The sequence below is a fragment of the Arachis hypogaea genome, chromosome 3, assembly GCF_003086295.3.
Source record: "Arachis hypogaea cultivar Tifrunner chromosome 3, arahy.Tifrunner.gnm2.J5K5, whole genome shotgun sequence".
Lineage (NCBI taxonomy): Eukaryota > Viridiplantae > Streptophyta > Magnoliopsida > Fabales > Fabaceae > Arachis > Arachis hypogaea.
The window spans coordinates 80,645,749-80,708,993 of NC_092038.1; the positions used below are offsets into that span (position 1 = coordinate 80,645,749).

General features: G+C 34.7%; 2 protein-coding genes across 3 annotated transcripts; one reads left to right on the forward strand and one right to left on the reverse strand.

Annotated features, from left to right (window-relative positions):
• The first annotated feature begins 20,450 nt into the window (after nucleotides 1-20,450).
• On the forward strand, nucleotides 20,451-28,048 carry LOC112790681 (heptahelical transmembrane protein 2). Its single transcript, XM_025833201.3, has 4 exons — nucleotides 20,451-20,856; nucleotides 20,997-21,104; nucleotides 21,318-21,393; nucleotides 27,084-28,048. Exons 1-4 carry the CDS (start codon nucleotides 20,600-20,602, stop codon nucleotides 27,774-27,776), a joined length of 1,134 nt encoding a protein of 377 aa, XP_025688986.1. The 5' UTR covers nucleotides 20,451-20,599; the 3' UTR covers nucleotides 27,777-28,048.
• A 970-nt stretch (nucleotides 28,049-29,018) lies between these two features.
• On the reverse strand, nucleotides 29,019-49,110 carry LOC112790680 (protein REDUCED CHLOROPLAST COVERAGE 2). 2 transcript variants are annotated; one of them, XM_025833198.3, is made up of 24 exons: nucleotides 48,741-49,110; nucleotides 48,353-48,629; nucleotides 47,251-47,312; nucleotides 46,195-46,287; nucleotides 42,149-42,221; nucleotides 40,888-41,238; nucleotides 39,660-39,724; nucleotides 39,391-39,522; nucleotides 38,763-38,804; nucleotides 38,156-38,680; nucleotides 37,917-38,074; nucleotides 37,069-37,585; nucleotides 36,848-36,910; nucleotides 36,671-36,772; nucleotides 35,597-35,923; nucleotides 35,413-35,505; nucleotides 35,191-35,292; nucleotides 34,999-35,103; nucleotides 34,130-34,263; nucleotides 33,431-33,614; nucleotides 31,939-32,070; nucleotides 31,747-31,859; nucleotides 31,496-31,574; nucleotides 29,019-31,389 (listed from the first exon to the last, which is right to left on the reverse strand). In XM_025833198.3, the coding sequence occupies exons 2-24, from the start codon at nucleotides 48,420-48,422 to the stop codon at nucleotides 29,293-29,295; spliced, it is 5,619 nt and encodes a 1,872-aa protein (XP_025688983.1). In that variant the 5' UTR covers nucleotides 48,423-48,629; nucleotides 48,741-49,110; the 3' UTR covers nucleotides 29,019-29,292. The 2 variants fall into 2 exon arrangements, with proteins under 2 accessions (XP_025688983.1, XP_072089217.1); XM_072233116.1 differs by lacking the exon at nucleotides 38,763-38,804 and having other exon boundaries at nucleotides 38,156-38,694; nucleotides 39,382-39,522; nucleotides 48,353-49,054.
• Nucleotides 49,111-63,245: the final 14,135 nt, after the last annotated feature.

The window sequence follows — 63,245 nt, forward strand, 5'->3', positions numbered from 1 at the left end:
TAAAGGAGGAGCACCAGAAGCAGCGGTAGAAGTCTGTGGAGGATCGACCCGACGAAACCGAGGAGTAGGAATTGCTTTTCTCAGCCCGGGAGAACTCGGCACAGGAGGCCTCACGGGGGCCTGAGAAGATCCATCTCCGGCCACCTTGGCCGAGATATTCAGAGCAGCAGTTGCCTTCTTCGCCTTTTTAAAGGCCCTCATAGGGTCATTGTTCTTTGACATCTCTGCAAATACAGAATCAGCCACAGCAAAGAGTTACAATCTCAATAAGAGGAAGAAAAAATTAAGAAACAAGTATAAGAGACAAATCAGACAAGTACCCAAAATAGTCCGAACCAAGGACGGGTCATTCAAAAACCTTTTTGTATCAAGATGGGGTGGTTTCCCCCATAGATCCTCAAGAACAACAACAAAGGCACGCTCAACATCATCAAGCATCTCCCAGGTATAGCGAGACACTTTCACATCCCTCTGCCACTCTAGAGGGAAAGAAGGCTCATCATTTTCATCAAGAAAAAAGGGGCGGGCCCCTTCGACAGCACGAACCTTAAAGAAGTAATTCTTGAAATCCTTAAAGGACTCATCATACATAGCAAAAACTTTGTGGCCCTGGGTGGACCTGAAAGAAACCCAGGAAGCTTTCTTTTTTGAAGAACCGCCAAGCTTGGCGGAAACAAACAAATAAAGAAAAAGAGTCTGGGAGGGTGTTATATCTAATTCTCGGTAGAGAAGTTGAAAAATTTTAATAAAACCCCAGGAATTTGGGTGAAGCTGGGATGGGGCAATATTACACGACCACAACAGGTCGGTCTCGAAAGCAGTAAAAGGAAAAGTAACGTTCAACTGGCTGAAGAAGTATTCATAGGCATAGAAGAAGGGACGCTCCCTCTCAATGGAAGTTGGAAAACAAACTCTCTCATCAGAATCAGGAGCAACAAGCTCGTAATCCTCCTCACGGGCATTGTTACCATAAATCCTATGGTGCTTCCTCAGCTCTGTGCAAAATTCAGCATCCACAACAGAAACACACTACAAAACAAGGGAGTCCATCCAATCGGACATCCCCTCGGGAACTCTAGAAGACATCTCTACAATGTTATTGCGAGAAGACATGAGGCCAACTAATCCTACAAGTAAAAAAAGAAGATGGGGTTACTAAAAACATCCCGGACAAAGGGAGAAAACAACTCGGTCAATACGATACAGGCGAAGAAACAAGAAAAGGAAAACCCCAAGACTCAAACCAAAAGTCTTGGGGCATCCTTTGGAGGCAGTAACAAAGCAAGATTTCCAGGCAAGATCTACAGCTCGCACCCTAGCATTTCTCAGAAAGAATTCAAAACAGCAAACCAAGCATCATTACAGTCTACCAAGCAAAAAGCATTCCCAAAAATCAAAGCACGCCAAGTAAAAATCATCAAAGGTACGAACTTTTTCAGAATCAGACAAAAAGCAATCTCCAAACAAAGCGAAGAACAGATGCAGATTTTCTATCGGTATCAGACAGGAAATAACAAGAAGCAACAATAAAATCCGAGAAAGCCTCGACAGAAATTCCAAGAGAACGCATAAAAGAAAGACAGGAAAAACATGTTACAGTGACAAGCAAATACAAGACCACAAAAAGATTCAAACTTTCAAACATGCAAAATCAAAGCTTCACCTAAAAGCTGAAGATGAAGCTACGAAAGAAGCAAGAAAGCTAGTACCAACCTGAAAGAGCGGCAAGCTTCAAAGAAATTGAAAATGGAAGACGAAATCTGGAAACGCCCTCTCACAAGCAAAAGAAAGAACATGAACAAGAGCAATTTCGCAGGGAGAAACGCGAAACTGCAAAACTCCAGGCGAAAATAGAAGCTCTAGAAAAAACGCCAAGCGGCGCCGCAACACGAGAAAGTAGAAGCGCAAACGAAAAATAGAGAGCAAATGGAGCAGAGAAAAGAAGTTACAAAAAGGGCGAAGGAGAGAAACCATTTCTGGGAAATCAAAGTAAAGAATCAAAGGGAAACGGGGCAATTAATGCTAAAATTAATGAAAGTATGAAACCCTCGTACGTTCCCAAAAAGCGCCGATATAAAAGCGCGCACTTTTAGAGGAAACGTTCTACATTCAAAAACTACTACAAAGGAATCGACAAGATGCTTGAGTTCGGCTTCACCAAAGAAGGACCGAAGTCAAGGACTCGACCTCCAAAAAGAAGACCGAGCTCAAGCAGGGGCACTGTTCATACCCTGGGTCGAGCTGTCCGACCCGGGATGTTCGACAGACAAAGCGACCGACCTCTTCAGGTCAGGACAACCCGACCTCTTTCCGAAAAGCTCGGCCAAGTCATCAGAAAATCCCAAAGAAGGGCACAAATAGAGGAACACGCCCCAAATCCTAAGGCAGCCTAAACCTATAGAGGGAAGGGCGGTTCCATAAAAGATAAGCTGACCTCACCTAGAAGATAAGATAAGATAAGATAACTAACTTATCTTATCTAAAAAGGTCACTCCACACCATTATAAATACACTGGAGCACCCAGGTATAACTCATACTCTGATTCTACTCAATACCTGTTTAATACCCTTGCTAACTTAAGCATCGGAGTCCCTTGCAGGTACCCCCCATCCTTCGGTGACAAGGGATCAGTAGTGCAGCCAGTCCAACAAGTCGGACATGACAGCTCCGGCCGTCTTCCACCAGCCGGACACGTTAGCACCGACCAGTACAGAAGATCTCGTCCGAGATCTACCTCCAGTTTTAGGTAACCCTCGGAACACCAACCAATATATATATATATATATATATATATATATATTTTTGGTGTGTGTTGTTCTCTCTAAAATTGTGATCTTTGTCTTGCTTGATTCTATATTTCCATTGTTTAATGTATGCATGCACTTATGTGATTGAGGCCTTGTTTCATTTAGCTTACATACCCATATGGCCTTACCCTTTCATTATCCTTTGCAAACCAATTTGAGCCTATTTTACCCCATTTGTTCTTTATTTTAGCACATCATTAACTCTAAGCAAAAAATAATAATGTCTCTAATTTGAATCCTTGGTTAGCTTAGACTAGTGAGAGTGCTCACGAATTAAGTGTGGGGAAAAGTGGGTTTGGATACGTTTGGTTTAAAAATTGGGTGTTGTATATCTTTATGAAAATGTGAAAGAAATATTTAGGACATGTTCATGCATTTAATAATTTAATCATATGCATTGATAAAATTAGAAAAAAAATATAAAAAGAAGAAAAAGAGAAAAAGAAAAGAAAAAAAGAGCAAATAATAAAAAGGGGACAAAATGTCCCAAAGTAAATGGTGAAAGCAATGCATATGAGTTGTACTCAAATTCGGATGCATGAATATGTGGAAAACATGGTTAATGGATAGTTAGGTTTTGTATTGTGATTACATGGATTGTCTTAAGCTAGGTGGGAAAAGTTTAGGTTAACTAAGGATTCAGATTTTAGTCCACTTGGCCAAATACAATCCTACCTTGACCTTAACCCCATTACAACCCTTAAAAGACCTATTGATATGTGTATCTATGCATTAATTCTTTGTTGATTGGTAGAAGAAAAGCAAGCCTTAGAAAGCAAGATTAGTAGAGAATTGAGAGATCAAACCTTAAACACTTGAGTGATTAGAGTGTATACACTTCCGGTGAGGGTTCGATGCCCGATTCTTTGTTCCCGGCTTTCATGAGCTATTTTCTTTTGCAATTTTACTTGTACTTTATTTTGTGATTTGAATTAGTGAAATCTAGTTCATATTTGTTCTTGAAAGATTTATTTACTTTTCACCAAGTAGGTAGAATCATTTTTTGCATGTAGTTGCATTCATATAGATAGGTTGCATTTCATACATTCTACCATTCCCCTTCACTCTTTTAGTTCGCTTGAGCTTAGCATGAGGACATGCTAATGTTTAAGTGTGGGGAGATTGATAAACCACTATTTTATGGTTTATCTTGTGCTAATTTGAGTGGTTTTTATCAAGCCTTTGCACACTTATTCATACTACTTGCATGGGTTTACATTTTCCCTTCCTAACTTTGTGATATGATTGAGAACATGCTTCTTTTGTCTTATATTTGCTAATATTAATCCTCTCTTATTACCATTAGATGCCGTGATATGTGCGTTAATTGATTTCAGGAATTACGGAATTGCTTAGAGGATGGAAAGGAAGCATGCAAAGGTGGAAGGAATACAAGAAACTGAAGAAACTACTAAAGCTGTCCAGCCTGACCTCCTAGTACTAAATCGACCATAACTTGAGCTACAGAGGTCCAAATAATGCAGTTCCAGTTGCGTTGAAAAGGTAATGTCCAGGAATTCGCAATGATATATAATTTGTCATAGCTGCTTCGAATCCAGGTGATGCGAACGCGTGGATCACGCGGACGCGTGACCTGGCAAAAACCCAATCCACGCTAACGCATGGACGATGCTTCCGCGTGACTTTGCAGCGACCTGTACGAACCAAAAATCGCTGGGGGCGATTTCTGGGCTATTTTTGACCTTGTTTTTGGCCTAGAAAATACAGATTAGAGGCTATAAAGTGGGAAAATACATCCATTCATGAGAGAAGCTGATAATTCATAATTTTAGGATTAGATGTAGTTTTTAGAGAGAGAGGCTCTCTTCTCTCTCTTAGGATTTAGGATTAGGATTAGGATTTAGGATTTCTATTATGATTAGGCTAATTTTCTTCATTCCAGGTTCAATGATCCTTTACTTTGGTTTCTCTTCTATTTTTATTTATTTTATTACTTGATTTATGAATTCTCATGTTAATTTTGATTTCTCTAAAATTTGAGGTATTTCATATATATGATTTTTATTTAGCTTTCTATATTCTTGACTTTGGTTGAGTAATTAGAGACTCTTGAGTTATCACACTCTTTTGTTGATTGATAATTAGAAGTTGCTAATTGACTTGAATTCCACTAACTCTAGTCTTTCTTTGGGAATTGACTAAGACTTGAGGATTCATATTGATTTATCCACTTGACTTACCTGCATAGTTAGAGGTTGACTAAGTGGGAGCAACGTGCAATTCTCATCACAATTGATAAGGATAACTAGAATATGACTTCTAATTTTCATACCTTGCCAAGAGTTTTCTTAGCTATTGATTTATTAATTCCTGCAATTTATTTCTCTTGTTCAAACCTTTCAAAAACCCAAAAATACTGTTTTCCATAACCAATAATAAAACACACCTCCCTGCAATTCCTTGAGAAGACAACCCGAGGTTTGAATACTTCGGTTTATAAATTTTACTAGGTTTGTTACTTGTGACAACCAAAACTATTGTACGAAAGGATTCTCTGTTGGTTTAGAAGTTATACTTACAACGCAATTATATTTTTTAAATTTCTTTACCGATAGGAATTCGTTTGTCAGAGGTCTCACAAAATCATCTCGCAAGAGACATCTAAAAGAAGTCTACCAGGTCGAGGGCAAAGTTCCCGACCTTCCAACGATCTTTTTCACTAAAGAAGATGGGCAAGGGATCGTCCTCGGACATGATGATCTGGTAGTGATTACCATGATCCTTAACAATGCCCATCTACATGGAACCTTGGTGGATCAACGGAGCTCGTCAACATCCTGTTCAAACCAGCATTTGATAAGCTGCGATTGGATGAAAAGGAATTAAGAGCTTACCCTGATACCCTATATGGGCTGGGGAATACACCGATAAAGCCACTGGGATTCATACCCATACACACAACTTTTGGAAAGGGGATGAAATCCAAGACTCTAAGTATCGACTTCATAGTCGTTGACGTGGGCTCAATCTATAACGCTTTAATAGGCAGAACAACCCTAAATTGGCTTGGAGCAGTGGTATCTACCCCCCCCCCATCTTTGCATGAAATTCCCAACACCCGAGGGAATTGCAACCATCAGGGAAGATCAAAAACTGGCGAGAAAATGCTACAATGAAAGCCTAAACCTGAGAGAAAAAGGCAAGGAGGTCCACACCATTGAGCTCGGAGGAGTTCGAGCTAAAGAGGAGTTATGACCATAGCCCGGGGAAAAGACTGAAGAGGTACAGGTCGGAAAGGAGGAAAGAAAGAATACTAACATAGGAGCCAACCTGAAAGAAGATTTAAAGTAGAATCTTACAAGGCTCCTACAAGAGAATTCCGACCTCTTCACCTGGAAAACCTCCAACATGCCAGGGATAGATCCCGAGTTTATGTCGCATAAACTGTCAGTGTTCTCTGAATCATGATCTGTTCAGCAGAGGAGACGGATGCTCGGACCTAAACGGGCTCAAGTGGTGGAAGAACAAATACAAGCCCTCCTAGATGCCGGCTTCATCAGAGAGGTCAAATATCTGGCTTGGCTAGCAAATGTGGTATTAGTCAAAAAACAGAACGGCAAGTGGAGGATGTGCGTCGACTATACTGACCTGAACAAAGCATGTCCAAAAGACCCATATCCACTTTCAAGTATTGATACCTTAGTAGACTCCAGTTCGGGATATCAATACTTGTTGTTCATGGATGCATACTTGGGATATAACCAAATTCCGATGCGTAAGCCAGATCAAGAAAAAATATCTTTCATCACGCCCAGAGCAAATTATTACTATGTGGTTATGCCTTTTGGGTTAAAAAAATGCAGGATCCACCTACTAAAGGATGATGAATAAGGTGTTCGCACCTCACCTTGGGAGTCTAATGGAAGTGTACGTAGACGACATGCTAGTAAAAACCAAGTATAAGGCCGACCTCCTGACCAACCTCACACAAGTCTTCAACACCATTAAGATGCACTGGATGATATTGAATCCCGCAAAGTGCACATTTGCGGTGGAAGCTGGAAAATTTTTAGGATTTATGCTAACACAAAGGGGGATTGAAGCCAACGCTGACAAGTGTAGATCAGTCCTAGAAATAAAAAGCCCGACTTGCTTAAGGGAGGTCTAGCAGCTAAATGGCCGACTCGCAGCTCTCTCCAGGTTCTTGGCAGGATCAGCGTTAAGGATGCCAGTTCGAATGGACTCTTGAATGTGAAGAAGCATTTTAGGAGTTCAAAATGTTTTTAAGCCATCCTTCAATTCTGACCCAACCTAAAATCGGAGAAGAACTCGTCCTGTACTTGTCCGTAGCTGACAAAGCTGTAACATTAGCTCTAATACAGGAAGACGAGGTCGGGCAGCATCCTATGTACTTCACCAATAAGGTCCTACAAAGACCCGAGTTAAGGTACCAAAAACTCGAGAAGTTTGCGTATGCCTTAATAGTGGCCTCTCGAAGGCTACGGCCTTATTTTCAAGCCCATACAATAAAGGTCTGAACGAACCAGCCCATGAAGCAAATACTTCAAAAAATAGACATTGCAGGCAGAATGGTTCAATGGGCCATAGAGCTGTCCGAGTTCGACCTCAGGTATGAAACTCGGATAGCAATTAAAGCTCAATGCCTCACTGACTTCGTAGCAGAATGTGCAGGAGATCAAGAGGAAGTCGTCATAGCATAGGAGATTTACGTGGATGGATCCTCCAACAAGGTCGGAAGCGGTGCAGGCATAATATTGGTCAACTAAGAGGGAACTCAAGTAGAAGTTTCCCTCAAATTTGAATTTCCAGCTTCTAACAATCAGACAGAATATGAAGCCTTGATCGCCGGGCTAAAGCTGGCAGAGGAAGTCGGCACGACCAAAGTAGTCATCTTCAGTGACTCTCAGGAGGTGACCTCCTAAATCAATAGAGAGTACCAAGCTAAAGATCCTAATAAGAAGAGGTACTTAGACAAAACCTTGGAGTATCTTAGGTGGTTCGTGGAGACCGAGGTCAAACATATAACTCAGGATCTCAATAGCAAAGCAGATGCCCTCTCCAAGCTAGCAAGTACCAAGCCAGGAGGGAATAATAGAAGCCTGATTCAAGAAACTCTCCAAGAACCCTCTGTCACAAAAACAGAGGCTAGACAGGATGTCCTTGAGGTATCCGGGTTTGACCTCGGATGGATGAACCCACTAATCGAATACATGAAATTCGACATCCTACCTAAAGAGGAAAAAGAGGCCAAGAAAATCCAGAGGGAAGCACAGGATGACACCTTGGTGAAAATATCCTCTACAAAAGAGGAATATCCACACTATTATTGAAGTGCGTCCCGACCTCAAGGACGACGGAGGTCTCAGAGGAGGTGCGCAATGGAATCTGCGGAAATTATCTCGGAGCAAGGTCTTTGGCTAGAAAAGTCATACGAGCCAGGTTCTACTGGCCTACCTTGCAGAAAGATGCCACCGAGTTCGTAAAAAAGTGTCAGCCATGCCAAATGCATGCAAAATTTCACGTCGCTCCCCCTGAGGAGCTCATTAGCATAACTTCTCTATGGCCTTTTGCAAAATCGGGATTGGACCTATTAGAACCCTTTCTCAGGCACCTGGACAAGTGAAATATCTAATAGTAGAAGTAGACTACTTCACAAAGTGGATCAAAGTGGAACCATTAGCCACCATCACAGCCCAGAGAAATTGGAAGTTCCTCTACAAAAATATTATCACAAGGTATGGAGTCCCCCACTCCATCACCACTGATAATGAACCCAGTTCACCGACTCTACCTTCAGAAACCTGGTAGCCAGTATGAACATCAAGCATCAGTTCACCTCGGTAGAGTGGTGCGGTATTTTATAACCCACAGACTAACCGGCAAGTGCACCGGGTCGTACCAAGTAATACCTTATGTGAGTAAGGGTCGATCCCACGAGGATTGATGGATCAAGCAACAATAGCATTTGATAGGATTAGTTAGGCAAGCAGAAAATGGTTTTGAGATATTCAAAGAGCATTAAACAGCAAATTTGGTCTATTAAAGACAGGCATAAATAAGTTGAGATAAAGTATTGAGAAAGCAGTTAAGGTTTCAGAGTTATCTATTTTCCGGATTAACTTTTATTACTAATTAATTTAATCATGCAAGATTTAATTTCATGGCAAACTATATGTGACTAGACTCTAATTCCTTAGACCTTCCTAGTTTCCTCTAAAATTCATTAACCGCCAATTCCTTGGTCAATTAATTCCAATTAGAGGGTGATGATCAAATTCCAGTTTGCATGCCACATAAATTCTAATTACCCAAAAATTGAAGGATTATATGTCACGTATCCTGTTAAATCCAGATAATTAAAATTTAGGAGAATATGTTTTCAAGCTGTTGTTCAAGTAAAGAGCTTTTCCAAGTTTTACAAAAACTCAAATAGAAAAAGGGTCATACTTCTATTCCACCCAAATTCATAAGATAAAGAGCGGAAACAATTCTTAAATTATAAATTCATACATGAATTAAAATAGAAAAAGCAATAAAATCAATCCATACAAGTAGACAGAGCTCCTAACCTTAACAGTGGAGGATTAGTTGCTCATAATTCAGAGAAAAAAAATAAGGATTCAAGTAAAATAAAAATTTTTGTCCCTGTCTAAATGTATAGAGTACCTATTATATTACTAATCCTCATAAATTTAAAATCTAATTATCTAAAACTAAAAATAATAATCTTTTCCTAAAAGATAAGATTTGAATTTAAATTCGAATTAATTAACAAGTCTTCAGCTAATGGGTGGGGACCACTTGCTTTGTCCATTCTGCAACTTCTAATCTGTGTTTTCTGGGCTGAAAACTGGGTCAAAACAGCCTAGAATTCATAACCAGCATTTTTTGTATTATTGCATATCACGCATGTGACGCGTCCGCGTCGTCCACGCGCTCACGTCATTGTGATTTCTCCATTTCGTGCGGTCGCGTGAGCCATGCGTCCGCGTCGGTCTTCACTGGTCATTTCTTTGGTTTCTTCTTTCTCTTTGCAGAAACTTCATCAAATCCCTCCGAATGCTACCTAAAATAAATAAAATAACACAAAATTCAAAATAGCATCCATAGTGGCTAAAATATAATTAATTCTTAATTAAACTCAACAAATTAGATGTAAATTCACTAGGAAAAGATAGATAAGATGCTCACGCATCACAACACTAAACTTAAACTGTTGCTTGTCCTCAAGCAACCAAAACTAATATAGGCTTGGGATGTGAATTTGCATGAGAATGAGAGTTCGATTAAACTCATGTCTCTTTTTATAGTGGGGTTTATAACTGTAATCCTGAATAGGTTTGGCATCTCACTCTCCTTTGAATCAAGAATGTTATTGTCATTCAGAATTAGAATCCGGATAATATTGTGAATTCTCTTATCTTTATATTTCAATTTAATCCTTGAACACAGCAAAATTTACTTTAATTTATTTTTCTTTGGTGCTTTGCACCTTGAGCCTAGCCGTGACTTTAAATGTTTTGTCTCAAGTTTTACTTGACACAGAAACACCACAAGCACTTAACTGGAGAACTCTCTTTGAGTTCTGATTTTTCTTTTAATTACTCCCAGACAGTGGTGCTCAAAGCCTTTGGCATACTCTGTTAAATGCAATTGATCTCGATTCTAAGTGTTCTGTCTCAAGGATTACTTGACACAATCACACCACAAGCATATGACAAGGGAAACAACTCTTTGAGCTTTTAATCATGTCTGACCTCCCTAGTCATTGATGCTTAGAGCCTTGGACATTGCTTTTATTTATTAATTATTATCTATTTTTTTCTTTTGCTGTTTCTTTTGCTTCAAGGATTAAATTTTTGTTTATTTCAAAGAAGTCATAATAATTCTCTAAATTCCTATTCCTTATACATCAACATCCCTTGATTCAAATTCAAATATGTACTATTCATATCATGCATTCAAAAATCACAGAAAATACCACCACCTTTAAGTAAATAAGAGTATTCCTAGAATTAACTCAATTTCTCAGGCAATATATCACTTTTAAAAAAAAATTTCAAGCTCAATGGGCAATACATGAGACATCTTTCAGAATTAAAGCATTTTAGGGGAAAATTAAACTAGTCCTAGGATTCTAACTAATAAAGGGTCAAGCAACAAACAAAGCAAAATAGCAAAAAATCGGAACATAACATAGAAGAAGAGGGGAGGAATAAAAAATATGAAAGAAACTCAACCACCTTAGTTATCCTAGCGGTCGCTTTATTCTTCAGGTTGTGCTCCTCCGTGAAGATGATTCGCCTCCCTTTTGTGCCAGAAAACCAATAAGCGCAGCGTCAACACCAAACTTAAAGGTTTGCTTGTCCGCAAGCAAAGAAGAACTGAAATAAGAAGAGATAAATATTATGAGGAGAGAAAAATAAAAGGATAAAAGAATAAGAGAGATTTAGGATTGGGATAGAGAGAGAAAGAAAACTAGACGGCGTAAGCGACGCGTACGCGTACGGCACGCGTACGCGTGGGTTGCGCATTCTTCGTAATGACGCGTTAGCATCAGGCACGCATCCACGTGCCCTGAATTTTATGCGATTCGCGCGAAGCCAGCTGCGTGCCCACGCGACTTTCTGTTCAAATGACTTGGGAGCCAATTATTCATACGACGCGAGCGCGTGCATATCCATATGTGCAACTGACGCAAACACGTCAGTCGCGCATCCGCCTGCCCAAATTTATGATTTTAGCACACTTCCTGCCCCAAGCCAGTACAACTCTCTACCCAAACACTCTTTTATGTTGAATTTATAGGTCACGCGTACGCATCAATGACGCGCCCGCGTGAATGGCGAAAATCACAAATGACGCGAACGCGTGGGGTACGTGAACGCGTGGGATTGTTTGTGCGAAAGGCTCCATTATGGCGTCACTCCTGCGCAACTCTCTGTCAAATTTGTGATGCGTGAGCATCTTTTCTATCTTTTCCTAGTGAATTTGCATCTAAATTGTTGAGTTTAATTAAGAATTAATTATGTTTTAGCCACTATGGATGCTATTTTGAGTTTTGTACAATATTTTTTATTTTTGGTAGCATTCGACTGGATTTGATGGAGTTTTTGTATCTCAAGATTTAAAGGAGATAGCAGCGAGGAGCGACGCGTACGCGTGAATTGGAGGTATCCATGGTGACGCGTGCACGTGACCGACGCGTATGAGTAAATTGAAGATTTGCTTAGCGACGCGTGCGCGTGATCGACGCGTCCGCGTTACTTGCAGAAAAGACCATCGACGCGTATGCGTGACTGACGCGTACGCGTGACAATTGCCACGTGCAGAAAATGCAGAAACCGCTGGGGGTGATTTCTGGGCCCCATTTTAGCACACAAGTTAGGCGCGTATCCAGTAAAGCCAAGTGGTCCCCACGTTACAAGACGCAGAGTAGTTAGTTAATTCTGATTTAAATTCAAATTTGATTTTAAAATAGGAAAAGATATTATCTTAATTTTAAATATTAGATTTAAAATTAATTAGGATTAGTTATAAAAAGGGGAGACTTCTCTTCTATTAGGTAGATTCCATTAGGCGGATTTCATTAGGGAATTCTATACAAATTTACATCGAACATTCCATGAGCAAAAAATCCTCCATTGTTAAGGTTAGGAACTCTGTCTATTTGTATGGATTAATTTTATTGCTTTTTCTATTTTAATTTATGTATGGATTTATAATTTAAGAATTGTTTTCGCTCTTTATTTTGTGAATTTGGGTGGAACGGAAGTATGACCCTCTTTCTATTTGAGTTCCTGTAAAATTTGGAAAAGCTCTTTACTTGAACAACAGCTTGAAAACATATTCTCCTAAATTCTAATTATCTGGATTTAACGGGATACGTGACATATAATCCTTTTATTTTTGGGTAATTAGAGTTTTTGTGGCATATAAACTGGAATTTGATCATGTAACTTCTAATTGGAATTAATTGACCAAGGAATTGGCAGTTAATGAATTTTAGAGGAGACTAGGAAGGTCTAAGGAATTAGGGTCTAGTCACATATAGTTTGCCATAAATTAAATCCTACATGATTAAAATAGTTAGTAAGAAAAGTTAATCCGGAAAAATAGATAACTCTGAAGCCTTAACAGTTTTCTCAATATTTTATTCCCAACTTATTTATTTGTCTATCCTTTTTATATTCTGAATTCGAATTTAAACCTTTTGAATATCTCAAAACCCTTTTCTACTTGTTTAACTAAGCTTATCACTCAATAACTGTTGCTTAATCCATCAATCCTCATGGGATCAACCCTTACTCACGTAAGGTATTACTTGGTACGACCCGGTGCACTTGCCGGTTAGTAGTGTGGGTTGTAAAATACCGCACCAAGTTTTTGGCGCCGTTATTGGGGATTGACTGTGATTAACAACTATTAGTTGTTTGAATATTTAGATTAGGCGTTTTATTTTTTATTTTATTAAAATCTTTTTTTTAAATTTTGAAAAGAAAATATATTTTAAATAAATAAAATATTTTCTTTATTAGTTTTCGTTACGTTACCTTTTTTTCTTTTTCTTTCCGTTTACGGTAAATTTTAGTTTTAATTTTATTTAACTTTTGTTTTATTATTTTCGAAAAAAATAAATAAATAATATTTTTCTCTTATTTTCCGTGAATCCCCTCCCCCTGTTTCGTTTTAATTTTTTTCTTTTATTACTTGATTTTCGAAAAAAAATATTTTAATTAAATTTCAATTTTTCGAAAAAAAAAATTTAAATTTTTTTTTTAAATAAATAGATAGCACCAACATTTTTCTTAATTTCTGAAATTAAGTTTGGTGTTTCCCAGTTAGTTTTATTTCAAATAGATAGCACCAATATTTTTTTTTACCACATGGTGCGTTTAATCCTTTTTGGTGTTTTGTGTTAAGGAAAAATAATGGAGAGAAATCACATGGGTTACTACTCACACCCGAGTAGTGATTCATATTATGGTGGATGGAGGAACTATCCAAATTTTGGTTGGCAAAGTCAAAACCAAAGAAACTTCAATGCTCTATGTTACAACTATCAAGAGCCACCACCTCCATATTCATACCACGAACCACTATCTTTCTATCCATATCAAGAACCATCATCTTTCTACCCATATCAAGAGCCACTATCTACCTATTCATACCAAGAACCATCCTCTTTTTACACCTATCAAGAACCATCATCTCCTTTTTATTCATATCAAGAGCCACATCCTCCTTATTCATCTCAAATACCATCAGATCTTGAGCTTCTCATGAAAGAATTCTTACATGATATAAAGACGAGTGTCAAAAATGTAGAGAAACATGTACAGTCAATCATCAAGTCACAAGAAGAGGAGCAAGCAAATTCCTTCCCAAGAGATATAATGCAAGATCCTATGAAAGAAAGTGAGGAAATCAATCAAAGGAGTTTATAATCCAGTGAATTAAAGAACTTTCCATCCTCACATATGGAAAAAGAAGAAGATGCACATATGGAATAAGAGGAAGAAGCACAACCTCCCATGCCCTTGGTAAGCAATGAAGAAGAGATTGAATTAGAAGAAAGCTACCAAGAGGAAGAGGTTAAAATTGAGGAAGCTTGCGAAGAGGTGGAAGAATTCAAAGAGGAATACAAGGGAGTGGAGCTTGCAAGACCTCTTCCAAAGCCATCACCATCCAATACAACATTCAAGTGGGGAAAAATTCATATCCTTAACCTTTACTTTCCCACTTGAATATGGGCTACTAGAGACGAATGGTCAACTTAGAGCTCTTTGTGGCATTAAGAGTAAGAGAAAGATGGTTAGTGGCAAGAGATGTCAAGCAAGGTTCAATATGGTTGCATGCTCCAAATTAAAGTGCAAGGATTGGTGTAGAGCTCAATTGAATGGATCTAGAAGGTACAGAGTACCTATTATATTATTAATCCTCATAAATTTAAAATCTAATTATCTAAAACTAAAAATAATAATCTTTTCCTAAATGATAAGATTTGAATTTAAATTCGAATTAATTAACAAGTCTTCAGCTGATGGGTGGGGACCACTTACTTTGTCCATTCTGTAGCTTCTAATCTGTGTTTTCTGGGCTGGAAACTGGGTCAAACAGCCCAGAATTCGTAACCAACATTTTCTGTATTATTGCAGATCGCGCATGTGACGCGTCCGCGTCGTCCACGCGCTCGCGTCATTTGTGCAGATTCCAGTCCACACGTTCATGTCAGGCACGCGATCGCGTCATTGTGATTTCTCTACTTCGCACGGTCGCGTGAGCCATGCGTCCGCGTCGGTCTTCGCTGGTCATTTCTTTGGTTTCTTCTTTTTCTCTGTAGAAACTTCATCAAATCCCTCCGAATGCTTCCTAAAATAAATAAAATTACACAAAACTCAAAATAGCATCCATAGCGGCTAAAATATAATTAATTCTTAATTAAACTCAACAAATTAGATGCAAATTTACTAGAAAAAGATAGATAAGATGCTCACGCATCATAGAGCACCCACAAGCAAATGGGCAAGCTGAGGCAGCTAACAAGGTTATACTGGCTGGGTTGAAGAAAAAGTTGCAAGATGCAAAGGGATCTTGGGCTGAAGAACTCCATCAAGTACTATGAGCATATAGGCCTACACCTCAGTCTGCCACAGGAGAAACACCCTTTCGACTTGCTTATGGCATAGAAGCTATGATACTAGTTGAAATCAATGAGTAAAGTCCAAGGGTGAGCTTCTATGACGAGGTTGACAACAGTCAGGCACACAAAGAGGAACTCCAGCTACTCCCTGAAGTCCGAGAACAAGCCCAAATAAGGGAAGCAGCATTGAAGCAAAGGATGACAAACAGATACAATAAGAAAGTCATTTGAAGAAACTTCATCCCCGACGACTTGGTTTTGATCAGAAATGACATCAGCGTCAACAAGTCAAAGGAAGGAAAGCTCGCTGCTAATTGGAAATGGCCTTACAAGATAAGCGAAGTCTTAGAAAAGGGATACTATAAGGTAACGGACTTGAACGATACCGAGCTACCTAGGTCGTGGCATGCTTGTAACATGAAAAGGTATTACAGTTAAAAGCGAACTCCATTCCCTGATGTACTCTTTTTCCCGACTTCACGGTTTTTTCCCAAAAAGGGTTTTCTTGGAGGGGGTTTTAACGAGGCATCAAAGTGGAAACTAAGGGGAAATAAGTCTTAAAAATTCTCCTAGTAGCAAAAGGTACCTTCATCAATAAATAAAGATCTTTTCATTTCATCTCTTTATAAATTCCATTCTTGTTATCATTGTTCTACGAAACGTGCCGACTTAAACTCGAAAAAACGTGAAAACTCCATGCCCGATCTAAGTGGTCGGCAGGTTAAAACAACGAGGTACAAGTCGGCGTAAAGAGGTTATAAAGACGATCATGACAGCTCGGTAATAATACGACCTATTAGTCAGAAAACCTGAAAAGAATTGAAACGCATCACAAAAATAACCTAAGTCGTGAAAACAATTCAATAAGCAAAAATTGGATATGAGGGAATACAAAAGAGATAAGAAAAATCGTTCAAAAGGCTATTGTTGAAAAAATTATACGAAATAACTTAGACAAAAACAGCCTGATTTTCACAAAGTCAAAAGGATTTTTATAAGAACCTAGCAAAAGAATCGCAACAAAGTATGCACATGCAAAGTATACCCAAGAGCCCTTATCCAAAAAAGGGCAAATTGAAATAAAGTAATTTTTTATTAATGGCCATAAGGCCAGAAGAGTTAGGAGCAACCATCGCAAACACAAGAAATAAAAATTATTCAAAGAAGGGCCCACAAGCCGGGCCCTAACATAGCTAAATTACTGGGAAGGTAGAGGGGAATCACCAATAAGAAGGGAGCTCAAATCTGCATCAGGAAGGGTCGGAGTGGTCTCTTCAGCAGCAGAAGTCGAAACCTCTGAAGAACTCGGCAGGGGTCCCTCCGGTTTCACCTCGCGGGGAGGAGAATCAATAAGCCTTTGCCCTCGAGTCTTCAGCTCCGAATCCGTCTCGGGACGAGGAGGGGAGAAAATAGCTCCATCAATTACAATCTTATCGAGATGGAGGGGAGAAAGGTCCAAGTCGGGGCCAATCACTCCGACCTATTCCTTGAATATCCTCCACACCTCCTCCGAGCTCTCCGCTACAGAATCCTCCAAGTCCTGATAGGCCTTCCGGTTCAACTCCAACTTCTTCTGAAGGTCAATATTTTCAGAAAAAGGCTTAACATATTTTTGCTTCGCCTTCTCCTTGAGGCCCTCCGTCATAGCACAATGAGCCATCAGCTTCTTCTCCCTCTCCTGAAGTCGGGCCTGCTCCTCCCTCAGCCCAGCAACCTCCTCCTAAAGCTTCTTCTCTTCCTCTTGATAAAAGACCATTCTTCCCTCCAGCTATTCCACAACCCCTTGGGAAGAACCCAAAGAACTAAGAGGAGTTTTGTCCAAAATATCAAGAAGAGCAGTACAGACTCCAACAATCCAAACACTCCCCCGAACCATAATTTTAAGATGCTTTCAAAGGAAAGCATCATCCATACTAATTTTAAGTATGGGGGAAGATGTGATTTCGAACAAATTTAGGACCATCAAAATTGGCCTCCCCAGAACGAGAAGAGCCAGACTCCAAGGTCTTGCACTTCTTCTTCTCGGGCTCGGAGGGAGGTCAGACTGGGGGGATAGGAGGAGGAAGAGAAAAAGTAGAGGCAGAGGTTTCCATAATGGGACGAGAAGAGGTCCCCAGATCACAAGGAGGAGGAGGATGAGGAGGAGAAGGAAGAGGAGGAGGAGGAGGAGGAGGAGGAGGAGGAGGATGAGGAATGCCAGTAGCTCTCATAGCATTAGCCCGGGCCCGAGCCCTTCTCTTGGCATCCTGAACTTTCTGGTAAGAAGCGTTAGATCCACTCTTCACCATCTCTGAAAAGAGAAAACAAGCAATTAATCTACAAGTCGGAAAAGTATCACAAGTCGGGAGATATTCTACAAAAAGAAAAAGCTACCTAGTTAGGTCCGCACAAAACTCGGAGAGCCCAAGAGAAATTTCTTAGTGTCCAAATTGGGGGCCCTCACCTAGCATCTCAGAAAAACCCCACCACAGCCTCCTCTACCTCATCCAAATCATCCAGGCCATACTTCTCCACAGGAGAGGCCTCTAACCAATAGAGAGGAAATCAGGGGTTGGAGTTTTCATCAAGAAAAAAGGGATGGTGACCCTCTACCACTTGAACATTGAAGTAGAAGATTTTAAAGTCATGGAAAGAATCGTCGAAAATAGAAAAAACTTTCCGACCTTGAATGGCACGGAAAGAGATCCACTACTGCTTATTATTTTGTCCACTAAACGGCTTGGTCAAGTGAAAAAGATAGAAAAGAAACTTTATGGAAGTCGGAATGTCTAGCTCTCGGCTAACAAGTTCGTAAATTTTCATAAAACCCCAAGAGTTGGGGTGAAACTGAGTAGGGGCAACTCGACAGTGAGATAATATCCCCATTTCGAAGTCAGAAAAGGGCAAACCCCCCCTCCCAAACGGGTAAAAAAGCAGTCATACATGAAGAAAAAGTGAGGGTCAGAATCAGCGACTCTCCCACAGCAAACCCGGTCTCTAGGACCCGGGACCAACAGCTCATACTTAGGCTCATCAGCTTCTAAGCTACAAATCCTATGATGAACACGAAGTTCAGAAAGGTTGTCGGTATCCACTAAAGGCTCCTCCTCAGGAACGGTAACATCTACCCACTTCGATAGAGACTCAGGGATATGAGAAGACATCTTTCCGGTAAAAAGAAGTAGGTGAAAAAGCGATAAGATCTACAAAGAAAAATAAAAAAACATAAAAAAACAAGACTTCTAAAAGACCAAAGTAGCCTCACTCCAAAACAAAAAAAAGAGCCGAATCACTAGACCGACGAACAAACTCGCTAAAGGACTAAACATCACCAAGAACACGCAAATCTCCTGTAATATACAAAGCAAGCGCCAACATAAATGAAGGAAGAGGAGAAGAAAATAATCACAAAAGTAAAGAGTAGCAAGTACATCAGCGACAAAGCACTCCAAGAAGGAAGGCTAAAGAGTTTCTCTTTAGAAAGAACAAGGATTGTAGGCAAGAAAGTTTCAGAAGACGAAAGAAAACGGAGAAAAGAGAGGGAAAAGTATTTATAACACGCCAGGGGGCATAAGGGTAAATTGACGCAATCATTAAGGAAACGCGTCGTTACCAATATAATTGCTCTCATGTGTAAATACAAAAACCCCAACGGACGCGACGTTTGATTAGACACGACGGTTGAGAAATTTAAATCACGTCGGTTTTAAAAAATTAATTACGTCGGCTACAAACCCGAGTTCAAATACTCGAATCCAATTCATAAGTAAAAGATATCGAATTCGAGTAGGGGCACTGTTCATATCCTGACCCAACACTATGGCCCAAGTCCAAATACACCAAAAAGCCCAATCCAAAGATTGGCCTTCGCTGCCCACTGACCTTGTTAGAAGAGGTCGGATTCAACACAGACTCCACCTCAAATAAGTCGGGCTCGAAGGATAGCTGGCAGATAACACTTATTCAAATAAGTAACTGTCTCTAAAATCTCTCAACCCACTTCCAGGAGCCATATCACTACTATCCTAAGATAAAGGGACGGTTATCCACCTTGAAATGTGGAACTACTCTAACGATGGTTATTAGATCACCACTATAAATACATTGACACCCCTTAGGTATCTCTAAGTTCTAATACTCTCTAAACCTGTTTAACCCTTTGTTAACTTAGGCATCGGAATGTCTTTGCAGGTACCACCCCCATTCTTTCACACACGCATCGGACGACGGCTCTCAAACACGTACCAAGTCGGAAACCACCTCCTTTAGACGCTTGGGCCAATCTTATAAGCCCAATCCACCTATCTCAGATTACATACATAGTAGTTCCATTGATCGATTTTGTTCTATTTAAATCGATTTTAAACACTCCTATTAGCTTGTGTTAAGAGTGTATGAAGTATGAACCATCTACTCCCCAGTCAATAAATCTTGCAATTCAATACAAACCCATAAAATAACTTTTTACGCTGTTGACAGTTACCTCATACTTCATCGATCATATGGATCTGTAAGAAAAGTAGTGGAAATGAAATACAATCAATTTAATTAATTATTTAGGGAAAAATGTTAAGAAAAAGAAGGGGAAGATTAGATTTCTTATGACTCCTCAACATGCTTCTCAATCCCAAGTCTTAGAACTTTGGCTTTATCACATTTTTCTTGGTTCACACAGAAAACTCATTCTTCACCTTCTCCCAAAAGAAACGAGTCACTAGATTTGGCTTTAAAGTTCCGACAGAAATCCCACTTCTCATTCTCAACTTGCTGCCACCAAATCCATTTTTCTTTTTTTTTTCTTTTCTTTTTATGTCCGATTTCTCCCCAAAAATCAACAATTGTGAAAGTAAAAAATGGTACACTTTCTTCTTTTTTGGTAATACAAATTATTAAAAAAATAAACTAATATTAAAAAACACAAATTTTCAATACCAGAGAGTGGGAGACGTCCCATCCTATGTATAATTTGATTAATTTCTTATTATCAAAAAAATAAATAAGAAAATATTTTCACATGACTTTGTATTGTTTTATTGATGAGTATATAAATAGAAGGAGACAGAGATAGGATATACAAATACAAAGGTGTGAGAAGCAAAGATCTAGGAGGAATACGAAATAGCCGGCGACAACCTCGCCGGAAGGGAGTTAATTTATATATCTTCTCCGGCGACCTTTTGGCGGAGGATGAACGGCAGCGTCCAATACCGGAGAGGCAAGAAGGGCGGCGGCAAACACAACGGAACCACGATGATGATGATGAAGGCGAAGACGAGAACGAAGGCAGAAGCGAGATTCGAACCTCGATTGCTCAGGTTCGAGGAGTTGCCGGAGTACATGAAAGATAACGAGTTCATCTTGGACCATTACCGTTCGGAATGGCCCGTCAAGGATGCATTATGGAGCGTCTTCGCCTGGCATAACGAAACCTTAAACGTTTGGACGTAAGCCAATTTCATTTTTTGTGCTCTAAAAAATTCATTCAGGATACAATTAATTTGTATTTTGCTGTTGTGTAATTATTTTTTAATTGCTACTTATAATTATTACCATGTTTTCATTTTATTATGTTGGTATGGAGCAGGCATTTGGTTGGTTTTCTGATATTTGGGGCGATGACGGTCATGAGCTTATTGCCCGTGGGAACCACTGGAACCGGCGGTCTTGGAGGCTTTACCTCAAATTTCTACAGGTATATATGTCGTTGTTGTTGAAGACAATATGGTTGAATACTTTTAATTTGGGTATATCTTTGGTGTTTTATATTAATGAAATCAGATATGAAAAGCCTTTCCTAAAGAGAAATTCTTCTCGTACTTTTTATTTATACCAAATCATTAGCTAAACCTATAAAACAAAATGTCACGTTCTGATGTTGTATGCATCTTGTATGTGGTGGAGCCAGTAAGGCAGACGGAATGGGGTCGCTGACGACCGAGAAAGAGATCAATAGTTCTCCACACGACACAAATATGTTCCCGGTTAGTTATTTATTTACTCTACGTAATTAATTTGTTAGCATGTGGGTTTTTTATTTCAGGTATGACTTAAAGGATGGTATATCCGTGTGTGTTTAGACTTAGAAGGTGACCCAGGTTTTTTTTTTTTTTCTCTAGACTAATTATAACAACATTATCACCTAAATTTTAATCTATTTGTTAGAAAATAGATTTTTGTTTAACCAAAAAACCTTCCCACAAAATAATAAACAAATAAAAGATTAAGAAAGGTAAAAAAAAAATAAAGAAAAAATATTAGTTAATATTAATTATGTTATAAAATAAATAAATAAAAAAATAAATATAAAATAAACAAATATAAATAAATAATTTTTATATTAATATTTACTAATATTATTATCTCAATATAACTGAGAAAATTCATATATATTTACTGTAGTGTATATCTATAAAGAAAAAACAATGTTTTTATATTAGCATTGTGTGTATCTTCTTTGTCTCAATCCATGCTTATTTACATACATGCAAAAGTCATATATTCAAATTTCATTAATTTTAGTCTTCCTTGATAAATTTAATTTATTATTAAAAAAGTGAGCTTCTATTAAATGGCCATTTATTTTTATTACAACATTTTTTTTTTGATGTTCATTTATAATTATGTCTCATTAAAATTTTACTAAAAAAAATTTAATAAAAAAATTTTAGTTAAAAAAAAAGTACAATATTTTTAAAAACTGCCTCATTAAAAATCTTATAAAAAAAATTCAATAGAGATAAAAAATCTGATTAAAGAAAAAAGAATATAACCTCCCTCTCTTATTAACATTATTTAATATCTCAAAATCGATACATCCCAATATGATATATCAATCTTTTAAAGGAGAATTTTTGAAAATGACTTTATAAATAAATCTGTCAAATTATCACTTGAGCAGATCTGTTAGACATCAATTATTTTTTTATTTTGAAGAACATGAGTGAAGAAGAATTTGGGAGAATTGTGTTTTAATTTGTTCTATCATCTTTGATGTATCCACTCTTCAATTGAGCAATGCATGTTGTATTATTTTCAAATAGAATAGTTGGAGTTATTTTATAATCAATCAGTTCACACGACAGATTATATTGGATTAAACTCTTGAGCAAAAAACACTCGCAACTTACTTCGTATATCGCTAGTATTTCAGCATGATTAGAACATGTTGCTACTTGTAGACTTCCCTGATATAGCTGTATCACCATATGTGAATAGGTATCCTGTTTGAAATCTTTCTTTGTGTAGATCAAACAAGTATCTTGTATCTGCATAACCAAGTAACTGTGACTTAGATTCATATGAATAAAACAAACCCATATCAACTGTTCTATGAAGAAGATATCAAAAAAAAAATTCGATTCACAACAAATGATATATCAAGTCTTGTATTGTTAGCAAGATATATTAGTGTTATGAGGGCACTGAGATATGCTATTTTAGAATCAAGGATATTTTTATTTTTTTTCTTTAGGACAAAATTGATCAATTTTCACATCCAAAGATCTTACAATCATTGGGGTACTTAATGGATATGATTTATTCATATAAAATCTTTTTAAGATTTTTTTTGTGTATGTTGTTTGATAAATAAAAATCCTATTTTTTGTATGCTCAATCTACAGGTCAAAACAAAATTTATTTTTTTCAAAATCTTTCATCTCAAACTCTTCTTTTAGAGCTTTTATAATTGTTGAAATCTGTTCAAGAGTTTCAATGATATTTAAATCATCAATATACACAACAACTATAATGAATCCATATGCAGATCTCTTTATGAAAACACATTGACAGATATCATTTTTGAATCCGTTTTTAACCAAATACTTAGTAAGACGATTATAATACATTCGTCTAAATTACTTCAGATTATATAAAGATCTTAGCAATTTGACTAAGTATAACCCCTTTGAATATTCATTGGATGGTTTAAATATCTTTAGTCCTTCAGAAATTTTTATATAGATATCACGATCTAATGATCCATACAAATAAGATGTCACTACATCCATTAGATGCATATGTAGTTTATGGTATGCGAATAAACTGACCAAATAATGCAAAGTTATTGCATCTACTACAGGAGAATATGTTTATTCATAATCTACACCGGACCTTTGTGAAAAATCTTGTGCTACAAGTTTGAGCTTTATAGCGTACAACTTCATTTTTCTCATTTCATTTTCTCACAAATACCCATCTGTATCCAACAAGTTTTACATCTTCTGGTGTATGGACTACAGGTCTAAAGAATTCACGTTTTCTTCCTTCCATAATTTTTCTTCTTACCAAAGCCATACCATTTACCTCTTCTGGGGTTATAATTTGTCACATTTGTTTCAAGAAATAGGGCAATGCCAACTGGGCGCGCTTCATGATTTCTTAAAAGCAATTCATTGTTTCGTTCAGCAACAAGAAGGCGAGAAATTAGTTTAAAATATTTTTTATATTCTTTTTCTCGATATTGTTATTGCAGCCGCACATTCAATACATGGAAGGTCGAGAAAACTTTCTCTAACATATCATTATTAGTTATCTTTTTTTCACATAATTTCATTCGTGAGATAATTGGGAACATTGTTGAATTGTATTCATTTATAGATTTAAAATCCTGTAGACGCAAGTGTGTCCACTCATATCGGATTGATAAAGGTTCTTCCACAAATAATCTACAGACTACAGGATCTTTTAGTGTGAGATATTCATTTTTCAATCCTTCGTCAAATTGACGGCGAAGGAAGATCATCATGGCTTTAGCTTTATTTTTCTGTGATGTTTTATTTTCAACCTTAATGGTATCTCCAAAATTCATTGAATCAAGATGAATTTCGACATCTAATATCTATGATAAGTAGTTATTTTTAGATATATCAAAAGCATTAAATTCAAGATAAAAGAATTTTGACATAATAGAAATTTATTACTTGAATCTTTCTAAATTTTGATCAAAATATCGTGATATATAATAATATATTGTAAAATAAATAAATATAAAATAAAAAATATAAATAAAAAACTATAATATTAATATTCACTAATATTATTATCTCAATATAACTGAAATAATTTATATATATTTACTACGATTATATGTTGCAACATATATCTATAAAACGAGAAAGAAAAAAGTATTTTTATATTCATATTGCGTATATTTTTTTGTCTTCACTTATGCTTTATTTTTATACGTACAAAAATCACATATTACATTCACTTCAGTCTTCCTTAATAAACTGAATTCTTATTCTTAAGAAAATGAGGGACCCATTAAATAGACATCTATCTTTATCACAAGTTATAAAAAATTTATTCACAATCGTTTTCTGATAATCTGGTTCGTATTAATAATTATCCAGTCCCTCTGATTTTTGGTTTTTGATCAAATCCAATATATTTAATTTCTCTTGTCAATTGAAGTGGAGTTTAACTTTGAAAAGGCAACAAGCCAACAAGGGAATCCCAGCTTTTATTTTATTTTATTTTTAAATAATATTATATATCTAAATTTTTTTATAAATTAAATCTAATTAAATTAATTTAATATAATAAAATTAATTATAATTAATATTATTTTAAATTTTATTATTTAACTTAATTAAATTTAATTTATAAAAGAACTTGAAGGTGTAATATCACTCTTTATTTTTTAAATACAAAGAGCAGGAATTCTAATATTCTCCGAACCTACGTGCTAAGTGGACCAGCATAGCCCATTTTCATGTGATTTCTGCTCTTGTCCATGGGTCGGGTACGTGATTTTGTTAAACTCAAATTCAATTATAATATATGCTGTGTTTTTTAATACACACAAATTATAGAAAAATGCGTGCTGATTACAAAAGAAAATGTAACGATATAGAAAATTAAATTTGATAATAAGTCACCAAAAAAAAGATAATAATAATAATAATAATAATAATAATAATAATAATAATAATAATAATAATAATAATAAATAAATAAATAAATAAATAAATAAAGCTTATATGATTCTAAATAAAACAGTTTTTAATACATACAACTATATATGTATACACGACATTTACAAAATCAAATATAATGATAATAAAAGTAATGTATTAATTGATTTATTGATATTGAAGGACAGTATAATTTTATCTTACAGCATAATATTCTCTAGAATAAACAAATAGAAAACATGAGTCTAATTTTAAAATAGTATTATCTAATTTAGAAATTATTATATATTGTAGGTATTAAGATGATAAGACTTACACATATAGAAAATTATAAATTTAATAGTGATTAAAATATTTAAACATTCACTTTCTAACTTATATCTTTGATAAAAAGGTAAAAAAATAATTAATAGAAGTACTTGAACAACTAATTTGTTCTTGGGAATCTTTTACTAATTATTTACATCTTATGAGTAAACTTGGGGAAGGGGGAAGGGAGGCGAAAAGCTTGAAATAAACTGAAACCAATCCCAAACAATAAAGACATAAGGGGTGTGCGTGTGTGTGTATATATATATATATATATATATATATATATATATATATATATATATATATATATATATATATATATATATATATATCAACAGAAAATGACAGGGTTGTTAGGTTTGACGAAGTTGCATATTATGTATAGTATTTAGAATAGTTGTCATTAGTTAAAAAAAATGAAATATAACTATTAGAATGTATTAATTAATATTAAAAAATTCTTATTAATAATTTTTGCACTTCACGGGTGGTATAAATGTAAACATATTTAATCAATAAGAGTTAGCATATTACAAAGATACACATCATACTTAATTTTTAACAAACACTTACTCATGAATATTTTACAACTTTCCAGTGCATTTCATGGATTAAAAATTAATTAGTTATGATATAATAATATAGTAGTGGACCAAAGAAATAAATAAATATTTATGATAATAACCTGAGTTGTTGTTAGTTGTTCATGGTGGTTCTATCAACTGATAAAATGTTTTTGGTGAAACTACCAACCGATGAATTTCTAAGGGGAAATATGACCGCCGTGATTCACATACATTATGATTTTGTAAAATCAATTAATATGAACTTTTAATCTGACAATCAATAATCAAAATCCTATGCTTCAAATTAAATACCCATGCATTGGATTTTTTAATATTTTTGGCTCCCATTTTGATGAATATAAATATTAAATTGTATTTATTAAATAAATTTTATTAATTTATGTGTGTGAATTTTAATAAATATAAATATAAATTATATATTTTTATGTATAATATTTTTATAAATATGAATATAAATTATTGCTAGTTAAATATTGACTAAAAATTAATAACATTTACTAAACATGTAACGTTATTTTAAATTTTATTTCGTAACTAATATATGTAATGAAAGTCATATAACATTTAGAATAAAAAAAAATTGTGATTGGGCACTTCCCCGAAACTCGGTACCATGCAAGTTATAAACTGACTTAATATGCTCATTATTATGCCGAAAAATCTGAAAATCAAACAATTTACTTGTCCATAATAGCTTGGTTTACGACTTCATCCCTCTTTAGGTTGAAAGGAGGAAGTAACTAATTCCGTGACAATAATAAGATAAAGAAACATTATACCTGTGCGTTGGTTTGTAAACTTACATTTCAGCATTTTGGATAATCGAATTGATGTGTATTCTTATCAAACCCTCAGGTTTCACATTTGAGACGGCTTTTGGAACCTCTAGTTTTTCATGATCTGAGAGACGAGGGTGCAGAAACAATATCACTATGGCCATGGTTGGTTTTCTTGGGAGGAGCAATGGGATGCTTGGCATGCAGTTCTATCTCCCATCTGCTGGCCTGCCACTCGCAGCACTTCAATCTCTTCTTCTGGCGACTCGACTACGCCGGAATCTCTCTAATGATAGTATGCTCCTTCTTTGCTCCAATTCACTATGTCTTCTTCTGCAACCCTTCCGTGAGGTTACTCTACATGACCTCAATATCACTGCTTGGTGTCCTCTCCATCGTCACTCTTCTTGCGCCTTCGCTCTCGGCCCCTCGCTTTCGACCATTCCGGGCCTCCATATTCCTTGCCATGGGATTCTCAGGTGTCATCCCGGCCGTTCATGCTCTGCTGCTCCACTGGGACCACTCTCCTGTTCTTGTTGCACTTGGATACGAGGTTGTTATGGCCGTTTTATATGCCACAGGAGCAGTCTTTTATGTTACTAGAATACCTGAGAGATGGAAGCCTGGTGCGTTTGATATTGCAGGGCATAGTCACCAGATTTTCCATATTTTTGTTGTTCTTGGAGCTCTTGCACATAGTGTTGCAACTCTTTGGATAATGGATTTCCGCCGTGGATCGCCAACCTGTGCATTTTCTGCAATTCACGCATAACTCACATGAAAAATGCTATATATTCAAAACCACCATCCTTCTTGGTTATTTCTCTTTTATGAATTGCGTTATTGTAATATTAGGAAGGAATGGCTAGCTAATACTGAAAGCAATGATCATTTAGTAATACTACTATATATACTAGGTATAAATGCAGCCTTCCGTAGTGTGCGATACTATTCTGATACGGTAAAGTAATTACTTTACATGTATATGATATAATCTCATCATCGTTACAGTACACTAATAAACTCACACTAACTTCATTTCTCCCTCCAGAAAGTTAATAATCTTACTCAAAACTTTATTAACTCAGCTCCACGCTTATACAGATTGAAGATGAGAAACTTTAAATGGGATACAATGAAGAAGAAAAACTTATAATGAAAGATTGATAAGTAGTCATCACAAGTAGCATATATATATATATATATATATATATATATATATATATATATATATATATATATATATATATCATTTTTTCATTTTATAACATCTAGATTTCGTTTAAAAAATATTATTTTAATATCAATCAATTACTCGAAAAAATTGAATTCTTCAACTCAATCTACAAAAGCATTTTTACCTCTACAAGAAAATATATCCATCACTTCAGCTTGCTTTCATCCATATCTATATATACTAACAATAGAGAAACAAATTATACTTACATGGCATCATCATGTTAATAAAGCTTTATGTTTTAGAAATGTATAGTTTGTAAATATCTTTTTATTTTTTAAATTGAACAAATTAGTATTAATTTTATTTAAAGTAGAATATACTTTTGTAAATAAATTAATATTTATGTTATTAAAAAATTATATACTTATTCATTTCTAAAGAATTTGAAGTATATTATTTAAGAATAAAATTAAAATTTTAAAATTTTAAATAAATAATAAATTTCCAATTTTTTTATATTAGTTAGTCCCGTTTGATAACATTTCACCAAAATAACATCCAATCATCCATATCCAAATTTTCAGCCCATATTAGGGTACAATGTTTCCTTCACATTCTCAAAATAGCAAAATACTGATATTTCATCACCTTTGGTGCTGAATATTGTCATTTATCAAATGAAAGATACCGTTTCAAACTAGAAATATGAACAAATTCATGAATACAAAGTCTGCTACAAAGATAACCACTTGGAAAAACATACACAGGCCTCAAAAATGACACCACGTCATCAGTTCAGAGTCTTATGACCGCAAAGCAGGCGATATGCCGATATCTCAGGAAAAATATATATATTAGGAAAAGATTGAAGACAGTGCCAGATAGTTAATCTACAAATCCTTCCATGGTAACATCCCAAAACTGGCTATAAAACCTGATCCTCTTAATCACAGTAAACGAGTAGTACTAATATGTATATAAAATTCACATTGCTTGAAAGAACTTTTAAGTCAATTCCGCCGTGAAAATTCAGGTTAAAGAACTTTAAGTCCAGTCCCCGGCATCACATTCAGGGTAGCTTGACAGGTCAGAAAAAGCATGTCATTATTTAACTTGCGACCTCAATCATCTCCACTTCGCCATCACTATAATCTCCCCAGCACTTGCTTGGCTTTTCCTCATCTAATGTTTCCTTGCTGGTGGTCACTTTATCCTCTTCACTACAACCAGCTGTCAAGCCAAAGCCTGCATGCTTCTCTTCCGTTCTCGGACAACAATTTTCATCAATGGCAGCAGATACATTTCCAGGATTTTGCTCAGCTTGCTGCTGCTCACTCTCACATATGATCACCTCCGCTGAGGAGGCATCTTTGTTTTCCTCATCGAGAGCTTGATCCTTGTTTTCAGAATTCGGTTCAACATTTACAACTTGTGCTGAATCTGTAGAACTGGTTGGAGATGTTGCAAGCCCGTTTTGATTCACTGGGATAGCATTTAATGAAGTAGGAAGTCCACTGGGTGACACTGGGATATCGTTTGGAGACATGGGTGTGAAACTATTTGGTGAAACTGGAATTCCATTTGGAGGAGCCAGGTATCCGTTAGCAGGTACGGTATAGCAATTTGGAACCCAAGGTTGCCCAGGTACAAACTCAGTTGCATGTGGATTCATTATTCTAGGAGGGCTGTTGGGATTGCCATCAATGGTGTGTTCACCTGAGGAGTGGAATACACTTTTATTCCGTGGAACACGATTCCCATATCTGTTGTAACCACCAGATATTCGCGGACCATATGGAACCCGTGCAGTTGCTGACTGATGAGCTGATCTTCGGGGATTGACTGCAAGCATGGGAGGAATATTTACTGGTGGTGGCAAAATTCCCCCATGATCCTTGAAACCTGGTACAGGAACTGGAACTGGAACTGGAACTGAACCAAAAACTGGAATTGTAGATGGATTAAATGGTGGTGCAGCTGCAGACAGTTTCTTGGTTGGTTCTTTTCCTGTTTCTAATGCATCTTGCTTTTCTCCTTCGGCTGGTAGTGTCTTAATAACTTGTTGCTTCTCATCTTCCTTGACCTTCTCTTTCGAGACAGAGTCATCGTTGTCAAATAAATGTTTTGAATCTTCAACTAACCTTGGTAGGGGATTTGGATCAGAGGAAGTTGCTTGGCAAATTTCTATCACTTCTATCGCTGATGAATCTTCATAGGCATTGTTGCTTATATGCCAATTCTCTACCTCCATGGTAGTGATATTAACTTCAACTTTTTTATCTACCAAATCATCATTGGCTATTCTCTGCTCCTGGGATTCAACTTCCACAACCTCATGTTGGACCTCATTACCTTTTACCATATCAATCACCAATTGTTTTTCTTTGTGTTCATGTACCAAGCTTTGCTGATTATCATCGATTGGTTTCTGACCATAATCTTCCTCTGCAACCTTTGTACTTGGCACATAACTATCAATCTCCTTTGTTGCAACTATCTCATGACTCACATCAGGGTTTCCTTTTGGTGACTGTTCAGCCACAGCCTTGACAATTGTACCAGGTGGGGCTAAGGCAACTTCTTTATAAGAGAAAAGTTTACCTGCTGACTTAATACTGATGGCACTGCTAGGAGCAGCAGCTTTAATGTTATCAGCTGGACTTGCCGGAGCTGACTTTGAATTTGAATCCCCTGATTTATCTGCTCCAACAGCTTGCGAGTTGGGGCTATTTATTTTAGAAGTGAAGCTTGCACTCTTGAGGAACTTTTTTGATACAGGAGAGGATGGACCAATGGAAGAAGTCTCATTTATGTTTGTTCTTGGAGAAGAAAAATTTGTAGGCTTGCCCCGATATTTTGACGACTGAGAAACATTCATGAAATTTGTATTCAGTTTTGCTAGGGTAGGCCTCCGCGATGAAGCAGTTTTGCGCCCTGTAAGTGAACGACCTTTAGGTACAGCCTCTTGCCATCCTTCATCTGAGCTGTCATCTTGAGCCATATTATTGCTTTCATTCAGTACTGTTTGTGCTTCATCTAAGTGAGTGGTCTCAACTTTATGAATCCAGTGTTCTTCCAAATGAGCTTCTGTTTTATTTTCTTTGTCACTTGTAGTCTCAGCAAGTGAATAACCTTGAGACACATCTTCAACCTTGTGATTTTCATCTGATGTAGTTTCCCAGTTTTGGCCTGGTTTTCCCTTTAACTGTAAGATTCATGAAAAATGGTTTCATTCAATGAAATATAGAGAAAAGAAGGAAGTACCCAGGAAAGGACAAGTGTATTCATAGACGAAAGGAGTTATGTGATACCTTCGCACGGGCCTTTTTCTGTGCTTCTCTTGCTTTCAGATCAGCATCAGGTGTTATGTAATCCAAAAGGTCTGACACACTGATAAAATCATTTTTATAGGCATAAAATTTCAGAGAATATTTTTTTCTTTCTAAAATGGAAATTTAATTTAAATTTCAAGTCTTGCAGGCCATTCAGAGACAGTGAAAATGTTGTGAACTGAAACAGGGGTACTCAAATAAGGAGGACTTGTGCTAATTGTAATGAGTACCTTAAATGACCTTTGCTGGAAATTGAGGCATCTGGCTTAGGTGTGCCATTGCGTGCAGCCTCCTGTTGCTCCAGAGCCTTTGATTCGAAGTATTCTAGCCAAGCAGCAGCATCCTGTAATAGATTCATGTAGGCTTGAAGAACAAGAAAAACAATTGGAATGTATTTGATCTACCATCGAATAGCAACCTACCTGTGTCCTTAGATCATCAGGGCCAAGTTTAGCCTGCAATATCTGGAGGGTTGTTTGTTCATGCTGAACACTTAGTGAGTATGCTTCCATCAAAGAAAGAGCAATCGCTATTGCATGATAGCTTGCAGCTGTCTGAATAAGCCATGAATTCATAAAACAAGTTAAAGATGCCAGTTACCCTAATCTAATTAATATGAACCAAGAACTCAAGCGTATAATGTGCCAACAAAAACAATGGCATGTGACCACATAAACCAGTACAAGATTTGATTGCATTTCTAAGAATTTGTTAGAAATCAAGATATGATATGATCTAATATTTTCTGTTCTCGATTGATTTTTCAACTATAATTGTGACTTATACATTGTGTAGAACAAATAGTGTCTATTAAAAGATTTATCGGTTTTTAACTTGCAAGATCAATTGAATTGAACTTCCACTATAAGAACGATCTAAGCTTTATGTTCAAGGCATCAAAGTCCAACCAAACAATTTTTTTAATTTTTATTTCTTTTGCAAATAACAGAAAATCATATTATGTCAGCTCGTTTAAGTTTGAAAAGCAAACGTCACATAAAAGAGAAGGATGGCCTCTCATGAGTAATGCTAGAGAACCAACTTTTTGCAGCCAACATTAATAAACTTTTTTAAAATAACTTTTTGCTTATCTTAAATTTTAGACACTAAATTATAATTCTAGTATGACTATGATACGGTGGCTATCGTGTTTCAAAAAGTGTTGCTAAAATTAAAGTAAGGTTTTTTTATTGTCAAACAACACTTTAAAAAGTATTGCTTAAAAAAAGTGTTACTAAAATGTAAAAGAAAATGTAACTTTAATTTTAACAACACTTGCATAATCACCGTAGTCACCATAGTATACTCATACTAGAATCAACCAAATTATATACCTTGGCTAACTAAATGTTGGTTCCCTCATCTTCTTTAAAATCTTTTGTACTTAAATATCATGTTGAGTTATCTATTTATTTTTAATTTTTGGCAAGAATTTCATTTTACTTGATTCAGCTAATTAATGGCCACCCAGGTGTGCCCAAATCTCCAACTTTTAGGTTTTGTAAACCCACCACTTTGGAACCAAGTTGTATTTGAGCTTTTAGTATTGACAATAAAATAGTGGCTCAAAAGGTTCAAACCCAGAAACCATGGTGGTTCAAGTCAAGCTAGATTTTGAAAACCTATTTGTTTCCAACAATTATAAGTCAGTCTGTTACAAATTTTAATCTTCATGAATCATGAAGAAAAGGTTGAATAAAAGTGGTTAGCTTAGAATCCCTATTTTTGTCACCAAATAAACTATGTCGTGTCCCACTTCTTTACTATCCATTTGAACGTAGTCCGACATTAATTAGTGCACATAGATGAGCATGCTTCTAAGTTTCAAAAGTTCTAGAACCATGTCAAGCCATTCTAAAATAAGGACTCATGCAACACATGGAAAATTCCTCATGCTTTGGAATGAGAGAGAACCTGAATATGATCAGCTCCAAGTAACCTTTTATTACACTTTAAAGCTTCATGAAGATATCTGAGAGCAACATGGACGTTTCCCAATCCTTCTTCCATCATGGCTACATTAATGTAGGTGGCAGCAGTATTTGGATGTGAAGGTCCACAAGTAAGGTGCAAAAGATATAGTGCTCGATTGACATACCTAGCATATAAGGAAAAATATAAAATTGGTCAAAATCAATTTCGGCAGCAGAACAAGAATAACTCACAGGAGTTTCCCATTTGATACCATGACCAATTTTATATACATTGGCCAGCATATATCATCTCTTACTGCCAGATCCCTATAATTTGAACAACAACTACTAAAGCAATTAGGTTAATGAATTCATGGGATGACACTCCTATCTGTGATTTTAATCAATGGTCCCCACAATGATATAAAACAAACCATCAAAGATTACTAGTTTATAATTGCGAATCATACTTTAAGGTAATTATAGACAAAGGAATGGCCAAATTCTGAGGACTTGAACCACTTTTAGAAATTTGTTCCAATGACAGTATTATTACTTTACCATAATGTTAGTTTTATGAAGAAAGAATAGAGATAGAAAGGATCCCAGAAGATTGGAACAATAGATTCTCATACATTGAACCACAAACGTTATGATATCGTATAATAATTCAACAATTTAATAGGATAGGGAAATATACTTTAAAGCCAACTCTGTATGTTGGAGTCGATAGTAGAAAACAGCAAGGTCTCCATAACTTTTCATGGTATCAGGATGGTCCAGTCCAAGCTCTCTCTCATTAATATCAAGTGCCTTTTGCTGATAGATAGTTGCCTAACAAAATCATAGCTACAATTATTACGATGATACTGACTAGAATTACTTTAACTTAGCAAGTAGATATTTTATTGTTCTGTGTCTATGTTTCCAAATGAGTTAAGAAAATGTCAACCTTATATTCTTAATTGAAATAGTCATTTGCAATAATCAAAATTTATGTAAGAAAATTGTCATCATCAAAGGAATTCTCTGCTGCAACCTGAGCATTACTATCACATGTTCAGGCTATAATACATTTACTAGGAAATGATATTTCCATCAAAACTTAGCAAAATTACTAGAGAAGAAAATGTAAGTTACAGAACCTAGTGTATTATATGTTTTCCACCACTAACAAATTTATAAAAAAAAATATTTATCAGTTGAAGACTTTGCAATGAATAAATGTTGATAGCGGTCTGCTTTATGTAATACTATTTGGTATCGAGTATCGACTGGGACGAATAAGATAATGCTGCAACTTGCAAAATTTCTCTACCATATTTTAATTTTGTGCTCAGTATAAGAATAAATATTTATATCAGAAAAGATGTAATTCACGTCCAGAAAAAACATGCTCTTTCCCCCCAATATTTGGAAAAGTTAGTGAATTATAAAATCAACAAGTTTTGTACATTAGAAATAGTTTGACCCTGACATAGCGCACATCAATTGCTATTCATTTTCACAGCAAATGTCACCATTTCTGATGAATAAACAAAGAGCACTTAAAATATATAAAACACAGACCTGATTGAAATCTCCAGTATGGTAAAGCACAACAGCCAAAAGGCTATATGCTCCTGCTGTCATTCTATGGTAAGGCCCACATACTGACACTAATTTTGAAAGCGCCTTCAACATTGAATGTGGAATGTTAATTCATTTAACTATTGGTCTTGTGAACAAACTATATTGTAAGATGATTGAATTTAAACATACCTTAGTGCCATAATTGACAGCATCTTCCAATTTACCTTTATCCAATGACGTCTTCGACGATTCCAACAGTGTGCGACCATCAGCAGATGAGCATGCCACATGCTGCAGAAACAATCACAATTACAATTCAACAACAACAACAACAACAACAACAACAATAATAATAATAATAATAGTGATGGAATTTTCCTTACAACCAACTCACTTTGTACTATATTTTACCTTATATATGGGAACCATGCTTACAACATCAAACTTTCTGAAAGGAGAGGCTCTATCCATATCATAGTCCCTCGGAACCAGCTCAACCCCAACCTGTCAAAAGATTCTTATATTGGATAAGGGAACAAAATAGAGCATATCACAGTATTACAAAATCGACCTAGTGTGTGTTTTTTTTTCTAACCTTATGGCACAGTCCACGAAGAATTGCAAACTTTCTTAAATCTTGACAACTCTCATGCTTAAATTGCCACCCAAACCTCTTCAAAAGAAATAATTCTACCCATTTCCATTTCAATTCATAACAACTAGTGATCTCGGCATCATTAGTATCAGAATCAGAAGATGGTGTTCCAAATAAAATATTTAAGCATGCGGCAATCGATGAAGCCAAATCAGAAAAATCATCAACTGCTGGAACAACAGCTTGCAAGATGTGCTTGTAGGCTCGAACAATCATTTCATGAATACATAGTGATTGTACATGTGGAAGCTTATCTGCAAGCTCAACCTGGCAATTGAAAACAGAATTAAGATAACATATTATTGTTAAAGTTGTGTTGGTGCACGCATGCATGTGCCCCGTGTGGGAACAGTGTCTTTGAGACATATTGCAAACCTAAAGGAGAGCAAGAGCAAGTTTGTTGTAGTAGAATGTCAGGAAACAGTAGATTAAGATGCTATGATGACATATAAATTGAGAAATGTGCAGACTACTACTAAGCATCCTCTGCTCCGTTCCAAAAGTAGAGAATTGTGATTCTATCTCATACCTCGTTACATAATTAAGAATGAAGATTCTCAAATGGAAGTGGGGTCTGAGTTAACATACTATTTGGAATGAGATTTGATCTTCTATTCCTATCATCCTATGTTGCTTGAACACATATGTTAAAACTGAAATTTGCTAAACTTATTTGTTTATACCATGACAGATATTCAAATCATTTGGACCAACTTTGGTTCTATGTACAAACATGGGAGTGCTAATCCTAAAGCTACCAAACTGTAACCTGGGAGAGGACATTCCATTCCATTCTCAATCCATGGAATCTATAAAAGCCAGTTCATTATGTTTCTTCTGCTGCAATACTGTAATAGTATATGGTTTTCGTTTATCAATTGTTTCATGAAAAACAGCCGTAGTTAGCAGCATCACCAAATTTTCATTTGATCTATTTTGCACAATGTCAAAGAGAAACACTGCAAAACAGTTGGTTAAAGGGTGCAAAAGAAGATGAATGATTAAATATATTACCACTGTTCCCAAGGAAGACATTTGCAAGCCCCTAGTATGCATGAAATCAGTCAATGTCCTTCCATCAACTGGTGAGAGCTCAAGGGAGCCAAAATCTGCCACCTAGGAATTTGAAGGCACAATAATCAAATATATTCCACAGTAACAGATAAACATGTTAATAAGTAAGAAACTAACCAGCTTTGGAAGGGCAGTATCAATATAATATTTGTAGGCCATTTCCCTCAATTCATCAGGTGACTGTATAGATAAAGAACCAATAAAGTATTGTATCAAAGTATATCCTTAATTTTCAGTACTATGATAATACCATTAGATAGTACAAATTTCATGTAATCTTTGGGAGAATCACATTACAATTTATGCACAGAGAAAAAGGAAGATACAGATTAAACAACCTTCCGATGAAGACCAGTTTTCGATTCCTTGAGTCTTGTATATGCAGCATCAGAAAGCAGTTTTCTCCATATTGTTTCCTTTTCTTCATCTTGTTTCTCTAAATGCTGTTGACTGGCATCTAGCTTGTTTGTATCAACACCATTACAGGTGGAAATATCATTCCCATGTTCAACTGTAGAGTGCCTGTTGTCAATTTTTTTCTTCAATTCCTTCAGCAACCCACCTTGCTTCCCAAGACCCTTCACAGCAGGGTCAAGTTTCACTTCTTCCGTCTTTTTTGTCTCTGTCTTTCCCGTAGCTTGATTTTGCAAATGTTGCACCCAACATGCCCCTAGCTCCCATCTGATGGACTTATTATATCTTGTGGGTTCTTCCGTTAGTTTATGTAAACTTTGCTCTAGAACTTTCTTAACCAAGGACACCGCAGAACGTGAATTTTCATTATCTGTGCTCTGGAGTCGTTGAGTTGTATTTGACAATTGGGGTGTAGATGACTTATGCAACAGCATCCTCAAGCTAATTTTGTTTTAAAAATTAAAATAAAAAATAAAGAAAGGAAAGAAAATATTATCATAATAATAATAATATCCAAGAAAACTAATTAAAAACATCCTCACGCTGAAGCTAATATGTTAATAGGGTCATATAAAAAACTTATAAAAGCAGATATACCAAAACAGATTGTCACTATTGCACTATAATTTGCCAAGCCAGCATTTTTCCTCATTATTGGTGTATGATTTCACAGGTTAAAGTTTACAAGAATGCAACCCAAGAATTAAATTTGTGTAGGTACACATGATGGTACCCAATAACCAAAGTAGATCAAGGCAGTGATTAAACTTACCTGTTAACATTTAAGGCATTTGCACCTCCTTCAGGCTGGTCTTCAATAGAAACTTCCAAGGAATCAGGACTCCCCTCCCAATCCATTTCAGCTGAAACTTTCACAACAGCTGTGTAGCCACAATGTCGTATAATTACTGCACCTAAAGTAGGAGTATCCTACAAGAGCAAAAGAATGATTTATCAAAAAGGAACTTAGGGGAATTCTAATAGGTCCACAACACTTATTATATCACTTACATGAACAGTTGCACTCTCATCAGCAGTTATGCCTTTAAGCAAGTTTCTCTGAGCAAGTTCTTCCTCCGACAATCCAAGAACCTGATTCCCATCATTTTTGCAGTCCAATTTCAAACTTGCATCACATACATCTCTTGTTACCTTTATAGTCAAATCTCCAATTCTTTCTTCATAGGAAGTTGGAATAGTTGTATCACTGAAAGGGCTTTGCCTACAATCTTTAAGATGCTGTATTGCTGAAACAGCTTCAAAGACCGACACGTCGACAAATAAACTGTGAAGAAGAAACGCTTTCCTATCTCTAATTTGCCTCTCTTCTGTTGTTTGACAAGGCATTGCAGCTAGTATTGCAAAATCTCTGGCCCACCGTCTCTTTTTATGTTTACCATCTCTGCCCTGCCCACCACCATTTCCACCCCACATTTCATCTTCCACGGGAAGTGGAGGAAATGTAGATAGATTGTCAGCAACAACTGGAGGAACAACCCAAGTGTTTGCACGAAAACCATAAGGAAGATTGCCGAACTGAAAAGATGCCACTATGATATTAAGAACGTCTAGTATAGGTAGCAGAGTAGTGTGAAAATTTATGATGAGAAGTATATACCTTATTGTGTTCCGTGAAAGCTTTCATCAAAGCTTTGTAGGCCTGCATGAAAGATTGCAATACATTATTATTAATTCTTAAAAGGAACTAGATATTGTTTAGAGCAATGCACCATCAATTTCGTGGGGTAACTTTAAAGATACAATATAATGTTTATGAAACTAGATCTCTCATGTATTTGCTTCCAGTGCTTTCATTTATTTACACTGTTTCGAATTCATTAGATATGATGATAGGTTTTTGTACAGAAAAGAAACACAGGATAGGAGTCCATGTTAAAAAGATTTTAATTTTAAGGGGGAAGGGGGAAAGAGACTAAGAGAGAGAGATGGATATGGGTTATGAGTATTAATTTTCATGCTATGCTGCTGTTTTCAAGGACGACTTCTACATTTATACCTGTCAAACACAGGCAAATTCAAAGCTTACAAATGAAATTCACTCAGGCATCCTTTGGACCTTCACATTCTACTAACATAAACATATACTTTGAAAAGAAAGTAAAAAATTTTATAATAATCCGACGACTCTTCTATTCCTTCAAATAGTCAAACAGTAATCAAATTAAGTGATCCGAAAGGGCCAGAAATAATTTATAGCATCAACCGTAAGCAACCACTAAACTTACAGCATCAAACACCCTGCTTATCTGCTGAAGAAGACCAACCAAAGTATGACAGACAAGAAGACGTTTTCCAGCAGGATAGAATCCTGTTCTTGAAGCAACAATAGTAGTTGGTTTACCACTGCAAACCCTGACCTGCACATGCCATATCCATAGCAATCCCACATCAAAGATGAGTTAGTCTACCAAAGCTCAATCAAAAAGGCTCGTGCACACACACACCCCAACAACAACAAAACCGGCTGCTAAACTGTTAACAACATGATCCTCACATCAATCTGAAAGAAATCATTTTCTGTCTTATCCTCAAGGAATGGACGGTTTGATCTCCGTATGTCTGCAAGAAAACAAAAAGTATTTCAAAAAAGAACATAGCTTTGGATTCAATCTAGCATCAACCAAAGTCTTCTTGGTTTCCCGTGCCTGAATAGTTTGATTACTTATTCAACCAAGCTAAAATCCACGGGCATAACCCATTTGCCTGTAAACTACATTGTAACAAATTTATTAAAGAGGAAACTGAATTAGAAGTTGTAAAAAAAGAAAACAATCGAATAAAAATTAAATACCGTTTGCCTTAAAGAATTTTATCTAAAATATTTCCACAAACATATATAGATTCATTTGAGTAAAAGAAAATGTTTACATTTTCTTTTTCTACAATGCCAGAAGCTACGTCGTTTTTACATTGCAAAATGCATGCAATTTCAAAAATAGAGTTTAATTTTGATGCACTGACAGTGTAACAATTCGTACAATCATATCCGTTCTTTTGGATGATCATTCATGCGGTCAATATAAAAAGTAGTTATTTTGACTGATGTGGCGTTACGTAATTGGATGCTCGTGTAAAACTACTTTACACGGACAATGCATCAAAATTAAATTCTTCAAAAATAAATAAATAAATAAAACAAATAAATAATGCGTTGGCTTAAGAATTTATTTTTAATACACTATCATGTAAAACCATTTTACACCTACATCCAATCACATAATATTATCTTTTAGATTGACAGGGTGAATGGTTATCCAAGAAAAACAGTTGTGATTGCACATTTTTACACTGTAAGTGAATGAAAATTAAACTCAAAAGTTTTAATAACATAAACTTTTGAGTGAATACTCAAGTTAGTCCCTCAAATTTCATGCTTGAATCAAGTTGGTTCTAGAGTATTTTTCAAAACAACTTAGTACCTAACATTTAAGGGGGAAAATAAACAAGAAATAGAAATTGAGGACCAACTTCATTCAAAGAAATTCCAGGGAGTAAATTGAGCATTTACTAGTTTAAAGTCTTTTACGTTACAATTCTTCTTCAAAGATATGAACTTTCTCACTTCTGCTTAGTAAAACAACATGGTGCTGCAATGAAAATGAAAACGACACTTCGAAAGGACGGGACGGACTTGGTGGGACGGGTTACCCTCTTTGACTCCCCTAGAAAACACATTTGCAGACACAGCAATTATAGAAACGGGGAAGAGAAGAAATGCTTACATTGAAACGGCGGTGTAAGGTGCGAAAATGAAAAAAAATCATAAAACTGTCCGAGTCTGGGTGGGGGGCACATGGATATGTCTCCCTCCAATTTCTCTGCCTTCTCGCTCTTGGCATTTGCAGAATCCGAATTCGGGTCGCTGGGCTTGGGCTTTGGACTCGTTTGGGGCCCATTTTCTGGGCCAAAGCTCTGCTGCGACTGTTCGTTGTCCACGGAAACAGAGTCTTTGGCGGCGGCGAGTTCTTTGACAGTGGACCTGCTGGCGGTGGACTTGCCCAAGGAGGTGGTGCATGCGACGAGGTCAAGGAGTCGTCTAATGTGAGCGACGGCGAGATCTTCGCTGTAGTCCTCTAGAAAATAGTAATTAAATAAATAAATTGAAAACTTCAATAAAAAAAAAAATTGGAGAAAAGAAAAGGAGAGGAGTGGCGAGAGAGTTGGTCAGTTAAATTTCAGTTATCAAAACCGGACGAAACCAGCTGATTCAATCCACAAATTGGTGAACCAAAGTTTTAGCGGGTGTAGTCTGTTTAACATTAGAATCTTCCATACAATTAAATTGGCAATTATATGAGGTGTATACAAAAATCATATACCAAAATTAATTATTAATATAAAATATATATTAAAATATAAATATATCCTAAAAATAAATTAAATTATACATATATTTATATATAAATATATTAATAATTAATTTTAGCATATAAATAATATTTTTATTAAATTGATAAAAGTAAAACTAGGTAACTCAGTCTAATACTCTAATTCAATCTTAAATTCAATCAAAATAAATTAGATTAAATCAGATTCAGCTGACGTATAATTAATGTATATAATTTTATAAATTTTATATAACAAAATAATAAAATTTTAAATTTAAAATTAAATTTAATAAATATTATATACATTTTAACTATATATATATATATATATATATATATATATATATATTAAAAAGACACCAAAAATATATGTATATTCAAAATTAAGTATTTTTATTTATAATATATATTTAAATATAAAATATATATTAAAAATAAATTAAATAAATAATGATGAAGTATAAAAAATCATATTTTATTACTAATTTCAATTTTATAACTAATTCTTTAAATGTTCTTTTTCACTACAGTGATAATTAATTTTTTATGATAATTAATTTAAAAAGTAGACATTTTAATAATAATTTTTGAAAAGATTATACATTAATAAAAGAGTCGTAATATGAATATATGATACGAAGAATGAAGAACTTACCCCGGACGATGGCAAGGTGGCAGGGTTTGAGGGACACGATTTCCACTGAATCCTTCAACCTAGCACCTCGCACCTGTGCAACCAATAACGAACTTCGTTAACGCCAGTCGCCAGGCGGGATCTTTTTGGTTAACTCCATTAATCCATTGCATCACTTTAAAAACATTTCAAAAAATTTGGTAAAAAGGGTTGAAAAGTAAAAAACAAATGAGGATTAATCTTGATCTATCACACCAAAAAAAAAGATAATAATAATAATAATAATAATAATAATAATAATAATAATAATAATAATAATAATAATAATAATAATAATTTTAAGGTTTTTTTGTGACAATAATTTTAGGGATTAATCACTTTTGTAGATAATTACTATTTGTTTTTGTAATGTTTATTTATTTGTCGAGATTAATTCACAAAAGTGATTAATGGCATTAATCTGTTCATGTTTTCTCACTTCATCATTCTTTTACTTAGAAGATAGAGAAAACTGATGCTTCAAAGAAGGATAGACCAACAGGCTTAAATGGTTGAAAATTGTATTAGCCAACGCCCAACGGTGCTAACTTGTTTTAGAAAAGCTTCCCAGTGCATCACTTTTTCTCCTTCCTCTAATCCCATAGACAATTTGTTAGGGTGGATGTTTTATTTAAAACTTATAAACTTATATTATCTTCATATTATAAATTTAAATTAGAATAAAATATTATTTTAGTCTCTAACATTTGAAACAAATTCTAATTTGATCCTTAACGTTTTATACGCCATATTTCAATTCTAAAAATTTTTAAATATCTTATTTCAATCCCAAAAAAATTTTAAGTAAATTCAATACTGTCCTATTATTATTTAATTATGATTAACTTATCATTCTTTTAATTTAATACCTATGTTATAATCAAATATTTAACTTGATTTGTTTATTTATTAAATTTCATCTTAGACTTTGATCACATTAAAAAGAATAAAATACAAAAATAAATTTTTATTTGTTTTTATATATATAAGTATATATATTGAGAATGTCAAATGTTATTTGATAATTTTATAAAATTAAACGTTAGTCTATTAAAATCAAATTTTTTATTTGATTGATAGGTTTTGAACACTATAATTTTAGAGATTTAATTTTATATTTTATCTAGATAATGGGTACTAACACAAATTTTCTGACAATAGAGATAAGTTCTAAAAGGTAGAAGCTTGCCAAAAATAAATTTATCTCTTATTTACAAGAAGCGACTTGACAACAAAAAAATTTTATACTCACTTATTATTATCTTGAAAATAAAATTCTTAATTATCAAGCCATTTTTTATAACAAAGAATACTATAAAAAAAATTAACTTATACTATTCAAAACATATTAATCAAATCAAAATTTAATTTTTATTAAACTAATATTTAACTTTATAAAATTATAAAATTAAATTTGACATTCTCAATATATATACTTATATATATAAGAAACAAGCAAAACGTTATTTTTGTATTTACTCCTTTTAATGTGACCAAAGTTACTGAAATTTAATAAATAAATTAATCAAATCAAATATTTGATTATAACATAGGTATTAAATTAAAAAATGAGAATTTAATCCCAATTAAATAATTAAAATAAAAATAAATTAACTATTAATTTATTAAAAAAGTCATAATAGAAATAACTAAATTACATGCTTAAATATTAAAATTAAAATAAATTAGCTATTAATTTATTAAAAAATCTCAATAGAAATAACTAAATTACATGCTTAAATATTAAAAACCTGAATTAATCATATTAATTCATAAATTTTTAAAAATAAGAATGAAATTTAAGAAATATATAAATCTTTAGATTTTCTTTATTTCTTTTCCTGCGTGTTATGAACATATGGTAATCATTCACTAATAGTAATTAATTTTAGTATGTGAATAAAATCGATCTATTAGCGATCATTAATAAAAAAAAATTTTCTTTGATTTTGACGTATTTGATAATTGAGTGTTAGGATTTATAGTTTTGTACAAAAAAAAATTAAGAAGTTATAGGACAGTTTTGATTATATTTTTCTAATATATGAAAAAAAAATATATCTCAACTAATAATATTATTAATGTACACATTATTTATTTTGTTAATTATTAGTGTCAAATTTAATAATATGATAATATTAAATTTGTCTAGAATTTTTTAGAACAAAAATATAATATTTAGATTATTTAAAATTAAATTAAAATTTTGCCTAAATATTAAAAATTAAAATAATATTTTACTTTTTAAATTATTAGGAGTAGTGATTAATTAGAGTTATATCCAAATCTAATAGCGCAATTTTTCACATATTTTTAACAAATAAATAAACTAGAACTTCTTGGACATGGGCGCAGGCCACATGTATCTATATTTATACTCCTTAAAAAATGGTATACTTTTTAAGTTTTTGTAAAGAATAAAATTTCATATTAATTTTTAATATTTAGACTAAATTTTAATTTTATTCTTAATATTTAGAAGATTTTTTTATTTTAAATATTATTTATTTTATTTTAATCTTCTGGTCAATATTAACATTTTTTCTTTTAAAAAATACTCTTTTTTCATTATAATTTTCTTTTAGATAACAAAAATATTGTAATTGTAATGATCATGGTAACTATTGTAGTCATTTGAATGCGTAAGTGATAGAATAATAAAAACAAAATAATAATAGAGCAAAAATTGTTTTTTTTTTGGGAACAAAAAAATTTAATTTCGATAAGAGGGTTAAAATAGGATAAAATAAAATGCTTAGAATAAAAATAAAATATTTTAAATATTAAAAACAAAATTAGAATATAATCTAAACGTTAGGAATTAAAATAATATTTTATTTTTTATAAATAATTATTTCTTTAAAAAATTTTAGTAATGTTATCTAAATTTAAAAAAAAATCAAAACAATTATTCCATAAGAAATGGTAGAATATATTATTCATACTAATATGAATAACCCAATAGATTCAAATAAAAAAATAAAGAAATATGAAAAAAGGGAGAGAGAACATGAAAGAAGTAGATTTAAAAAGAGTAGTAAAATATTTTTCAGTTTTATTTTTTAATTTTTTAATTTAGACAACTCATATGTTAATGATTGAAAAATGACAAATTATTTTCTATCATTTCTTTTCATTAGACACTTGAATCCTTTTATGAGAATTTTTGATAAAAAAATGGCAAAAAAAATTTACGTGTAATATTAGCTTATATTATTTGTCTTTTACCTGTTCTATATATATGATAACCATTAGTTATGGCCATTTATTACCTATACATTTATCAAAATAATATTACAAAAGGATGAAAATTATTTGATTGAGATATCATTTTGATCATTCTATAGGAGTTAAATATTTTTAATAAAATAGTTATCATTCACACAGGATTAATAAAGTCTAAGTCATATAAGTTACATGCATGATATATAAGTATTTTTCGTTATTTTTTATCAAAAATTCTCATTCAAGAGTCATGTGTCTAATGAGAAGAAAAAATAATGGACAGATTGTCATTTTTCAATAGTTAAAGTACGTATTGTCAAAAAAGAGTTTTATTAATTTAAAAAAATGGTAAATTATGTGTTTTTATTTTTTTTTATTTTTAATATTTTATTAAGAAAAAAGAAAATATAGTAAAATAATAATTTTTTATTTTATCTTTTATTACAAAATTTTAAAAACAAAAATGTTAAAATAAAAACACAAACAAAGAAGTTCTAAGTTTCTCTCTTCTTATTTAATTATAGGAAAAGTAGGTTTTAAGTATCCAATTAGAAAGATGATAATATTATTTTCATATTGATAACTTTACTTTTTTTAGTTATATATATTTTTTAAATTATCCATAATTTTTATGGATATAAATAAAATTATCATAAAATATTAATATGATAAATAAAAATTATAAGTAGTTAGAAGAGCATAAAAAATATAATTAAAAAAATAATTTATAAATTTAAAAGTGAGATTATTTTTTCCAATTTTCTGAGCTCGCGGGAAATCCAGAAGTACAGAGAGAAGCATACCTCGTGTGATAAGGAGTAGTTAGTCAAATGACAAGTTTCAACGTGTACCGCTAAAAGCTTTCTCACATCCAGGATCCTGTCCGTAGAAATTCCCTGTGACAAAAGAACATAAATACAAAATAGTACTAAACAATCGCGTGCTAAAAATAAAAAACAGAATTTTATTCGTATTTCATTTTTGAATTTGTTTTAAGGATACATGTTAAAATTATTAATTAAAAGATATTTTATAGAAAATATAAAAATTCAATTTTTTTAATATATTTGTTTTATTTTTATTAAAATAAAAAGTTTAAAAAAAATTTTATGATAATTTTAACATTTAATTTTAAGATATATATTAGTTAAACTTTTAATTTATTTGTCACGTTGCATGAATATAAAAATTCAACTAATAATACAGAATAACTCTATTTTCATATTTATAATCAAATTTTATAAATAATATAATAAACAAATTTTATTTATAATAAAACTCTATATATAATATAATTAAACTTTATTCAAATTTATAATTAAAATATGAGTGAAAGTAAAACAACTAAAAATTATCAATAATTTTAGTGTTAGAGAAAAGTGCGAAATTGATTACTACATTACTGACTTTGATAAAGATTTGATTTTTTTTTGTGATTAATTATTATATTAAAATAATATGGAGAATATTTATAAATATACAGAAATATATTGAATGATTCATGATATTGATTCAATTTTCCTTTATATAAATAATGTAACATTTTCTCTAATAAAAGTAAAATAAAAAAATTATATAAATATGAAATTTGGAATGACCAAATATTTATATTTATAACCAAATTTTATAAATAATATAATTAAAATATTCAAATTTATATTAAATTTTATAAATAAAATAATTAAACTAGATTTATAAATACGCATTTATGTTGATTGAAGAAGAGAAGAAAGAATTAAAAGGAGGAAAAGAAGATAAATTAATATTTGAGTGTTAATAAACGAATATGAACGAAATTCAAGTATCCTAATTTGTGAAAAAAGACAGAGAAACTGGAAATGCCGATCCGTAGTCCATACCTTAAGTGTAACTTGCGAGTCGTTCGGTGTCTCCACAGAAATCTCAACGACCGTTGGCAAAACTGCAAATGGATACAATGTGATTCTGATTAAAATTCTCATAGGATAAGGTGGAGAATTCTCAGAGCCAATGAAATTTGAGATAAGTAACACCGCTTTAATGTTTGGTTACCACATACAAAGGATGATAAAATCTCTTTATATTATATAAAGTTGATAACAATTATTATAGAATGAGTATAAATATTTTTCTTAATTAGTTGTTTTATATCAGCAATTTTTAATAAATGTTAATAATCAATTTAAAGAGAGAAAAAAAAATTCTCATGTTCTTGTCCGACCTGTTTCAAACTTTCAATATACAAGTTTTTGTGTCTTTGTGTGTGATATATTTTTTTTAAATCAAAGATAAAGAGACTCGAACCTGATTTCGGTTTAATATTGCACATTTTTCACATTATTAATTAATTCAATTATATCTTTAATTTTTGCTATATATTTTACATTAGTTATGATAAATTGAGGTTATTAATATAATAAAATATTTTTTAGATAAAATTAATTATTATAATTAAATAATAGATTTTATAAATAGAATAAAAAACTACATACTTATGGCAAATATCAATTTAATATTTTTTTATTAATCTCTAAATAAGATAATATTTTTAAAATATTAGATATTGATTATTATATAATTTATTTGATTTGTTTAGTTTTCTCCGGCCGTTGGTCTAGCAAGAGGAAACATTAAAGAACATGAACCTCACATACTCCTAAAACTGGTAAAAAAAAAAAACTTTTCAATAACAATGCAAGAACCAAAAGAGCACAATAATATTGAAGTTGAGTCACGTTAGCAAGTTCATAACCGAGGATTTGAAGCAATGAATAGAATAGAATGAATAATTAAAGGAATGAAGGAGATGAGAGACATGTTGCGTCTATCTTTCTATTTTTACGGCCAAAGGAATTATTGTATACATGTTTCATAAACAGAAGGCATTGTATTCAAACACAACACATAAACAGAAAGGGAAAATGAAACAGGCATCGAATGCAGGATGGACTATTATTATTGTTATTATTATGTGAACCGTACCTTTCTCTTCTTTTTTCTTCTTCTCTCCCTTAGCTTTGTGAGGTTTGGTTTTCCCAGTTTTGGGAGCCATTATTGTACTTCAAAATAAACTAAACCGGCAGTTCAATTATAAAGCTTCCTCTCCGACGGAAATAACTATGACGCAATGGTTGAATTCATCGAATAATTAAATGAAATCCTTCTGCACGTGAACTGGGAAGAATCTATTCTCCGTCCATAAACTATGTCAAGTTTCTTTATGAACAAACAGAACAGCAACTATCTAACCAACCAGTGCCTCAAAAATCAACACATTTCATCAGTTGATATGTGGCTCAACAAGCCAAAAAATAATATATATTAATCACAATAAACACGATATGTAATAGGAGTTTGAATCTCAAGAAACCTGCTTGTAATTAACTTCAAACACGGAAGCTAAGCAAAAAAATAGATGTTATCTTGTTTGTGGAAATAAATGGAGCTGAAGAAGTGCGGGAAGCTAATAAGAGCTTTAATTTTGAGTACTGAACAGAAATGGGTGTGGAAGAATCTTGAGCTTAATTAAGGATCAAGTCAAAGTGTAGGTGGGAGTACTCAGCGGAAAAAAGGGTACGTAAAGTAGAGATTAGTTCATGAGAAGATATTGAGAGAGAGAGAGAGAAATAAAACATGAAAACAAATGAGAAAAGAGAGTGTGGATAGGATAAGGTAAGCCAAGGGGAAAACTAAAGCCAGGGTAGCCTCTTCTTGTACACATACACGCACAGAGAGAATTTAAGGCTAGCGATTTCAGGCCTCTCATTTTTATTTATTTTTTTCTTTTCTATTTTTTCTATGTCTCTTCTCCTATGACACCTCATCTTCTGTCTCTCTTTCTCAATCTTTGGTTGTGCTATATAAACTTTAATTATTGGATCAGGCATAAACAACTTATTAGAGGCTTTCTTGTCGTCTTCACCCTCTTTGGATTGGGCCGCCACCGTTGAGTGGCAACATTCGACCGGCCGTGGCATACACAAAAATCAGAAATTATTTTTTCCTTGTAGTTGTACTAAGACTTTTCGTTATTCCTTAATGAAGCTGACACAGTTTCGCAACACTTCTCCTATGCTGCAATTGAGTCAAGCCAACTACTCGACTTGTTAATAATTCGATAAACTAAATTTGTGAGTTATTGAACAAAGTTTGAGCTTGAAATTGAGCTCATATATTAAATGAGATGAGCTTGAACTTTGATAAGCTCAACTCATTAGTTTGTGAGTTGGCTCGATTATATATATATATATATATATATATATATATATATATATATATATATATAAATTTTTTAGTCATTTTTATATATAATTTTGATGTAAGATATGAGTAAAAAAATTATAATTGATAGATAGTTAATATATAAAGTTGATTTTTTTAAATATTTTTTAATATATATATATAAATTATGATTTATTGATATAAAATTATATTATATTCTCTTATTTATGCTAGTTCGTTAGTTTGGGCTAACTCGTGAGTTTTCTGTGAGTCGAACTTAAATTTGGTCTAACTCGACTCACTTCTAGCCCTACTTCTCACAAGAATTATTAATACGTATGCCGCATATAATTATGAGAATAAGATATAAAAAAATATAAAGAATAGAAACATAAAAAAATAATGTTTTTGTATTTTACTTGATGATAAATTGAAGATAAGATAGAATAAATAATAAAAAATATAATTTATTTTTTTTCTTTCACACAAAATTTAGAAATTAAAATAGAATAGTAAAAATTAGGATTAAGTACTTTTTTCGTTCCTAAGGTCTGAGGTGAAAATCAAATTCGTCCCTGACCTTTTTTGTTATTAAAATCATCCTCAACGTTCACAAACACTTTAAAATCATCCTCCCCTCCATTAACGAATTTTTTGGACACTTTTACCCTTAAGGTTATTACCGATAGTTGATGCCTTTAATTGATTAAAAAATTAAACTTATTTTTTTGATATAATTGGTTGGAGAGATAGAGATTAAATAAAAAATCTCACCACCAACCAAAATAATAAAACGTCTATTAGGGTTCCAGAGATTGCAGTGCAGCCATGACTTCGGAGAGCTCAAGGTTGTCTCGAAGTCGCTCGCTTACGCAAAAGAGGGAGCTACTTTGTGGGCATGGTGAGACACCTCTGCTGTAAATTTCGGGAACGAAAAACAACCCTGGTCGACGATTTTAGGACTACGTCTACTATGAGGTGCGCTTTTATATTTTTGTTCTTGATTGATGATTGATGAGCGGATAATTTATATGCTTTTTGGCATTGTTTTAAGGTAGTTTTTAGTATGTTTTAGTTACTTTTTAATATATTTTTATTAGTTTTTATGCAAAAATCACATTTCTGGACTTTACTATGAGTTTGTGTATTTTTCTGTAATTTCAGGTATTTTCTGGCTGAAATTGAGGGACCTGAGCAAAAATCTGATTCAGAAGCTGAGAAAGGACTACAGATGCTATTGGATTCTGACCCTCCTACACTCGAAGTGAATTTTTGGAGCTACAGAAGCCCAATTGGCACGCTCTCAATTGCGTTGGAAAGTAGACATCTTGGGCTTTCCAGCAATGAATAATAGTCCATACTTTGCCCGAGATTTGACAGCCCAAACTAGCGTCCAAACGCCCACCAGAGACCCTTTTCTGGCGTTAAATGCCGGAACTGACACCAGAACTGGAGTTAAATGCCCAAAATGGCATCCAAGCTGTCGTTTAACTCCAAAAATGGCCTATATATGTAAAAGCTTCAAAGCTCAGCCCAAATACACACCAAGTGGGTCCCGGAAATGGATTTTTGCACTATCTACACTTAGTTACCTATTTTCTGTAATCCCTAATAACTAGTTTAGTATAAATAGCACTTTTTACTATTGTATTGGGGAGCTTATTCCATTTTGCACATTTGGGAGGCTGGCCATTAGGCCATGTCTAAACCTTTTTCTTTTATGTATTCTCCAACGGTGGAATTTCTACACCTCATAGATTAAGGTGCGGAGCTTTGCTGTTCTTCATGAATTAATGCAAGTACTATTGTTTCTCTTTCAATTCATGCCTACTTCTTCTCCAAGATATACTCTCGTACTTAATTCAGTTAAGTCAGAATAAAGGGGTGACCCGTGACAATCACCCACTATCTTCGTTACTCGTTTAGCCAAGATCCGCGTGCGTGACAACCACAAGCGGTCTACATGATGTTCAACGTAGTCATTGGACGACAGCCGGAGTATAATCTCTTGGGTCTCTGATCCACGGATTTGACTCGCCTCTCCTGACAACAGAGCATTCGAATCTGTGAGATTAGAACCTTCGTGGTATAGGCTAGAACCAATTGGCAGCATTCTTGAGATCCGAAAAGTCTAAACCTTGTCTGTGGTATTCCGAGTAGAATCTGGGATGGGATGACTGTGACGAGCTTCAGAATCGCAAATATTGGGCACAGTGACAATGTGCAAAAGGATAGAGAGGTCCTATTCTGACACAAGTGAGAACCGACAGATGATTAGCTGTGCGGAAACCGTACCTGGACTATTTTCATTGAGAGGACAGATGGTAGCCATTGACAACGGTGATCCACCAACATACAGCTTGCCATGGAAGGGAGCACGCATGATTGGATGAAGACAATAGGAAAGCAGAGGTTCAGAAGCAACAAAGCATCTCCAAATGCTTATCTGAAATTCTCACCGATGAATTACATAAGTATCTTTATTTTATTTTATGTTTTATTTATCTTTTAATTATCAAAATCTCATAACCATTTGAATCCGCCTGACTAAGATTTACAGGATGACTATAGCTTGCTTCAAGCCGACAATTTCCGTGGGATCGACCCTTACTTGCGTAAGGTTTTATTACTTGGACGACCCATTGCACTTGCTGGTTAGTTGTGCGGAGTTGCAAAAGTGTGATTGCAGTTTCGTGCACTATATTTTTGGCGCTGTTGTCGGATATTGTTCGAGTTTGGACAACTGACGGTTCATCTTGTTGCTTAGATTGGGTAATTTTATTTTTTTAAAGCTTTTTATTTTTATTTTCAAAAAATACAAAAAAATTTAATAAAATCACAAAAACCAAAAAAAAAAATTTGTGTTTCTTGTTTGAGTATTGTGTCAAATTTTAAGTTTGGTGTCTTGCATGTCTTTCTTTTCTTAAAAATTTTCAAAAATATGTTCTTGATGTTGATCATGATCTTCAAAGTGTTCTTGGTGTTCATCTTGACATTCAAAGTGCTCTTGCATGTATTCTTTGTTTTGATCTTAAAATTTTATGTTTTGTTTCATTTTGTTGTTTTTCTCTCTCCTAATTAAAAATTCAAAAGTCAAAAAAATATATTTTCCTTTTTCTTCTCATAATTTTTGAAATTTTGAGTTGACTTGGTAAAAAAAATTTTAAAATTTAGTTGTTTCTTGTTAGTTAAGTCAAAATTTCAAAATTCAAAAAAAAAGAGAGCTTAAAACATAAAGCAGAAGAATCACAGAAAAAAAGAGCTCACTGACATTAAAACGCCAGTAAAGGTATCATTCTGGGTGTTAAACGCCAGAATGGGTAGCATTCTGGACGTTTAGAAAAATGGCCAGTAAAGAAGGATTCCTGGCGTTTAACGCCAGCCAGAGTATCTGGCTGGGCATTAAACTCCCATAGAGGCAGCCAAGTGGGCGTATAACAGCAGAATGGATAGCATTCTGGGCGTTTAACGCCAGGATGACACAAGGGAGGTAATTTTGTTTCCAATTCGAATTTTTTCAATTTTTCTTGTTTTAATTCATATTTTTTTTACATCAAACATGTTTTAAACGTTCATCTTTCAATTTTTTTATGTTTTCGAAAATATTTTTCTTAATTTTATTTCATATTTTCTAAAATCCTTGCTAACAATTAATGCTTTGATTCAAAAATTTCAAGTTTGTTACTTTCTTGTTAAGAAAGGTTCAATCTTTAAATTCTAGAATCATATCTTTTAGTTTCTTGTTAGTCAAGTCATTAACTTTAATTTTAAAAATCAAATCTTTTTAATTTCTTTTTCAATTCTTTTTCAAAATAAACTTCAATCATATCTTTTTAAAATTTTAATTTCAAAATCTTTTTCTAACTTCTTATCTTTTCAAAATTTATTTTCAAATCTTTTTCAACTAACTACTTGACTTGTTCGTTTAATTTTAAAAAGTTTACTATTTCTTATCTTTTTCAAAATCACCTAACTATTTTTTCACTTCTAATTTTTGAAAATCACTAACCACTTTTTCAAAAATCTTTTTTAATTAACTAATTGTTTTAGTTTTTAATTTTCTTTTATTTCTTTTTCAAATTTTTGAACTTAACTTAATTAATTAAATAAAAATAAAATATTTTTCTGTTCCCTCTTTTAAAATTCGAATACTCCCTCTCTCATCTCTTTCTATTTAATTGCTAACACTTCTCTTCTACTCATAATTCGAACCCCTCTCTCTCTCTGTGTTTGAATTCTTCATCTCCTCTCTCTTCTCATCCTTCTATCCTTCTATCCTTATACTCAAATAAAGGAATCTCTATACTATGACATAGAGGATTCTACTACTTCCTTTGTTCTCTTCTTTTTCATATGAGTAGGAACAAGGATAAGGACATTCTTGTTGAAGCTGATCTTGAACCTGAAAGGACTCTGAGGAGGAAGGTAAGAGAAGCTAAAGCACAACACTCAGGAGAGGACCTTATAGAAATTTTTGAAAAAAAAGCAGACATGGCAGCCGAACCCAACAACAATGCTAGAGATGCAAGGAAGATGCTTGGTGACTATACTGTACCAACTTCCAACTTCTATGGAAGAAACATCTCAATTCCTGCCATTGGAGCAAACAAATTTGAGCTTAAGCCTCAACTAGTTTCTCTAATGCAGCAGAATTATAAGTTTCATGGACTTCCATTGGAAGATCCTCATCAGTTCTTAGTTGAATTCTTGCAGATCTGTGATACTGTTAAGACCAATGGGATTGATTCTGAGGTCTACAGACTTATGCTTTTTCGCTTTGCTGTAAGAGACAGAGCTAGGATATAGTTGGACTCACAACCTAGAGAAAACCTAAACTCTTGGGACAAGTTGGTCAGTGCTTTCTTGACAAAATTCTTTCCACCTCAAAAGATAAGCAAGCTTAGAGTGGAAGTCCAAACCTTCAGACAGAAGAAAGGTGAATCTCTCTATGAAGTTTGGAAAAGATACAAGCAATTAACCAAAAAGTGTCATTCTGACATGCTTCCAGAATGGAGCATCATATGTATATTCTATGATGGTCTGTGTGAATTGTCCAAGATGTCATTGGACCATTCTGCTGGTGGATCTCTTCATCTGAAAACACCTGCAGAAGCCCAGAAACTCATTGAGATGGTTGCAAATAATCAGTTCATGTACACTTCTGAAAGAAATCCTGTGAGTAATGAGATGACTCAGAAGAAAAGAGTTCTTGAGATTGATACTCTGAATGCCATATTGGCTCAGAACAAAATATTGACTCAGTAAGTCAATATGATTTTTGAGAATATGACTGGATTGCAAGCTGCATCCGCCAGTACTAATGAAGCCTCCTCTGAAGGAGAAGCTTATGACCCTGAGAATCCTGCAATGGAAGAGGTGAATTACATGGGAGAACCTTATGGAAACACCTATAATCCTTCATGGAGGAATCATCCAAATTTCTCATGGAAGGATCAACAGAAGCCTCAACAAGGCTTCAATAATAATAATGGTGGGAGAAAAAGGTTTGGCAATAGCAAGCCTTTTCCATCATCTTCTCAATAACAGACAAAGAATTCTGAGCAGAGCTCTTCTGGTTTAGCAAACATGGTCTCTGATCTAGCTAAGGCCACTCTCAGTTTTATGACTGAAACAAGGTCTTCCATAAGAAATTTGGAGGCATAAGTGGGTCAGCTGAGTAAAAAAGTTACTGAAACTCCTCCTAGTACTCTCCCAAGCAATATAGAAGAGAATCTAAAGAGAGAGTGCAAGGCCATTAATATAACCGAAATGGACGAACCTATAGAGGAGGAAGAAACAGTGATCTCCAGTGGAGAAGACCTCAATGGACGCCCACTAGCCAATAAGGAAGTCCCTAATGAGGATCCAAAGGAATCTGAGGCTCATATAGAGACCATAGAGATTCTACTGAACTTCCTATTACCATTCATGAGCTCTGATAAGTATTCTTCCTCTGAAGAAGAGGAAGATATTGTTGAAGAGCAAGTTGCTCAATACCTAGGAGCAATCATGAAGCTGAATGCCAAGTTATTTGGTAATGAGACTTGGAAGGATGAACCTCCATTGCTCATCAATGAACCGAATGCATTGGTTCAGCTGAAAATACCTCAGAAGAAACCGGATCCTGGAAGGTTCTTAATACCTTGTACTATAGGCACCATGACATTTGAGAAGGCTCTATGTGACTTGGGGTCAGGTATAAACCTCATGCCACTCTCTGTAATGGAGAAACTAGGAATCTTTCAAGTACAAGCTGTAAGAATCTCACTAGAGATGGCAGACAAATCAATGAAAAAGGCTTATGGACTTGTAGAGGATGTCTTAGTGAAAGTTGAAGGCCTCTACATCCCTGCTGACTTCATCATCCTAGACACTGGAAAGGATGAGGATGACTCCATCATCCTTGGAAGACCCTTCATAGCCATAGCAAGGGCTGTAATTGATGTGGATAAAGGAGAGTTAGTCCTTCAATTGAATGAGAACTACCTTGTGTTTAAGGCTCACGGATCTTCCTCTGTAAACATGGAGAAGAAGCATGAAAAGCTTCATCCAATTCTCTCCATACAGAGTCAAGCAGAGCCCTCACATTCAAACTCTAAGTTTGGTGTTGGGAGGCCACAATCATGCTATGAGTATCTATGAAGTTCTGTAAGAGCTTCCTGTCAAGCTATTGACATTAAATAAGCACTTATTGGGAGGCAACCCAATTTTATTTATCTATCTTAATTACTTTTTTATTTTCCATTGTTAGTTTATGTTCCCTTTAGGTTGATGATCATGTGGAGTCACAAAAATAACTGCAGAATTAAAGCGGAATAAAAAATAGCACACCTTGGAGGACGTACTTACTGGCATTTAAACGCCAGTAAGGATAGCAAAATGGGCATTTAACGCCCAAAATGGTAGCATTCTGGGCATTAAACGCTAGAAATGGCAGCCAGACTGGCGTTTAATGCCAGAAAAGGGTGTCTGGTGTCTGGCTGGCGTTAAACGCCAGTAAGGATAGCAGAATGGGCGTTTAACGCCCAGTCTGGCAGCATTTTGGGCGTTAAAAGCTAGAAATAGCAGCCAAACCGGCGTTTAATGCCAGGAAAGGCAGCAGAGCTGGCGTTAAACGCCAGAAATGGCACACAGAGGGCGTTTAAATGCTAGAAAGGTGCAGGGATGAGAAATCCTTGACACCTCAGGATCTGTGGACCCCACAGTATTCCCACCTACCCCAACTCACGCTCTCTCCCCTTCACACTATTCCATAACACTCTTCCCCAAATACCATTCACCTATCAAATCCTATCCTCTTCTCCATAATCTCTCCATCACTCACATCCATCCACTATTTCCCAAAAATCCATTATAAAACCCCACCTACCTCACCATTCAAATTCAAACCACTTCCCTCCCAAAACCCACCCATTCTCACACGGATTCCCTCTCTCTCTCTTACCCTATAAATACCCCCTCCTTACCACCTTCAATTTCACACATCACAAACACTTCCTAACCTCCCTTGGCTGAACCACTCACCCCCTCTATCTCCTCAATTTCTTCTTCTTCTTCTCCTTTCTTTCTTCTTTTGCTCGAGAATGAGCAAACTTTTTAAGTTTGGTGTGGAAAAAAGCTCTACTTTTTGTTTTTCCATAACCATTAATGGCACCTAAGGCCTGAGAAACCTCTAGAAAGAGGAAAGGGAAGGCAGTTGCTTCCAACTCTGAGTCATGGGAAATGGAGAGATTCATCTCAAAAGCTCATCACTAGAAAGAGGATGGAGCAAACAAGAGAGCCCACTCATGGACCTCAACAAGAGCATGAGAAAGTTCCTCATCAAGAAATCCCTAAGATACCTCAAGGAATGTATTTTCCTCCACACAACTATTGGGAGCAACTCAACACCTCTTTAGGAGATTTGAGCTCCAATATGGAGCAACTAAGGATGGAGCACCAAGAGCACTCCATTATCCTCCATGAAATCAGAGAAGACCAAAGAGCCATGAGGGAGGAGCAACAAAGGCAAGGAAGAGATATTGAGGAGCTCAAGTACTCCATTGGTTCTTCAAGAGGAAGAAGAAGCCACAATCACTAAGGTGGACCCGTTCTTTAATCTCCTTGTTTATTTTCTTTTCTGTTTTCGGTTTTATGCTTTATGTTTTGTCTATGTTTGTGTCTTTATTACATGATCATTAGTGTTTAGTGTCTATGTCTTAAAGCTATGAATATTCCATGAATATTTCACCTCTCTTAAATGAAAAATGTTTCTATTTGCAAAAGAACAAGAAGTACATAAATTTCGAATTTTATCTTGACATTAGTTTAATTATTTTGATATGGTGACAATACTTTTTGTTCTCTGAATGAATGCTTGAACAGTGCATATTTTTTATAGTGAAGTTTATGAATGTTAAAATTGTTAGCTCTTGAAAGAATAATGAAAAAAAATGTTATTGATAATATAAAAAATCATAAAATTGATTCTTGAAGCAAGAAAAAGCAGTAAAAAACACAAAGCTTGCGAAAAAAATGGTGCAAAATAAAGAAAAAGAAAGAAAAAGAAAAAGCAAGCAGAAAAAGCCAATAGCTCTTTAAACCAAAAGGCAAGAGAAAAAAGCCAGTAACCCTTTAAACTAAAAGGCAAGGGTAAAAAGGATCCAATGCTTTGAGCATTAATGGATAGGAGGGCCCAAAGGAATAAAATCCTGGCCTAAGCGGCTAAATCAAGCTGTCCCTAACCATGTGCTTGTGTCATGAAGGTCCAAGTGAAAAGCTTGGGACTGAGTGGTTAAAGTCGTGATCCAAAGCAAAAGAGTGTGCTTAAGAACTCTGGGCACCTCTAACTGGGGACTCTAGCAAAGTTGAGTCACAATCTGAAAAGGTTCACCCAGTTATATGTCTGTCGCATTTATGTATCCGGTGGTAATATTGGAAAACAAGATGCTTAGGGTCACGGCCAAGACTCATAAGTAGCTTTGTTCAAGAATCAAGAAACTAAACTAGGAGATTCAATAACCCTATCTGAATTCTGAGTTCCTATGGATGTCAATCATTCTAAACTTCAAAGGATAAAGTGAGATGCCAAAACTGTTCAGAGGCAAAAAGCTACTAGTCCCGCTCATCTAATTAGAACTAAGCTTCATTGATATTTTGAACCTTATTGTATATTCTCTTCTTTTTATCTTATTTTTTTTTGGTTGTTTGGGGACAAGCAACAATTTAAGTTTGGTGTTGTGATGAGTGGATAATTTATACGCTTTTTGGCATTATTTTTAGGTAGTTTTTAGTATGTTTTAGTTACTTTTTAATATATTTTTATTAGTTTTTATGCAAAAATCACATTTATGGACTTTACTATGAGTTTGCGTGTTTTTTTGTAATTTCAGGTATTTTCTGGCTGAAATTGAGGGACCTGAGTAAAAATCTGATTCAGAAGATGAGAAAGGACAGCAGATGTTGTTGGATTCTGACCCTCCTGCACTCGAAGTAAATTTTCTGGAGCTATAGAAGCCCAATTGGCACGATCTCAATTGCATTGGAAATTAGACATCTTGGGATTTCCAGAAATGTATAATAGTCTATACTTTGTCTGAGATTTGACAGCCCAAACTAGCGTCCAAACGCCCACCAGAGACCCTTTTCTGGCGTTAAACGCCGGAACTGGCACCAGAAGTGGAGTTAAACGCCCAAACTAGCATCCAAGCTGGTGTTTAACTCCAAGAATGGCCTATGCACATGAAAGCTTCAAAGCTCAACCCAAATACACACCAAGTGTGCCCCAGAAGTAGATTTCTGCACTATCTGCACTTAGTTACCTATTTTCTATAATCCATAGTAACTAGTTTAGTATAAATATCACTTTCTATTATTGTATTGGGGAGCTTATGCCATTTTTCACATTTGGGAGGTTGGCCATTCGGCCATGTCTAGACCTTTTTCTCTTATGTATTCTCCAACGGTGGAGTTTCTACACCTCATAGATTAAGGTGCGGAGCTCTGCTGTTCTTCATGAATTAATGCAAGTACTATTGTTTCTCTTTCAATTCATGCCTACTTCTTCTCCAAGATATACTCTCGTACTTAATTCAATTAAGTCAGAATGAAGGGGTGACCCGTGACAATCACCCACTATCTTCGTTACTTGCTTAGCCAAGATCTGCGTGCCTAACAACCACAAGCGGTCTACATGATGTTCAACATAGTCATTGGAGAACAGCCGAAGTATAATCTCTTGGGTCTTTGATCCACGGATTTAACTCGCCTCTCCTGACAACAGAGCATTCGAATATGTGAGATTAGAACCTTCGTGGTTAGAACCAATTGGCATCATTCCTAAGATTTGGAAAGTCTAAACCTTATCTGTGGTATTCCGAGTAGGATCTGGGATGGGATGACTGTGACGAGCTTCAAACTCGTGAATGTTGGGTACAGTGACAGTGTGAAAAAGGATAGAGAGATCCTATTCCGATACAAGTGAGAACTGACAGATGATTAGCCGTGCAGAAACCGAACCTGGACCATTTTCACTGAGAGGACGGATGGTAGCCATTGACAACGGTGATCCACCAACATACAACTTGCCATGGAAGGGAGCACGCATGATTGGATGAAGATAATAGGAAAGCAGAGGTTCAGAAGCAACAAAGCATCTCCAAACGCTTATATGAAATTCTCACCGATGAATTACATAAGTATCTTTATTTTATTTTATGTTTTATTTATCTTTTAATTATCAAAAACTCATAACCATTTGAATCTGCCTGACTAAGATTTATAGGATGACTATTGCTTGCTTCAAGCCGGCAATCTCCGTGGGATCGACCCTTACTCGTGTAAGGTTTTATTACTTGGACGACCTAGTGCACTTGCTGGTTAGTTGTGCGGAGTTGCAAAAGTGTGATTGCAGTTTCGTGCACCAATGATAATGTTTTGTTTTTGGGGGACTGACTATGGTGGAATTTTGTAGATTAAAGAAGAATATCAGTTTTTTCGTTGGACAGACCTAGAAGCTAAAACTGAAGATCCGCAAGTTGCAAGGTTGAAAATTGTAGTCCTAAAAGCAAAAGTGAAGGACTTTGAATGGGAGTTGAAGGTTGTTGCAGTCTTGGGCATGGTTGGTTGGGTTGGTTATTTTTTTTGGTTGCAGATTTCATTGAATCATAAGCAGGGGCTACCTTATGTAATGCCTCTAAAAATGGCTTGATGAAATTATGAGGCAAAATAGGGCTCTTTTAGTTAAGATGTATTTATGCTTTAATGAGATTGTGTTGTTACTTGAGCTTTTTTATTTGAATGAAATTGAGTATTGTAGCTTGACATGTATTGTGTTAATGAAAATCTGCTTTTGTGGCCAGACAGAGTTTGTGTTAATGAGTCTGGTTTTTGTAGGTTGGTCAAGAATTGTGTAAGTGAAATTGTGTAGCTATAATTTAACAAGAAATTGTTAATGAAATTGGATCTGGTAGCCTGGAATTGTTACTTAAGAATTGTGTCAACGAGATTGGTATACTATGACCTACTTTAATAATGTATAATATGCAATATGCAATATGAATTAACATAAGAGAGCACCACAAGCAGATACATTAAAACACAACTATGTCAAATTCATTAATAAGCATATGTCTCGTTGTTGTCTTAGTTGACCGTTGGACCCAAATGAAAATATTATCCCTAAAGGAAACAACAACAAAGATGGAAACTTCAGTCACCATAAACCTAGAGCAACTCTGTTGCTATCTAAACAACAATAAGCATAAACAATATGTAATAAGTTTCAACTAAAATAAAGTCTAAGAAAACTTAGAGTATAATCAACTTATAGCGTACATTTTGCACGTAACAACATAATCAGGATTTCAAAATTTTAAAGTTTTTCCCAAGCTCTTGGAGGCAGTTTTGTCATCAACCTCAACTTTCTTGGAGAAACTTATAGTGCAATGTTGTGACTGAGGGAGACATTCTTGATAACTTGTTGGCTTGAGCTGGATGTATCCTTCTTCTTGGGCACTAATGGTGGTTGTGTTGAGCTTCTGATTGGCTTCATCTTGGACCTTCGGTGGAGAGGAGCTACTGCTGGTGTGTTGGGCCTAAATGATGGTGGTGTGGGCTTGGACTTAGGCTAGGATGACTTGGACCTAGTTGTGGCTGTTGTGCTGGTGGCTGGTTGGGGCTATGATGATGATTTTTGTTGCAGATTGGACCTCTTCCGCCCTCTAGTAGCAGATTGGATAGTAGGTTGTAAAGATGATCTCTTCCTTCCTCTATTGGTTTTCTTGATAGCAAAGTACTTAGGTGGTGGGGCCTGAAATACAACAAAAATAAGGCAAATTACATTTAAAACCAGCCATTGCAATAAGACCCTAATATACATATTGTAAATACACTTACAGGGAGGGGTGGCTTGCTGCATCCTCCCCTATTGTGACCTGATTCACCATAGTTTGAGCACCTCTCAATCTGCACCCTCCTAGACAAGTGAGTATGGCTTCTATCCTTAGCTTCATTAGGTCTTCGCTTTCTCTTTGTCATTGGTCTGTGGCTAGGCTTCCGATAGGGTGGTGGCATCATATCATCAATTTCAGTCTTCTCCCACAAATCTGGGCCATTTAGAGGGTTGATTACCGAATCATAGCACCTGACATAGGCCTCTTTCTTATAGCAGTCATCAACAAATGCATCCATATCAAGACCTTTAAAGTTGATGCAGCTGATGGCATGTGTGCATGGAATGCCACTGAGCTGTCACTTCCTACAAAAACACTCACGAGCAGACAAATCAACAGCATATTTGTTCAACCCATTTCCAACCTCATATGTCTGTGCAGCAGACCAATAAGGCCTCTACTCACCAGCTGACCTGTCCCTTCTCTCTACTTTCTTCCTAATTCGAGGTAAAATTGTACCATTAAACCTTTGAATTCTTTCTCTATTAACAGCCCATCTACTCATCAAATAAACCCTAATTTCTTCTAGCATAGTAACAATAGGCTTTTTTCTAGAATCTACTATTGCACCATTAAAGCTTTCACGCATGTTGTTTACAAGAGTGTCGCATTTAGAATGATAGTTAAACCTGGGCCTGCTTCAAAATCTAGGAGGAATAGCGTTTAGATGCTTGCGAGCCTCTACATTGACCTTTGGATGACTGCCATCTCTCTCTCCTACTCCTTCCAGTGTGTAGCCTTTGCACACCTCTACATCAATTGCTTCAAGTGAAGGTCAGAAAACTTTTTCCTGAAGTTGCTGTATAGATGATGGACACAAAACCTGTGGTCTACACCTGGGATGACTTCATCAAAAATGGGAAATAGACCCTAACAAAAGAGGTAAAAATTTGTGTTATAACAATGTTATTAATCAGAATTAAATGATTCACGAAATAGAAGTTAACACAATAATTGTTTACCTTCTGCTGATTAGACATGAAGGTTGATCTACCAATTGTGTCAGACCCAAAATAATCAATTAGCTGCTGGAGAACCATTTTCAGGTGTCTTTAGTCTGTGACTCGACAACGGCATACGCAATAGGAAGCATTTGATCATTAGGGTCCCACCTTATCGCATTAAACAGCTACCCCCCCTGAGGTGTCTTGAGAAAATAGTCATCCAACCCAATAAACCTCCTATAGTGTAGAAAGCTCTTTTTGCAAGCATCTAGACATATG

Coding starts and splice junctions, on each gene's coding strand:
- LOC112790681 (XM_025833201.3), top strand. CDS start 20,600: ATGAACGGCAGCGTCCAATACCGGAGAGGCAAGAAGGGCGGCGGCAAA. Junction 21,105..21,317: donor TTTACCTCAAATTTCTACAG/GTATATATGTCG, acceptor TGGTGGAGCCAG/TAAGGCAGACGGAATGGGGT. Junction 21,394..27,083: donor ACGACACAAATATGTTCCCG/GTTAGTTATTTA, acceptor TCAAACCCTCAG/GTTTCACATTTGAGACGGCT.
- LOC112790680 (XM_025833198.3), bottom strand. CDS start 48,422: ATGGCTCCCAAAACTGGGAAAACCAAACCTCACAAAGCTAAGGGAGAG. Junction 36,911..37,068: donor AAACTGGTCTTCATCGGAAG/GTTGTTTAATCT, acceptor TTATCTATACAG/TCACCTGATGAATTGAGGGA. Junction 31,860..31,938: donor CTGATGATCTAAGGACACAG/GTAGGTTGCTAT, acceptor AATCTATTACAG/GATGCTGCTGCTTGGCTAGA.